The sequence below is a fragment of the Sesamum indicum genome, linkage group LG8 (assembly GCF_000512975.1).
Source record: "Sesamum indicum cultivar Zhongzhi No. 13 linkage group LG8, S_indicum_v1.0, whole genome shotgun sequence".
Taxonomy (NCBI): Eukaryota; Viridiplantae; Streptophyta; class Magnoliopsida; order Lamiales; family Pedaliaceae; genus Sesamum; species Sesamum indicum.
The window spans coordinates 16,982,098-17,052,962 of NC_026152.1; the positions used below are offsets into that span (position 1 = coordinate 16,982,098).

Consider the following 70,865-nt stretch of genomic DNA (forward strand, 5'->3'; position numbering starts at 1 on the left):
TATGGACAAAACCTCTCCTTACTGGTGTTCTACCCAGATCTTGGTGGATTGTATACATCTCACTGCATTTGTTATTGTTTGTTAGTGAATGAGCCAAGTATTTGTGAACCATCTGTTACGGTAGTGTTGAAGAAAATTCATAAAACTTAGAATTTTGAATACTTGGTGGCAAGACAGTCAAACTCCAAGGTACGAAGTTATCGATGCTTAATTTTAATTTGGAAGTATGTTGAGCCTGATTAATAGCATGTTTTGATATTTCATCATAAAATGTCAAAATGATCACTAATCATGCTTAAGGACCAAAATTGCTACTATTTTGAGAGATAGAGCGAGGACTAAGATCACTACATTCAAAGTAGGAGGACCAAAATTACAATTAAAAATTATAACTTGGACTGTCGCGTCACCAAATTCAACAAAAATCCCAAATTAAGTATTGACACAGCTGATGACATGGAATTGGTGGCCAAATTGCCCGAAAATCTTAGCCATTCAACCAATATCTTAATTAATAATGTTATATGTCCTAACATTATAAATCAATAATGTCCGGCAGTCAATCGAGAAAAGCATCTCCTTAGTTAAGATATTACTTGGAATGTTAATTTAAAATAATATTATATATTTTTATTTTAGTTAATATTTATAACATCTACACATTTTTAATATATATATTGAATGTTTGTATAGTTATTGGAGAGTAAAATGCAAATTTATTCGATCAAAAGTCAACTGCAAATTAATAAACAAGACTACAAATATAAAATGACTAAATCCAAGAAAATAATTTAGAACAGAAAGACAGAGAGTGGAGTTGGACATGCAGAAGTAGGGTGCCTGCATCCCCTTTTCACCATTTCCCACTACCCCTTTTATTTTATTTTTAAAAAAATAGGTATCGATTTATATAATTTTAATAGCATTAATTCTTGGTAGATGACTAAATTATTGATTGATATTTATGTATTTATATAATAAGATTTGTAATATTAGTAAAGAAAGAGGGGGTTGGGGGTGGGGGGTATGGGTGAAGATGGGAAGGACATGCAAGTGAAATGGTTTCATCGTCATAGGTGAGTGAGTGTGTTTCTTTGACATTCTAAGGCGCCCACACCACCTCTACTTATCCATTCTTCCTTGTCCAGACACAATTAGTCAGCGCTGACCTGTGCCCACTATTCTTTCAAGTTTTCTATGCTTTCTACACACTTACATATATACACACACATTTCTGTGTATATATGCATAATTTCAAAGGGTTTGTCATTCTCATATCAAATACTTGAACAATTAGAATAAACGTTAGTTTCATCAACACAACACCATCAAAAGTCGAATATGGTATTCAATTGTACACCAACATGAATTTCTCTTCTTTTTTTTTTATCCCATTAATAATTCTATATAAAATAATGCAATGTGAGTAGAAATGTGAATTAATAGGTTGCTTACTTTTATTTATGTTGGGAATTTTGATTGGTTGAGAGTGGGAAGATTGTTGGTTGGTGAAAAATTGTCCAATATATTCATGCAAAGTTGATGCATTCGCAAAAAATAAGAAATAAATAAATAAAAAGTAGAGTATTATGACAAGGCATTATTGGAGTGAATGATTATGAGTAAATAGGTCAACTGCACATGAAGAAATGGGAAGAGATGTTGCCCAAAAAGTGAAGAAATATCAACACATTCTAGTAGAGATCGATATTCAATTTGTAATATTTTATTTATAATTAATAAAAACAAAAAACAAAACCCCCTAATTCGGGTTGAGGTCATCGATGTGTCGTGGGCCAACTGATGGTCCTAATTAGGGGTTAAGCAGTTTGCACACGTTAGAGATGGTGTTTGCAAGGTCCTCAACAATTTGACCTGAAAGTTAGGTTCGTTGGAGTGGCCCCTAGATAAAACTCTCTAATTTCAAGAGTCAAATTGGGTAATCATTTGAAAAGCTAGTATTCGCGGGAATGAATTCATATTTCCCAAATGATAACAACTACTATCTATAAACGGTCAATTGTTAGAGGTTTTACAAAGTCACGTATTTGTTGAAAGGCCCTTGAAAGATAGGAGCTTCAACGACTATATATAATTTCGATCGAATCGGGTCAAATAAAAAATACATGAATCTTAATGATGTTGAATCATTTCAAAAATATTAGAAAGTTGGATACCATAAAAATCCATCATCCCCACCAAAAATTGATCAAAAAACTTGCCTTAAATTAAGGGTAGGCTATTACCTCATTGAGCTAAAAGCAAAGAAAAATATTTGGGATCCACCTTAAAAACCACTAAATTGAAAAGGGGGGGTGTTGTAGGCTTGCAATGGAACAAACTCTCCTTTTCTTCTTAGGGTTCATTTAATTTCATCACTATCTATATATCTACCTATCCATGAAGTAAAGTAGTCCAGTGTTTCTCAATCCAAAATCTATGTCCTGGATGGATGCACAGCTCACACGTGGCATTGAGGGATTGGGTGGTCGGCATGGAAGTAGAGATGAAGTGCATGACAACCTAAACCACCTATAATCTTTGTTATTACATCATTTCACATAGGGGGGTTGGGGTGGGGTGGGGGACAAAGTGGAGACATCCCTTTTTGAATTCATTGTGGTCTATCTAATTCTTATCCACAGTTAAATGTAGCTCAAATGGGTCAGACATGTTTTATCTATTGCATAATTTGGATTTTAAGGTTTGAGGTTCATCTTTTGCTTATATTTGCCGCAATTATCTTAATTTTTGTAAGGTTTTGACCATTAATATATAATTTGGTGGTAAGTACAAAATATTTTAAGTGAATCTGATACTCATTATTGTTACGGATTAAATCAAATTATTTATAAATTAGCTATCAACACAGTTCTCATATTGATAATAACAAATTCTAGTCCGATTCAATAAGTTTGATCAACTCCGTTCATTTCTTCATCCAAATAAATAAAAGAAATTGATAAAAATATTCAAATTCATGTTCTAATACGAATAACTAAAATTATTGAATTAACAATATTAGGGTCTGAATTTATGTCTAAAAAAATCAATCAAACAACTAGATTTGGACTCATATGTTTAGCAAGATTCATAACCTACCTCATAGTAAGGAAAATTGTAATTTTTGTCCTGTAATTATAGGATAATCATAATTTATTCTTATTGGAATTCAATTTAACAATTAACTCTTGCAATTCTAAAAACTGACACGTTGAAGTAAAATTCGTTAAAAAAATGCAATTTGGATTAAATTTGGGGCTCACATGAGATATACGTATAAAATTTCAACAAAATTTATAATTTTCGATGGATTTTAATATTATAATCCCAATATACCAAATTTTCAAAATTACAGACTTAAATACCACATTAAATTTTAATAAAATCAAAATTTATCACTCCTATAATTACAGGATCAAAAGTGTTGTTTCCCCTCATAATCCATACAAAGTAGCATTCACATACATCATTATAAAGTAGAAAAAAATTTAAAAAAAAAAGTGATTTAAATCTAATTAAAAAAGCAAAACCATGATTGATCTTATGCCAAATCAAGATCAATTACTTGAGAAATTGTCTTCCAACATCACCATATATATATAATTCAGAGTCAACCCTTGCTAGATTTGATCATATATCCATCATAAATATATGAAAAGGCAAATCAAATTATTTAGCAAGTCCCAATATATATATAGATAGATAGATAGAGCACTTTCCTGTAAATATATATATATATACACACACACATAGGGCATTAACAAAATTATGATTTTTTATTATGATTAATACAAATCAATCATAGTTTCGCAACGGTTATTGAACGTTGTTCTGTAAGTGTAGCCAAAATATTAGATATTGTCAAAACGTTTTGGCTATGGCTAAAAATCATGACGAATATTGATTAATCATGATAAAAGATTTAAGTTTTTGCTTTTATTTCATTTAACCAATATTAATAGTATTAATTTACTATGATATAGAAAAAACTCAATAGTTTATTATAGTGGGGCCACTAATTAAAAATACTAATTATCATGTATTACACGTAAGTAATTAGTGTTGATTGAATAAAATGTCAAAAAAGGCAAATAAGTAGGTATGAGAGCACTGAAAATTTTGCTACCCTTTCCCTTGTAACTTTTTGAGGTCTTTCCTCACCAATTCCAAATCCATTTTCACATACACATTATACACACACACATATATATATATATATAGAGAGAGAGAGAGAGAGAGTTCTGACTAATTATAATTAAAATATTAAGTTGATTTTCATGTTTTTTAACAAGTATTAATTTACATTGTACTTCTAAGTCTTAAAGATAAAAAGTTGCATTATGATTATAAGATTTGAAAAAATAATTAATTTAGGAGGCTCATATGTATAACCCACTATCTATATATAAACAAAATTTTGAAGCAGTGTTAGAAAATTAAATGACTCTATTTTTAATTAAGGAATTTTTCTTTCTTACTAAAAAAAATAGAGATAAATATCTTTCAAAAACTAATGAGTTATGAGGTGATTAAAGTAGACATTATGGGTACAATTCATATATACTCTTGGAATTTTCTTATATGTATTAGTATAAAATGAATAAAGACAAATTCTGATATCTAAATACTTAATTTATACAACAAAAAGATTCATAAATCGTCAAATTGGAAAAAGAAAAAGCAATTTTTTAATTGTGCACTAGCAATTAGCAATGCTTTAGGACTTAGTCTTGTGTTCCTCATCATCATCATATAGGTCAGAATTTTAAATGTTATATTAAAAAAGGGGGGTGGGGGTGTTACATTACATGTGTGCATATTTGATTCCAAGTCATTTTCACTTTTGTTGTGCACTTATATGCTATATATGCATATGTATGTGTAGTAGTTGCTCACTTTTGCCGACAGCTTCAATTGCCGCCAAGCAACCCCTTTATTTTTATCTTCTTTTTTTGTTTTTGGGTTTATGATGTGGTCGAGGTTTTTTTGCTAAAGGATAAAATCGGGATTTTTACCACGACGCAATTGCACACCAGGTGAAATGCAATTTCCGAAAAGTGGGTGTTGTTTTCAAAAGAATCAATGAATAGTCACTTCCCTTAAAAAATTAGTATTTTGGTATTTATAACAGTGTTGGAAATTATATGGTGTGGTGGGTTGTATATGTTTAGTGTATGCCTCATACATATCAAATTACTTACTTATCCTTACAAATTAATATTTTTTATTAATGCCGTCAGTTTAACTAATAAATACATTGCTAAGGTACATATGTACTATGTTGTAGCATATTTATTACAAGAATTATAATTTTTTTTGTTTGTGTTTGTGGTCAATAAGGTTCTTAAAGTTGGTATTTCTATACATATTATATTTATATTGGAATTTGGGCACAAAAGCTTTTTGCTTTTTGATCAAAAATAATTTCCATTTCCCTAATTGTGAAGCTTCTTGGAAACGCATGCAATCTCCATATGTATAAATGCTCAATCTCAATCCCTCACTTCATCCCTTCTTTCCTCCACCTTTAATAAATAAATCACATTAATTTCACACTTCAAATCCAACAAAATCTATCTATACATAGTGCTGCGCTCAATTTCAAAATTTGATTATTTTTATGGTTGGTCGGCGAGAAAATTGTGTCGCATCTAATTGTATATTATGATTCAGGAATCATATAACATGAATCTTAGAAAATGGCAAAAAATGAGATTAAAATACTCTTAAGATATCAAATTTGATTTATTTTAAAAATAAACTTTTTAAGTATTTGAATAAAATAATAAGAAATGAATAGTTAATATGATCAAAACCCGGAGAGCTTATTAAGAACTTGAATATGAAGTTATCATAAAAGTTCATAAGCCCCAAATAGTTTATTTCTTCCTCTTTCTTTATTAAAAAACTTATCAAACATTTTAACAATCAGAGATCGCAACAGAATCGGCATTATAAGCTAATATTCATCTGGCGTAGAAGATGGAAGGGCTCCCTCCATCATGCTGCGTACGCTTTTTCTCTTTTAATTGTTGGAAAAACATTAATGTTTGTGTATATATACTTACTTCAATTGTCAATATTTGGGGAGGAAGTTGTAGGGAGCCCCAAAACTTGTTATATATATGGTAATGGTGTGAAGGACGTGGTCTCTTAACATCCCCTTCTTTAATATGAGATGAGATAATTTCATATCAACTTAAGCAATGATGTGTGGAGAGTTGATGATAATGATGTAACATTCCCTTCCCCACTTGAAGAACCTGCATTTGCACCAAACTCCAACAATACTATTTTGAATCAACATCATTATCAACTACAAAGTCTCATTTTTTGAGAATGTATACTAGATTCTATCAAATCGTCAAATAGTTTTTTGTCTCGGGAAAAAAGCCCAAATTGTCGGGTATTGTGAATAGCAATTGCACTAAAAAGGCGCCTCCTTTTCTGCCTCATTGCCTTTTCATTTTCTTTCTTTTTGGTGGTTGTTTATGGGGGGTTGGAGGTAGATAGCCAAGTACAGTGTATATAGGTATTGGAGAAGTAGGCGATGTCAAGTTCAGTCAATTGTATCTATCAAATGAAGAAGAATTCACCATCAAAAATCATTCCCATCTCTACCCACTTATGGTGCTTTAAACGCAATATCTATACCTCTCTGTCGCCAAAGAGATCTAGTTCAAAAAAGTCAGAGATTTCTCATTTTCTTGAGGTCCAATCCCTTTTAACACAAATTGATATTTTGATATAAGTAACCTTGAATGGATGGAGCATATGATCATATGAAATAATTTATGACTATACTTGATAGTTTCATATGTAATAATTACATTGTTGGAGGGTTTTGAATACTTAGTTACCTGTGTGAAAAGAGAAGCATTTCTTTGTGAGCTGAACATTAGAGGTATCCAATGTTCTGGAAACGAGCCCACATACCGTGAATCGCAATGTGCGCAGACATAGGACCTTCTCTAATGGCTTTATGTTTCCACTTCTTCTATGCTTTTGAATTCCCTGTTTACAGTTTAAACCTCAGGCACAAGATTCGTCCTGATAATGCATACAACTTGTGGTCTGCATGAGGCTGATTTGTGCTGAAGCAATGCCGAAAAATGTGGCCTTAGGTCATTATCATTTACCTGTGCCAAACAATACATGTCTCCACTGTACCTCAGCAATGCCCATTATCATCAATTCTTACATTAACCGCACAGCACATAGACGTGCATTGCACGCTCGGGTCATATTCAGCAACTCACAGCACAATCTAAACAGCAAGATGCTTCTGAAATTGATTACAGCTTAATCTCTGAGAACATGCAAAACTTTACGCAACCAAAAACTACTTAAAACTACCATAAGGATCAAAGACTGGCGCAGAAATTGGTGGATTTGGTCCTGACTGAGAAATCCAAGACTAATCTCTGAATTAATCAGAAGAGTAAAAACCAGATTTCCATCATTATCAGATTGGTTTAGAAGTAACACTGCTTATACAAAATTGTGATTATTTTGACGAAAATGTCAAAGAAGCAGCCAAATCAGAAACACTTTTGAGTTCGTACACAAGCATTTATAATACAAGAAAATGTTGAGCGAAAATGAGAAGTAGAAACAAAAGTTTCAACTAATGAATATAATACAAGGTAATAGCTTGAGATGTGATACTGTATGGGTGCTGCACTTCAGGAGAGAGTACGCTTATTGAAAGACTCCACTGTCAGATTCGCAGTGAAGGCAGGAATTGAATTCATCTTCCGGATAAATATATCAACCTGCCAAACAGAACACTTGAGGAAAACTAAAAACTGGACATGCAACCGACAAGCGTGCAATTAACACAAGAAACCAAGAGCATTCTCATCTGATTCAAGGTAGTTTGTGCTGTTCACTTTAGAACTGCCTAGGTTAACATTGGAAATATTTGAAGAAACAATTTTTGTGGAATCTAGGTTAAGTCCGAAACCTCTTTTCTCCTTTTCTTACCCATCGCAGATGACACAAAGTTTCAAGTCTAATCTAAGAATACAATCATACAATACTATAATAGGGTGTTAAATTACAATCTTGATCTATCAATATCTTGGTATCTTTTCTACTTTAACACTCCAATAAGAGAAGGAAAAGCAGAACAAGTGAATATTCTTGCAATCCAGTTCAAAGAGCTATCCATAGAATGACACGAACCCCACTTGTAATATTATTTCTTCTTAATCCAGCATAAGTGCGTGATTAGTAAGTTATATAGTTCTGACTAGTTTGACAAAGAAGTCAGTCCAATAATTTGGAGCAAATGGCAGGCATAGGATTTGAAAAGGAGAAACAACAAAAGCAACAACTACAAAAAGATGCTTAGTTCACACCTGTCGAGATATCTCAGGCTGCAAAGTGTAGTCATTCACCTGGCATTTTGAAGAGAAACAGAAAATGCGATGTAGTTCAAGTTAAATACAAAATAAATATGCATGCAAGTGTGGAGCTCAAATTAGAGGTCTTCAAATTTCATGCATACACTTTTCAGATCATATTAAGGAAATTGCTGCACTTAATGAATATACTTATTTTGAGAGGCATAACTTCAAAGGATATATCTTCACCAGTTTGCGTCAATTCACTTCTCACTAGTTTCTGATATGGACCTCCCTTATAAAAACAAAATCGTACATCAGTTACAGGTACATCCGTCTTCCTACCAATCTTTCAAATACACTCTTAACACGCAAGCTGCCACGATGGTGCCATTGAAATACAACTCGATTTTTTCCCTGAAAGAAGTGTTTGTATTTCCACTTCCCCACAACAGTTGACACATGACAAAGGATCAAAGTGCCATATAAATTGGAACCAGATCTTAAAACTCTCCACTGAGAGAACAAACAATGACACGCTGATACAATCCCTAAACCAGGGCCCAGGTTATTGCCAAAACAGGCATACTTTCCCTGACTCCCAGACCTCCAATCAAGAGTTCAGTGTAATTACAGAAACTGGAAGGGGTTTGGTTAAGATGTGTCCATCTAAAGGGGACATCAGTTTTATTGGCCTGAAAATCAAATGATTAAATGCATGTAGAAGGAGTAGGAAAAATCTGGTACTGATATAAATCTTCCCATTTATTCTGGACCCTCAGACCAACTACCACCCCATCACCCTCAACTACCCAAAAAAAAAAAAAAGAAAAAAGAACTACTCGTGCCAGCTTACCACAATATTCGTATTCCCAGACTCATATTCAAATTGAAGCTTCTCATCATCACTTAAGGCATAAATCGAGTGGAGAGTAAACCGCGTGACAGGTATTCCATCTGGTCGCTGGTGGTCATCCATTACAATCTGAAGCATATTGACAAGATAAAAAAGAATATGGATATCAGAATATTACTGGAAGGATACTATTGCATTGTCTCTTCATGCTAAGCATGTGAATGAAACACATCATAAAGAAAAGATTGCTAAACTTTAACCAGCTGTGGGACTTTTTGAACCCTGTAATTCAAGTACTCATTGTTCTGGAGAAGCATAATAGTATTCTATTTCATTCAAACTAATCAGGAAAAACCATTTCTTCTGTAACTAAAGTCTTTTCTGCCATCTGTAATATATGATGCAATGTTGAACAAGATTTTCGGTTCCTGTGTGATTAACCAAATATGTAGAAATCACACCAACAAAATATTGTACTAGTGGTCAAATTGTAGGAGAATCCACAAATTAAAATTTCAAAGCTTAAATTGCAATGTCTCTCTCAAGCTGGAATAAGAGTGTTATATTCAGTCCCGAAAAGTGGATAGCATTGGCATGATTCACAAGGGTGAACTTGTGAGTGCAGCCAAAGTTTTGAAAATCACATTGTAACTTTTCCTTCAAAACTCGAGCAAAATTTGAATTCTCTTTTTCACGATGTCTTGTGCGTTTAAGTGGTGGAAAGGATGGGAAATGTCCAGTATTCACAACCACCTTATTAGTTCAAACGCATAGCCAAAGCCAAAAGTCTTAAATCTCATGTAAGCTCTAAACTTTACTGGTGAAGAACTTTTACCATCTTCTGATTTTGCTAGTAAGAGGGATGAAGGAAATCAAACAGTGAAAACTTGAATATAGCCAATTCTACACCATTTTGCATCTACAAATGGTAGGATTGTCAACTAAAACAGGACAGGCTTCAGAAAGATAAGCTCACCTGTAGTGAATCTATACATTGTACATAGTGACTGAAGTAGGATGCCAATCAAGTCGATTGAAACATGACTACTTAGGCTCATGCTTGGTTTGATATCATACAAGCTTCTTTTTTCAGGTTTCAATACATTTGAGCTTATTTGCTGAAAGAACAGATGTTTTAAAAATCAATATGACCTTCAAGCCGAGCCCAAAGCAGCCCATATTGTGTGTGCTATTTTTAATTTTGACAATTAATAATGCACATTTATTTAACTAATAAAAAATTAACAATCATAAATTTTTCAAAATAATCGAAATCAAATATTATCTGTACTAAAATGATAAATCATTGGACTTAAATTTACTGAGTCAAAATACCAATATATCCCTAATAAATAAAATAAAACCTAATACATGCCAACTTATAAGCATTCCAACTCTCTTTCCTGATTGATTTGAGGACTTCTTTTTTTAATTTCTACTCTCTGTCTTCCCTGAAATTTGGGAAATCTTAAATAATATAAAGCTCATTTTGAAAAATCTCAAATCAAGCTTGTAAGACTAATTGGACTCATTGACAGTCTTAGACAGGCAGGAAAGCGCAACAGTGCAAACAAGAAATGCTTTTCACAAAAAGAAAAAGAATAAATATACACAAGTATAATAAAATAAGAGACAGTTGAAAAAGATTATTCACATCCTAATTGGGGGATACTTTTATGTAGGGTCCATTGTACGATGTCTTTATTTCCCTTTAGAAGGTACAACGAAGTAAGAAGCTAAGACATAAAATATAATCAATTGAAACTTTAGAACTAAAAGAAAATTCTGGTAGGCAAATACCTTGTAACCAAAAAGTTCACAGCATGCCCTTCGGAAAACAGAGATTCTTTCTGCAAAAACTGTCTTGTATCTGCTTTATGACATCTTCCTTAGTTTCAAGCTAAAACAATGGAAATGCTATAGAAATACTGCAAAAATTATTGCCCACTCACCTCTCCTCACGTTTTTCAAGTGTTGCAATTTGCTCTTTTAACTGCTTAATTTTCCCAGCAATATAGGAGTCAACATGTGTGCCAGCATCGGCTACAAAGAATGACAATAACAACAAGAGCATATCAAGAAAAACATGAGAGAGAAGAAATATAGTGTTCATAATATATACAAAGGAATTTGACCAGATTGTAGAGCAATATTCACAAGACAAGACATGAGACTGTGGATTTCAGTGTACAAGGAACATTAAGAGAAGGAAAAGTGTCGGGCCAATCATCATACATAGATGACCAATTGCTATGCTCAGAATTTAGGCCACTTACGGACAGGAAGGTTATTTTTTCCTAAATTTTTCATGAGAGGGAGGGAGTAGCGAGGGAAGTAGGAGGAAAATGGCTCTGGCATTTCACAATCCATGTGGTCTGGAATACAATATACATTACTTTCTAAGTTGAATTTAGAACAAATAAGTTCAAACATTTTGAGCGCATCAATTGTCATCAAATTTACCACTATTTATTCAAACGACAGTACATTACTGTTTCACCTCTTAGCTCTTGTTAGTTTAACCTGCATCATCACTTGAGGTTCAAGATGCCTTTAAATACTGCTACTGCTTCCAAGGCCACTCTCAATTTCCAATTAATTTCAGAGGTGTTCAAACTATCTGCGTACTCACAAGAACTGTAAAGCAAGAAAACAAATTGTACAGGTTCGAGTCTTTGACAATTATCCATCTTACTTACATGACTGTTTTTTAAGTTCTTCAACAGCCTGCAACTTTTCCTTTGTCTTCTGCAGCTCATTTTGCAGGGCCTCTATTGTCTGTTTTGCCTCATTGTCAACTGCTAGGGTGTTAACCATCCGCAGAACTTTTGTATTAGTCGACGAAAAATCACCATGTCCCAGCTACAAAAGAAGTATAAAACTCTTTTATCAAAACGGAGATAGAAGATGAGTGCAAAATGGAATGACCACATACAATCACTTTGTATAGGAGAAAGAATTGCTTATTCTGTCACATGCCTTGCCTCAGAAATCAACTAATGAGTGAATTGCTTCTTGATGTTACCCATAGCAGAATCATACCTACTCTGAATTGTGAGTTCAGCATTACTACTCGCCCACATCATAGTGCTTAAGGGGAAAACATACTATGAAAGGAATTATGGGTGAAACCACGCCAGAAACATAAGTGGTAAGGATTAGCAGTCCAATGATGTGAAAGCTATAATCTCTTAAATTCATGTAATTAAGGGAATACACACCATGTCTGATGAGCACCAAAATGGTTGTGCAAGCTTTTACTAACTTTTTTCATGGAAAACTTCATTTTGAGTTTTGTGATGCCAGTGCAAGGGTATCAATGAGATCCTATCCTCCCCGTCACCATTTTTTTGTGGATATCTCAATTCAACAGATCTAATTATTTTATTCTACCTCAGCTCATGAATGTTTAAATCCTCATGTCATTTGTAAAAAAGCTCTAAGATAACTGTCATGTTGAACTTGACAACCACAAGTACAGCACCAGAACTTAATTCTAAGGCACAAGTGGATTCGCCTTGGCACACAAACCTTAGACTCCAACAAAGATATCTCAGAACGGAGACGATCACCTTCTCGCTCTAACATCTTTACTCGTCTTGCTTCATTGGCTAACCTTTCGTTGAGCAACATTATCTCATTCTGCTGACGGCTATTAATTTCCTTTTTCTCTAATAAACTGTTTTCTAGTTCTGTGACGTAGTTTTCCTTCTTCGCCAATGATGCTTCAAGCTCCTGTCAACATGAGATATTAATAACCAGAGAAAAGTGAGGAAAGCTTACATGACACCAGATTATAGTTAGAATGGTACTCCAACCTGAACGATAGTTCCACTGACTGATTCAGTTCCACCTTCAAGACTTGTCCGCTCTTTTAATAACTTCAAAACATTTTTTAACCGGTCTCTTTCCTCTGTAATCAAACCGAGCTACAACAGAAAAAAAGCAGCTCAAACAAATTACATATAGGACAACTAAACAAGTTGACTTTTATAGTGTTTTACTTTTGGAGGCTTTAAGCCGAAAGGATAAAAATTAACAGAACAGGCATTTTTGTTTACAATTGTTGCAGGTTCTTACTCAGAATCGGCGATTTTTCCCAAAAATTCTATCACCAGCCAATAAACAGTCTCTTCCAAAGGAACCAATTCAAGATTCAGATTGTGCTTAAGTACTAAACAATGTAAAAAATTTAGATCAAGATTATCTACTGCTTCTAGACTATTATACAGGCGACGGAATAAGTACAACAATAATGGATAAATGATGATACATTCTCCTTGCATCAGAAAACCAAAAATCAGTTTGTTAGTGCTAACCACTGATTCCAGCTGTTTGTTTTCTGCTTTATATGATTCTGCCCTCTCTTTGGCCATTGCAGCCTCAGTTTCAGCATTTTGCTTATCAAGAATTGCTGCATCAAGAGACACTTGAATTTCTTTCATGCATGCCTGGGCATCACTCGCTCTCATCATGCTATCAACCACCTCTCTGCATGAGCTCAACAAAAGAGATCAGGAGCGCCACATAAGGATAGCACAAGTATGACTGGATAGCAATCCAAGACAAGCTACAGATAAGAAGTAAAAGAAAAGATTACAAAACTATTATATACAGTTCTTTGCCAGAAAAAGACGGTTAAAAAAGTGTTACAAACAATTACATTTGTGAGCTTAATAAAATTATATCAGGAAAAATGACTCCATATTCGAAAGGTGCAACGTGATGCAACCTGCTTTCCTTGAAACAATTAAAACAATATCACTATGTTTCTTAGCTATGGAACTCTAGTGACATCATGCTGAAGCAAAATGTGACAAGATACATACTTCTGCAAAGCTGCAAATTTTGGAAGTATATCATCTGCAGATGACACACCAGGAATTTCCCTAACCACTGATTTCCATGTAGACAACTCGCCCTCCAACCTCTTCACGTTTACTTGGAGATCAGATAATTTAAGAAGATCCAACTCTGTCCTCTCCCTCCGGCTTTTTTCTTCATATAATTTTTCTTTCAATAGTTCGATGTCTTCATGAGAAGCTTTTAGTTTTCTTGCTTCACGTACTTCAGACTCCTGGTGACATATTGAGACACGTCCATACGATATGTTATATTATATCAGAAAGATGTATAGAAAATCTCAGTCATGAATCAGAAGTATGCAAGAAAGCAAAGAATGAGATGTTCCTTATAACAGGAGATATATCCCCAATTTGCTAAAGCTCGTCTTTTAGGATATGGATGCCTGACTGAAAAAGTACCTGGTATGCAGAATGATTAATGTATTCAACAAACAATGACAAGCATCACCTCCTAACCTAATACAACCTTCCATTTCATCAATATGAGTTCCTACCTTAAGGCTACAACGAAAAGGCTTATTAACAAACCATGATCAGCTAATAATGCTTGTAAGGTCTTCATAATAACATGAATAATTAAAAGAGGGTGATCAAAGGATTTATTTCCTGTCCCTTTACTAATATCCCCCTTTTTTCTTTTCTTTTTTTTTTTTTAAATTCTCATCTTCATTCTTATACCGGTTGTGTCATTGTCTTTCACAAAGTTGCTCTCCAGATTTTAATATCTAATAATGATCATAAAATGCTTACATAGTTCCGTAATTCTTCCTGCAAATGCTTCAACAACAAATTAGAGTCCTGCGAAGGAACTTCTGGAGATCTGATAGATGACTTTTTCTCCAGTTCATATTTCTCCTGCATGCACTGGTGAAGATAGACAATCGCATTATTCCACCAGAACCAAACAATTAGAGATAATTTATCTGAAGTATATGTGTAGCAAGCAGAATTACGAGTGCATATTTAAATGATAAAAACAATATTCATTAAGTGCAAACTCATGGTTCCACTTCTGTATACTGCAGACACATGATAGACCATTGCCCGTATTTGACATATACACATTTGGTTACAGAAGAAGTAGTGGTTATTTTGAAAAAAAAAAAGAGCAATGCATCTTTCACTTGTACCATAGATTTGTCGCATTAGTGAAGTACTTTCACGAGGAAATGAGGTTTTTCTGAACTTTTTAATGTCATTTTCCAAATTAATACATATTCCGCTTTGATGGAGTATTAGAACATGGACATTGTAAATGAGGAAAACTAAAGGTCTTTGTGCCCAGCTATCCAAAACAAATGAAAGCCTTTGCCATGAGCTCATCGGAGCAACTAGTCCACTGATAATGAAGGTGCATGAACACCCCCTCCACTGATGCAACCTCTGTCACTAGATATAGAAAGTAATCTAAGGCAAAATGTTCACAAATTACTACAATATCATCAACTCGAATATGGCAAATTGACCAAAAAGAATTAAAATTACAAGTAGAATTTCACCTTATCCAATCGCTTTTTAAGTTCTTCCAATTGCTCTCTCAGTAATGCTGACTCTTTTTCTGCATTTGTAGCCTTGCATTCCATTCTCTCAAGCTGAAGAGAAAATTGTTGAAGATTTAGATAACAAAATCACCATGAACACTGTTTTTATTAATTAAAATAATTAACGTACTCACATCAGCACTTATTCTGGATACTGACAGCTTTGATTCACTTCTCATTTGGAGAAGCTCATTTTGAAGACGGTTTTTTTCCCTATCTATGCTTTCTGATAGAGTACTTAGCTTTTCCTCTAAAAGACTTGCTTTTTCTTCAGCTTTAGCTGCTGAAGACTCTGCTTTTTGGCGAAGATCCATCTCCTTCTGAAACTTTACCTACAAGACAAAAGGGGCAAGATTTTGGACACACCTGACAAAACATTGAAGATAACACTACCAGAGAACAAAATAGTCTTTAAAAACTATATCTAAAAAAGTAAATAGAAAAATATAATTGAAACAAGGAGTACTCTAACTGCAGCACAAACTAACTAAGATGGAGAATTCTCACACTGAGTCACTGACAGATACACATGCATAATTTGTTAAGAAGAATGATATTACAGGCAGCAAGCAAATTCCGAACATTATACAAGGGTTGGCCTTAGATCTTCAATTCGCAAAGTTGACTCAAAAATTATCAGACATGTAAGCCATAAAATCATTAAACCACCCATGTGAGATGCAATGGTCGTATGTAGTGCTGCACAGCAAAAAGGCAAGTAAAATATGCATAATGATGCAAATTACTCAATGTATTTCAACTCCCAATGACCAACAAAAAAGCACCAACTCATTAAGAATTCTTCATATGATTTTAACTCCATGAAAGCAGAAGTGCTGACAACACATGCTCAGTCCATGTTTATGCTCCAGATTTCAACAGAACTTCATAGTGATATGTTTCTAATCATCTGGACACATGCAAGAAGGGTTCAGTCAAGGCAATTTGTAAGGTTTGGTAATGGAAATATCAGGTATTAATCTCTTGTACTAAACTGAACTAATAATATCGAAACAACAAAGTGAAATGATTCATTTGGTTTTGTTTTGGGTTCTTCCATTGGCTTTGAGTATTAACTCATGCCCAAAAATGATTTCAGACGTAATTTAAGTTTAAAATCTAGTGTGTGGGCACGGAGTGAACAAAAATTCTGATCCTCCAAATAGAAACCTACTTCAAAAAGTGGATAAAGTGGTTTGCAAAGTTCCAACTTGAACTGAAAGCAAAACTCTGCAGGTTATCCATAGAGCACTTAGATGAAACTAAGAGGTACAACTCCAGTTCTATAAAGAATATGATGGAAGTGAAAGGCGGCAAAAAGGATCACTTTAAACTTGATAAACTGAGAGAATTTGCCACAAAAAATTACTACAACAGAGGAGGGGAGTGGACACAAGAAGGGGAGCCCCCAAGCCCTGATGTACATGTTTTTCACTATTTATGGCCTGGAAACTAGAGTATGAAGCCATGGATATGTTTTTCCAAAAGAATCTCCATCTCATAAACAATGTCCACTAAACTTAAGGTTTCAAGATTGGTTCCTGGTGGTCCATATCTAAAAAACAGATCAATTTTACGAAATTCTATGAGGTTCACTCAAACCCTCCTGACCACCATTTTTTACAATCTTATGATTTATCAAGCATGATTATATCAATTGAATTTCCAAAAAGTTCAAGTTCATGCCCACCCTATCTAGACATGCCATGCATGCCGCGTTAAACAAGCTTCATAACATGAGACCATATGCTACATTACTGTACCCATATCAAATGCCCCAGATAAAGAAAATCCAAATAATAGACGAAGAAAAATTACTGACCTCAAGTTCACTAAAGGAATGTATTTGTTTTCTGAGTTGTTCCTGCGAAAAATCAACCTCCTTTCTTAGTTGCTCTTGCAACATCTGTTCACGTCCTTTAGCCGCAGCCAATTCTTGCTCTGCATTGAAGAATTTTTCTCGAAATTTCTTGCGCTCAGCTTCTGTCGAAGTAACAGTTATGTTATGCTACAGCTTAGTATCAAGTTATAATCTTTGGAAAACTGCAATGTAAGGGTACACACTTCTCTTTGAAATGCAAAGATTAAATAAAGGTGTGGGAAGGGGCAATTTGAGTCCAGAGATTTGTCTATCTATTCATCTGTATTTATCATCTAAGAAGTAGCAACAAATGAGTGATTTTCATGAAAGCACTCCTTAGTCCAGAAAAAAAAATATCATAATAAAAGACAAAAATAAAGTAACTAAAAAAAGTTGACAATTCCTAATGTTTAAAGAAAGTACTGCAGGTACAAAAGCTTGTGAAGGAACAAGGAATTTGCATGGCAGAGGAAAGTGCAACGCCACACTCCTCCAACTATGGAGGATTTGGGACAGGTAAAATTTCGAGCTTTTGTAAGCCCATTGACAAGGAAAACACAAACAAATTGCCTGCACTAATCGGCAGCTTTCCAACAAGAATCTCAAGGAGCACTATCGAGTATCAGGTACTACTTGAAGCATTCTGATCCCCCCCGGCCTTCCCCCCAAAAGAAAAGGATGGACTATATTAATAGAGATCAACATTTGGAAGACACTGGAGAATAGAAGAGCTAAAGACATAAAGAGAGCTGGAGAAGCAAATTCACTGTAGGATATTTGCATAGCTTAGTTATTATTGACATTTGCAATAGCATAGCTCTTTTATAGAAATTCCACGTCATGGAGTTTGGCTAATAAGATCAATTGATTAACTCAAAGCTCAAATGACTATCTCCTCAGCAACCTGAATAATACAAGGCCATGGACTGTAACCATAAGATATGAACTTATTAAATCAGAAGAGTAAGATATTGCCTACCTAAAACCAGAATATACAACGGGTTCCTTTGATCCTTGGTGTCAATATAGTAGAGGTGACAAGATATTCACACCCATAAACTACTACAGAAGCTTTGGCAGAATAAGTCAAGATGCTGCATGAACATTTAGCTTAGCTAGTCACACTATCAGTTCTAGCACACCCAAAATCCTAACAATGGCAGATCATAACTAGACCGTATAAGACAAGCTAAGTATACAAACACCACATTTCTCCCCGCTCTAAGTTAATGGCAACTCAATGCAGAGAGCCAAAGACCAATTGTTGATCATAAACATGACAATGAGGAGCAGAATCTAGAAAGTTGCTCCTCCTTAGAGAAACCTAAGCGACAAACCTACTACAAGTTCTATTAGCGACAAACCTACTACAACTTCTATTTATTTCAAACCGGCTCTTGGTTTTGACTTAAGTGTCAAAGCCCCTTTGCAGTTTGCTACTAACTAAAAGGACTCCTGATTAGTAATCATAATTTCTCTTCTTACCTCTGGAAAGGTTACTCTGTTCTTTGTTTTTGATAATGCAGAATGTTGAAAGAAAACCCATGCTCCTCCTTACAGAAACCCAAGCGACAAACCTACTACAACTTCTATTTATTTCAAACCGGCTCTTGGTTTTGACTTAAGTGTCAAAGCCCCTTTGCAGTTTGCTACTAACTAAAAGGATCCCTTATTAGTAATCATAATTTCTCCTGCAGCATAATCCACCTATACTCTTTCTACTACATTCTGCATTATCAAAAACAAAGAACAGAGTAACTTTTCCAAAGGTAAGAAGAAACTAAGTAATGTCTTGATTAAAAGTTACAAGTAACCAACTGAGCCATAAGGTCACAATGACTCTCCTGCAGTTGAATGTCATTGAACAATTAGTAACATAGTTTGTTGGGAAAAAGTAGAGAAAGGTTAATTAAAAACTCGAGTACTCTTATACGTGCTTTGAATGTCTCCATGGCATCATAATCATTAGCAAAATCTTACCAGCATTAGATAAATCTTCATTCAGTGCTCCAAATTTAGATTGGTAATCATGAACTTGCTTTTCTGCACTGCTTAGAGCATCAAAGAACTCTGATTTCACCTACAAAAGCAAGTTTTTTATCAGCCATGGAAATGTTGACCAAAGTTTGGAGATTACAAGCATCAAGAAGAGAACATAGAAGAACCACACTAGGAAATATATGATGATCACTGGAACATATCATACAACTAAAACAACCTCAACGATGAAGTCAATCAATTTGTTTCCATTTTCTAGGGAAAATTGATAGCGGATGTTGAAATTGAGGAAAACTTAAAATTTTCGTAGGATGGATATTACAAAATCAGAAACCATTCTGCAGGACAAACCATAGAAATCTGCCACAACTTGTATCTTTTTCTTTAAGTCACGAACTCAAATAAAAAAAAATTCTCTGGACACAAAGTTGTCTGACACTGACTCACATGCATGTACCCTACTCCATGTGACGAGTTGATAGTAGATTAAATTTGTATCAGAACAGTCGCGCATAGTACCTGAGACCAAATTCTATAAGAGACGACGAACTATTTGGCATATGTTAGATCCCTCGATCAGGGGGGTTAAATCAATAGGCTTTACTTCATATTATAATAGTTCAGCAAAATTATAATTCACAGAATCGTTCCATATATTTGGAATCATCATTGTGATATTCTACTACCAATCCAGAAGTGATTACTCTCTTAAATTGGAGAAATTATAATTCAGAATCATGTCATGCTTCCATTGGATGATAAAACCCCTTCGTGATCACAGTGGATTACTGCTGTATTTAAGCTTATGTAGAACTAATGTCAGGTGTAACATAAGAATGAAACACGTCCAGCAATACTGCATAAAATATAGAAATCTGTAGTTAATGAATTAGTAGACAGCCTGCAGCATTGCCAAACATCCTTATGGCATATACTCAAGCCTTCTTTTACATTTTAGGCATGGTCAATTTGTTAAAAAGTACATGGCCATCAGAAGGTAAGATTTGAAAATATGATTTGAAGCGACAATTAGAAATGTGAACAGCATACTGTAAAGTGCTCTAAGCACTAGAAATGTCAACTAAGATACTTTAAAGTGACTCGGTGGTAGCAAAAGTATGAACTAAGACACTCTAAAGCGGTCAAGTGGCACTACCAATGTCAACTGAGGTGATCTAAAGAGACAGGTATCACTAGAAATGTCAAAGAGGATACTCTGAAGTAGCCAGTTCCCTGCAACTAACTCTCTGCTTTAGAATCGAGTGTAGGTCAGCATGAAGCTGATTAACAGACGAAATCTCAAAACTTGATCTTAAACTAAGCTAATTTTACTAGCCCATGGATGTTCCAAGCTAAACTCATGAAGTATTAGATGGAGCAACCCATTTGGTTATAAACCATGATACATTTATATCTCAACTGATGTGAGAGGAAGCTTCATAACATCAAACAGAAGACAGGGGCAGGGGCAGAAGAGGACCAAAGCGCAACCAACAACAGCTACAAGAGATTAGACTCTAACCAGGACTAGCGTGTTACTTAGCTCTAACATCAGCTAAAGGAAAACATTTTACTTAACCCTTCCAAAACTTTTTAATCACCTTTATAGTATTGATCAAGGTTCATGTTCTAAAGTTCCCTTCCACCTGACTCGCACCATCAATGAGCTCTAAAGCAATTAGTGAATTCATTCCCAGAACAAAAAAGGAACAATAGATTCATCAGCAGACATCCAAAAGACCAGGAAATGAAGAAGTGTTCAATAAATCAAAAAGTGAGCAATTGAAGTGGAAAATGCAACTAAAGCACACCATCTGACGGCATTGGTAAGTGCAGAGCATTTGGTCAGAGGTGATGGGAATTGAATGGTCATGAGAATATTCCGGCACCGGCAGATCCTCGTAAACCAGTAGCTCTCTATTGGAACTTGGGCTCTGCGCATTATTGTTGTTAATATCTTCCGGCGGCTGCGAATCCGCCCTTCTCTTCCTCGGCGGCGGTGTTCGTAGAATCATCTTTACCTTTTCTTCTTAATTTGTCAACCTCTTCCTGTATCTAATTAAGAGAGAGCACATGGAAAAGCTAGGGTTTCAATTTGTTCGGTGGAAGAAAGAGGGATGAAGAAGTTTTTGAAAAGGAACGCGCCAAGAAGTATTTGTCTACCATCTGCCTTCTTCCAATCTTTCCAATATTTTATAATATTTATCGTTAAAAAAATACTTATAATATAATTTCTTTACAAAAACATATAATAAATAATAATAATTATTATTATTATTATTTATTCCCAATAATATAAAACAAAAATCTATTTCTTTTCATATACTAAATTTAGAAATTACTAATCACCAAATTTCTTTTTCTTGTAAACGGTTCTTTTATTTTTTTCAACTTTTCATATTGTGCACATTCCACGTGAATTTTATTTTTCTAACAATACATATATATATAAGTTTAATATTTATTTTAATGATTATTAATTTTTAATTCGCAAAAATGAACAATGGCACATAAAAAATGGACAGTTTATTAGCAAGTAAGAATCTGGTACAAAATGCCAACGATAATTTGATTTGAAAATATACACTACATTAATTTCAATCGTGATGTATATCAATAATTACATAATTGAAATTTTAATATTGTACAAACATAAATTTAAGTACATATGTGCTTGAATTACATTATTTTGAATTTACAGTTTAAAAATAAAAGAAATCCTAACTTTTATTAGTGTTTTTTTTATATATATACTAACAATCGAGACACATTGTACTTATGTGCGTATAATAGATAAAGATAAAATATATAAATCAATACATCATATTTAAATAAAATAAAAAAATAAACTTATAAGAGATATTACCGACAGTAGAAAAATTAGGTATCGCAGTGTCACGAACCACTTTCTATAAATGAAAAATGCGTTTTCTTTTGTATATTAGTATATATAATCATATACACATTCATGAAAAATTATAATCTATACTAATATAAAAAAAAAGGGCTTCATATTCACAAATGAGAGTTAATGACACTGCCGCATCAATTTTTTATAAAGTCAATAATGCCCTTCAACTAATAAAATAACTAAAAATTAGTTTTTTAATATAATATAATGATTTATATATTTTGCTTTTATTTATTATATATTTTAAAATATAAAAAATTATTTAGTATATGCATGCAAAAACAACTTATCGCGATGATAAATTGAAATAAAAAATAAACTCATGTGATAAAATAAATACCCTATACTATAATTTATGTTTTTTATTTAAATTTTGGAACAACTACTTGAGACTATAATTGACATGTTGAATATCACATCACAAGCAACAATCTGCCCCAAGTTGCACTACTCAAATATAGCTGAAAAAGGGCCAAATCAGGCCAAGCATGTACGCCTCACTTGCTTTTAATTAATATGTATATTTTAATATTCATTATAAGACAATATTTGGAACTCTTAATTACATACATTATATTAAATTTCATTTAAACTAGATTATTTTTTCATGCAATTTAAAAAAAAAAAACAAAAAGTTACAAAACGGGTTAGAAGCGAAAATTTCAAACTACAAGCGACGCATGATTCAACATTAGGACGTCACAAGTTACATAACTGAAAACATAAATCAGATAGATATCAATTTAAATTGATTGATACAAAATTTTTACGACTTTATTTATATTTAAAATATTAATCAGTCAAATTTAAATGTTGTTTTTTTATCTCAACAAGTCTTGAAATCAAATTGATCCTATCAAGGTGGGAAATGTTGTAAATTGATAAATTTTTAATAGTTAACTTGACAGTAATTTGTTTTGATATATCAATGATGCGTACAATGAATAAAGAAAAAATAAATAGCACAAAGGCCAAAGGGGGAAATTGCAATTCCCCAAGCGTTGAAATTAACTAATCGCTTTCCGCGCGTGGACGCTGGACGGCAAACCTGTACCCATTTCAGGGCACGCTTTTCACCCCTGTCCACCCCACACCACCTCATTACTATTTTGTAATTATATTAATATTTTAATAAATTTCACTGAAATACGAAAGATAATAATAAAATAATAAATTGTAATATAAATAAAAATAAATAATCATACATCTGATGTGCCTTAAATATATTATCTCGTCTTTGTTCATAAAATATCAATATTAACATTTAAAATAAGACATCGATATTGGTGTTGGAATTTTTCTGTTACCGTATTTTTCTCACAGTATTTCATTTACAATGGTAAGAAATATATATTAGAAAAGCACAATAAATAATAAAATACAATAATTGCTAGTTACAAAAAATAAATAATTATCATCCTTAATAAACTTTCACAGAAGAATGAAATTGGAATATTTTGAGAATAGGTTTAAATAATAAATGCAAGTATTCATGATTTTCAGATTTATTGCTGTATTATGTTTTCTAAAGTATATTATTTGGGACATGAAAAAATAAATTATTTATTTAAACTAGTCATACTGTTTTACAAACAATATTATAAAAAGTTACATAAAAAATTTACTCAAAAATTTCGTATTGAATCAAATTAAATGAATATATTGATAATCTAAACTAATATAAAAAAATAATATTTTTCATTCATAAACGAGGTTTTGTGATATTGGCCCCCAACTTTTGTGTGTCTGACAATAATACCCCATAATTAATATTTTTTTTTAGATATGAAGTATTGATTTATATACATGTAGGAAGGCTCATGCCACGATGACTGCAGTCACACTATTATAAAATAAAATCTTTTGTTATATTAATTTTTGCATACTCAAATTTATCATTTATTTTATTTTTTCCTTAAACAAATTTGATCAAAATAGTAATTTATATTTTTTAATAATATTATAATTATATTTTTTTTATTTCACACACTATTCCACATTTTTTTTCACCTTACTTATTTTTTCCTCACAAGCTTTCATATTTTTAACAAATTCCATAATTATAATTTATTTTTTATGTCTTTTACATCACTCTATATATATATATATTTTAATGGTCTTTTTATTTATTGTTCCTTTACACCATCATTATTCTTTTAATATATTTTTATTTCACAACTCAATTAATTTTTATAAAATCGTCGAGATCGCGTGCGGCATAACTATTTGAGTGAAAGAAAATATAATAGAAATTTAATATAAATGAAACAGTGTATGTCATTAGCATTATATGATTGTGGGAATCACGAAAAAAAAAAAAGAAATTAAAAATAAATGGGCGTAGGGTGTGCCCATTAGCGGGCACGCTATAAAGGTATGTCTACACAAACACGACCATTAATTCTCCCATACTCACTTGGACTTCATATATTCATTATTCTCTATATTAGACTCCAACATTTCTCCAAAAAGTCCATAAAATCAAATGAATTGGATATATATATAATAATTCTAGAGAGAGAAAATGGGGAACCTCTGTCGGCTTCAACCAGGCATAGAACATCCATCTATCCATCCCCATCTTTTCTCTCTCTCTTCTCCATAGTATTTTCACCTTTTTTTTTTTGTAAATTGTTTTTCGCTTGGAAGGAAAATCAGTGATTTATTTGTAGTAGGGGAAATAGCTGGTAATCCGGAGCTGAGATTTGGGTTTGAGCTGATTGCTGGACAGCAAGTGTAGTGGTGGAGAAGCTTGTGGCTGTGATTGGAGATTGGAGGTTGAGTATGGGAACGCCGGTTTTTTCTAGGGTTTGGATTGTGCGTATCAAAATCGCGGTGGAGAACGCGGTGTTTTGTTTGGTATGTGCTTGGATTCTTTGTTTAGTGTTGGATTTTGGTTTTCTTTGGTTTAATTTTGTCCGTACACTCGGCTCCGTACCGTATACATACTTAAAATAAATGAAGTATCTAAGAGCATGCTTGGAAATGTTCCCGCGGTATAAAATGAGCGTTAAGAGGTCCGTACCGTTTGCAGTACTGCTTTGGATCTCTTTATAGTATGTTTTTTTAGTTTGATCTATGAATTTCTGCGGTGTTAGTCATAATTATTGGACTGATTTTGACCTGCTTAAGTGAAGAGTTTGATGGTTCTTTCTGTTGTCGTAGTGAAGAAGTAGATTTTATCTGTTGTGGTGGAGTACCCATCATGTACCTTTCTTATGTGTTTTTTGTTGAAGCGTTCAGAAAAGAGGTAGTCTATGTACTTTTGCACCTACATCCGCTAATTATTTTGGTGTGGACTTGCATGTGATATCTCTAGATTGATGCATCTGCTGGTTAAGAATTATTCTTCCCCGGTGATTTCATTTGTCTCTAGCATTATTCTTCTTCAGGGTCCAGTATCGCTTACGTTCTACTTGGGTTAATCGTGTGATTAGTTTATGAGGTTAGTTTGGAATCATTAGGAAAAAGTTGGCTGATTTTACTTTAGAAAGCTATCCAGAACTTAGGGGTACAAAAACAAGCTGTGTATAACCCGTTTGAAAGGTTCACTCCTTACATGTGATTTTTGTGTGACAAAGTGTGGCTACAGACAACTTTTTTGCTGTATTCCAGACCAAAAGCATGAGGGTGGTGTTGTACCCAAGAGCTTTGTTATTTGAATTTTGGATTACTTTCTGTTTATAATTTTCAAGAACAGAGATAATGTCAGATTTATTAACTAACATACTCATATCATTCAGCATTAGCGAGTTTAGCATCAGTGAGCGGGAGAAGGCACCGAAAGCTGGACATTGGTGTTGCAGTGGAGTTTGAGTTGGGTTTCTCATGGCACACCTTGCTGCAAATCATTTTGGTGGTGGTCCACCCCCAGGTACCACTAATTGATTTTGAGACTTTCTATTCATTGTGAAATTGACTCATGTAGGTGGTAGTTTTTCTATCCATGTTATGCCACAAAAGAAGGTTCTATTTGCTTTGTTGTATATACAAGCATACAACCACGTCTTTCTGGTTGACTTTATTCTTTTATTTTCAACCTGCTTCTTGGTGTATAAAAGTCCAAACTTGGTGCTGGCTTTTCCTATCAGGAATTGTGGTGAAGCTGATTATTGATTCCTCATAAATCGTTCTTATGCTGAAATCTACATTTTTGTCAGGAAGAGCTTCACTGTTCTTTTATTGCCTGTAAGTGGTATGATGGTCATATCAATTGAGGGTAGTGTAGTTGCTCATAAATATGAACCAAGTGCTGTTCCAGGGACTATGTTTGTGAGGATAGGGGTGGAAGACTTCAAATTGTCTGTAAACTGTAGAAATCTACTAGTGGATATATTATTTTGACTTTGATATATGCTGTTCCCCTATCGATGGAAAGACGTTCTCCTCAAATTTCCTTAGAAAGAAATTTAGCCATAAGAATAAACTCTTTGTTTCTAACAATTTGTTAATGTATCTAAACTTTTTTGCTGTTGCTTATTCTTGATCGTTTGGATCTACCATGGGTGTATTATTTGCCTGGGTTTTTGTCACAGGGGCCTTGAATGATGCTTTGTATAAAGAACTTTGGCATGCTTGTGCTGGGCCCCTTGTTACTGTTCCACGTGAAGGGGAACGAGTTTATTACTTTCCGCAAGGTCACATGGAACAGGTTTGACCATTTCTCTTCATATTTATCACTTTATTCTTTGAATGAAATACTTCAGTTTTCACTATAAATACATAGATGGGGTTCCAAAATATCTCTTCTTTTCCTGATACTTTGGTTTCTTCTCATATTTTACCTTTTCTCCCCCAATTTCTATTTCTTCCTTGCTCAGGGGAATTTTATCAACTGCATAGAAGAGATGATTTTTGAGACACTTTTTATATAAAATATATGTATATATATATATATATTTGTTACTTCATTATTTTCAAGTTCTTAGCGGATTTCATGGATGTTTAGTGCTCTTTCTACATTGGATGTTATTTTTGTAACTTCAAGATCATCTGATCTGTATATTGCGATCTTACTTTTGGTGTAGCCAATTCTAAATTTTAACTTATTATGTTACCTGCCTTCTAGCTCGAAGCATCTACACATCAGGGATTAGATCAGCAACTCCCTTCATTTAACTTACCCAGTAAAATACTTTGCAACGTGATGCATGTTCATCTTCGGGTAAGGTTCCTTTAAACTTTTATCCAAGCAAGTGACTTTGTTTTTTAGGTGGCTTTATCATGCCGGAAACTTCAACATATTCCACATTGTAAATTTTCATTAACTTGGTCATTTTATATTTCAGGCGGAACCAGACACGGATGAGGTGTATGCACAAATAACATTGATTCCTGAACAAGACGTAAATTCCGTTCTCTAATCTACCACCTGTAAACTTGTTAGGTATTCATTTGGTCTGAACAGTGGGCAATCTTGAAGCAAGTTCTGTTGTGTCCTTCTCCCATAATGGTCTTATTGGTGGTATTTTGGCGAGCATATTTCTTGATTTAGTGGGGAATTAGACATATCCGAGTTTGTAACAGTATGTATGGAATAAGTTCTGGGTGTTATCAATTTCAAATTGAGTTCCGCCGAGGCTAGAGGTGGGGCAAATGGATTTTGTTCTGTTTTTCTCTGAAGACAGGACATTTAAATTATTTAGTTATTGTGTTAATCTGCATATTCTCTTTCTCATGAGGGCCATATGAATGTCAGAACCCTTTCGTAATTCAAGTTTGTTGTGATCCAACGAAGATAAACCAGGAGTAATAAACAACTTATTATGTTGTTTGTGATCACGACATGTTAGGTTGGGTTGGTTCCTTCTAGCATGAGCTGTAATCTTAATTGTGAATCCTTGATTATTAACACTGAGGCTCATTATTCTTATCTATTTGTTGGATTAGCAAAGTGAGGTCACAAGTCCGGATCCTCCTCTGCCAGAGCCTGAAAGGTGCACTGTCCATTCATTTTGCAAGACTCTTACTGCTTCTGATACCAGCACCCATGGGGGGTTCTCGGTTTTACGAAGGCATGCTGATGATTGTCTACCTCCATTGGTAAGAGTCTTGGGATCTTTGTGTGCTTTCCTGCCACTTTCCGCTTTCTCTCTACTCATCATGGTTTAACCTTATTGACATGTTGCAGGACATGTCTCAACAACCACCCTGGCAGGAATTGGTAGCGTCTGACCTTCATGGCAATGAATGGCACTTCCGCCACATTTTCCGAGGTTTGGAGTACTGGTCAAGACATGGCCCTGATACTGCAATCACGAAATATAGGATAAATCTGTGCTACTCCTCCCCCCCCCCCCCCCCCCCCCCCCCCCGGGGCTCCAAAAAAAAAATTAAAATAAATCCCCCAAGATAAAAAAGAAAAAATAAGAAAGACATAGAAAATGGCGATGACATGTCAGCCTCAGGAAAATAACGGTCCTGGTGAGTGAATCATGAATATTCTAGTACAAGGTACACTATGGCCCTTTAACTTAACGGCATTTGCTTGCCCAGTTGCTTCTGATTTGACTTCTTCTTTTGGCGATAGACCATATCCACACCCTTAGGGGAGGAATTCTTCTCCCACTTGTCACCCTTCCTTGTTGTGGGCGGCATTGCGCGAGGGCGTTTGACGCGCTGCACCAGCTTTTCTTTACCCACCCTCTGACCCGTGAATCTCCCCTTCAGATCTTACCACTGAACTCCCTCTTCGAAACCTTTTCCGATTCGACGGAATGGTAGTTTTCAATATCGTTTGAGTAGGTGAGAAGTATCAGGCTTTCACCCGATTTGTTATGGATTGGATGATGGAAAGACCAGCAAGTAGAGTCTTGCCTAGATTGAACATGCAACTTATGCTCCTCTTGCTGATGCTCACATTAACCATTGAAGAGTCTTTGAGCTGCATGTAGATATTTTCTTTAAGTAATCTACGCTTTTATGGCTGAAACATCTTCAGATATGTGCTTCTTTTTGGGATGAATGGTTTTTCAAACGAAAACAGCACTTCCTTCTGGTTACTAAGCTGTTGAATTATAGTGCTGGTCATTATTATGCCTTTATTGCGTTAGATGCCTTTGGCATGAATCCTATTTCACATCGATGCTGATCGACATCATTGTTCAGGCCAACCAAGGCGCCACTTACTGACCACTGGCTGGAGTGTGTTTGTTAGTGCCAAAAAGTTAGTTGCAGGAGATGCTTTTATTTTCCTAAGGTAAGTTTATATGAACCTAATACCCGCCAACTTTTTCATACTTTGTACTGCCCAAAGTCACAATCTTTTTCCTTTGTTTTGGCAGAGGAGAAAATGGGGAACTTCGAGTTGGTGTGCGGAGGCTCATGAGACAACTAAATAATATGCCATCTTCTGTCATTTCGAGTCACAGCATGCATCTGGGGGTCCTGGCTACTGCATCACATGCCATCTCCACTAGGACCCTGTTTTCAGTTTTTTATAAACCACGGTTGTTTGCTCTTACTTCTGTGTATTTTATAACTATTGAATGATTAACACAGCCATTCTTCCTGTTACCATTGGTATAATAAGTACAATCTACTTTTTCTGTTATAAGTCTGACTTGGTGATAGATTGAACCAACTTCTGTGCACGGATAGTGTGTTACTCCATATGCTTTCTATTTCTGGTGGATATTATAGTGTTCAGCCTTATTTTGCCTTATGAGTGGAAGTTTAGAGAAGATTGTATGGTGTGCTTGACAAATGTCCTTTTCCCTTTGCCACCCAGCTTGTCGGCTTTTTACCAATATTTTGCGCCCTGAATCTGGCTTTTCTATTGTATGCTTATACCACTCTTATGGTTGTTGCTTGGCGTAATTAGTTTATTAAACTGCAACCATTTACCCACAGAACTAGTCGATCGGAATTCATTGTAAGTCTGAACAAGTATCTTGAAGCTCAAAATCACAAGCTTTCAGTTGGGATGAGGTTTAAGATGAGATTTGAAGGTGAAGAGGTTCCTGAAAGAAGGTATATGCATTATCAACATTCTTCTTGTATGACGAGAATATTTAGAAGTAATTTCTTTGGAAAGGATTTCAGCAAAAGTAATCATTATTACATGCTAATACAGGTTCAGTGGGACGATTGTTGGTTTTGTGAATAATGCTTCCTCTCGGTGGCCTGATTCTGAATGGAGATCTTTGAAGGTAATTATGCCACGTTCATTGCTTGTTGGTATGTCCATGCTTGATTCTGACCCTTGCAAGCTGAAGATAGCATCTTGTTTGAAGATGATGATCAAATTTTCTTTTCGCTTTACATGTGGAAATACAAATGAAATTTTGTTGGCCACAAAGGAAATTTTGTATGTGGAGAAGCACAAAAATGAACTCATGACGAAGAAGTACTCCATTTGAGTGATCATAATCATCTTAGCTTATCACTCATTCAATGTGTCCTTCCAGGTCCAGTGGGATGAACCTTCCCCAATATTGCGTCCTGATACTGTTTCACCATGGGAAATAGAACCACTAGTTGCAGCAACTCCTCCAAACTCACAGAATCAACAAAGGAATAAGCGGGCACGGCCACCTGCTCTGCCTTCGCCAATGCAGGATCTATCTTCACTTGGTATTGCCCTATTCTCTGATGATGTTCATCAGCTATCCATTTTGCCTAGCTTTTTATAAATATGTACTTGGTCATGCTAGGTATGTGGAAATCACCTGCTGACTCCCCTTCAGCATTCCCCTATCACGATCCATCACGTGTTCGTGACCTATATCAATCACCTAAGCTCAGTTCCGGCACCAGAGTCAGCTCTATGAGTTATAACGAGAATTTGTTGCCTGTTTCAAGCAATTCCGTGTACCAGCCTAATCAAATAGAAACTGCTGCAGAGTCATTTACCCCTGTCAGTGAAAAGAGACAAGCAAATGGCTGCAGGCTGTTTGGAATCGAGTTGCTTGACCACTCAACAGTTGAGGACACCTCACCGGTGGTACACCCCGGCGCAGCTATTGAGGATTCTCATATTCCTCTAGATGCTGAATCTGAACATTCTGAGCCATCGAATCGTAATCCATCTGATGTTCCCTCAGTCAGTTGTGGTCCTGATAAGTCGTGCCTGAGATCCCCCCATGAGCCACACAGCAGGCAAATCCGGAGCTGCACCAAGGTAATTTCAGCATAGTACTGCTTTCGTAAAAAAATTCTAGATGCAAGAACGAAAATGGGATCTAACTTAGAATGCAAATTTAAGTGAGTATTTAATTCAATGCCACCCGTGTGAGAGGTGGTATCAGACTGGGGACTGTTGCGCTTATTGGTATTGTGAATCCCTGCTGGGATCTTTATGAGAGATTCGTTCCACCAAAAACAATTTGTTTGGTTTTGTTTGCTGTTATCCTTATCTGTCAACTTTATTCATTTAGGTTCACATGCAAGGCATTGCTGTTGGGAGAGCAGTAGATCTGACCAGGTTTGATTGCTATGAGGATCTACTCAGGAAGCTGGAAGAGATGTTTGAAATTGTGGGGGAACTCTCTGGGTCAACAAAGAAATGGCAGGTTGTCTACACCGATGATGAGGATGACATGATGATGGTTGGAGATGATCCATGGCAGTTAAGTCGAATCTACTGATTATTGTGTCTTTCTATTAATGTAGCTTTACTTCCTAGATCTGTATTTGTTTTGCATAAGGTATTAATACTCGCTGTGCAATTGCAGTAGGTTATGAAAAGTTCCAGTTGTTAGGATCTTTTTTGCTGTTTTGAGTTACTTTACTCTATTCCTTCACCTCAAAGATTTTTTCTGTGGAAGAAACCATGCTGAATACATACTTGGCCTATTACTTCTCCAGATAGGCTGTGCTTTTAGCATTACTCAGCCTTCTCAGGCTTTTAGAGCTACGCATATCATTTGCTGATATCCATTCTTGTTTAAACTCCAATTGTTGCTCCTTTGTATGACTTAAGTTTAGGAAAAAGTTTGATCTCAATGCATGGGCTCTGACTTTTTGTTACCTCATCTGCTAGTCATTGCTTTTGCTTGGCGTAGATGACAATGATATTTTCTTTTCCTGTGTGAGTGACTATATGGATATGCTTCTAAAATTTTCATATTTGTCATGTGATTTTGATCAATATTTTCAGTGAATTTTGCACCATGGTGAAGAAGATATACATCTATACAGCAGAGGAAGCTAAGATGCTCTCGCCCAAGATAAAGCTTCCTCTGGCAGAAGTCAAATCTGGCAAGCTTCTTTCAGAAGCTGCTGTTGGTACCGAAGAACTATCCTCGACTGTGGGGTCTGGCTACTGATGCAGTCCTGCTTATATATTTAAGCTGCAATATATTCAACGTGCTCCGGGAAAGTCTATGAGGAATGAAGAGGAAGCCAACAATTCGACAATTGACTTCCTATTTTGTTTTTAGCAACCAAGAGATGCCTTGCGTGTGACGTATTGCCCATGCTGGCAACGATATTCTGGCGAGACAAATGGCGGTTTATGTTCACGTGCAACATCTGAGAGCGGTGCCAGAAGGATAAGGATTCCGTTGTAGATGGTGTAGCATTATCCTTACTATTTGTGCTTGTGGGGGGCAATTTATGATGCTTTCTTGTTTGAATGCCAGTTAGGCTGAAGAGAGATGTTATGTTGCGTTTTTGTTTTTGGGTACAAAAGTTTATTAATGTAATGAAGGTTTTTGTATATAAAGTTATATGGCCTTTGTTCCGTGCTCATCATACTTGTAGACTCTCTTTAGTGTGTGGATGATGAGTTCTGATTGATCACTCACTCTGGTGTGCGGGATTTTTCGCTCAACGTATTGGGGTAAAATAGTTTTGCATTATTGAATCAACATAAATTCTGCATAAGGTCATTATTATCTGAAGATATTAAAGGCCCTTTTATTGTGTTGTGTGATGTGTGGTGTGTGTGAAGATATTGAAGGCCCTTTATTATTGTAAGTCCTTCCGTTAGGTAACATTTCTACTCTTATTTATTAAGGATAATTACATTATCCTAACGTGAAGTTCGGTGCAATTATACGTATGTTTCTTATAATTTATTTTCGTCTAATAAATAAATTCTCTGAGTTTATTAATATTATATAAAAAAAATTGAATAAAAATTAATATTTACTTGTGATCGACTTATTAAAAGTCAAATAATTTTTCTGAATTAAATTATTTTTATAACGGTGAAGATATATGTATTTACATGCATTAATACGTAAAGATATATGATGGTAATTTTTATGATAAGTCAGTTGAGGATAAATATAATTTTTTTTAATTTTTTATTATATCATTGAATTGGGTGAATTGTAAGTAATGAATGAATTTGTTTGTTAGATTGGAGTAAATTTTAAGTATGCCAGATGTAATTCTCAAATCATAGGGATTGACGTGTAATTACAGCAAATTTTAGAAGATGGGAGTGTAATTATTTTTATTTATTATTAACTGGGTCTACGAGTTAGACCTCGCCCCGTCCAGGTACAAAACCCGTCGGGGCGGGTCTAACCCGTAGACACAGTTATATTTTTATTTATTATTTGTTGTACAAATGTACAAAAAAGTTCAACATATTATAAATAAATACGATATTATTATTCATCTTCTTCCTCGTTAAGAATTGTTGAACAATTTTTTAATTCTTCAATTATTGAACAAGTATGTAACAATAAACAAACAAAAAATATAATATTTTTATTAATGTTTGTTCTATCAAAATAAAATTAAAAAAATATAATTAAAAATTTATTTATCATTTATCTTATTCTACAACAGATGACAAAAATATACCAATACCTACAAAGTAAAATATATTATATACATGTACGGGTCTAATTGCCACCTCTAGCGTTGATACGCCTCTCATCAGCCCGTGCGGACAGCGGCAACACCTCGGCCGGCGGCTTGCGTCACGGGCCAAACGTACAGAACAATTTGAGGTAGGCAATGGTGCGGGTTTTTGCGGCCGGGCGACTTGGTCCTGGAGGGGAAGGAAGGGAAGAAAAAAATTGGGGAAGGGGATAGTGAGGATAAGAGAGAGAAAAAAAAACGAGGAGAGAGTCATAGAAACATGTAAACAAACACCTAAAAAACAGTGAAGAAAACGTAAGGGTGAGGACTTGAATATACATTATAAAACATTGGAGGGGCAAAGCACAAGTCTTCCACTTTTAACATAAAGATTAAAGCAGCGGTTTAGAGAGTAGACGTAGAAGCCGCACCCGCACCCACCTGTGACCTCACTCAAATAAAGCCAATCTTGGAAACATAAAGAATGCTGGCTTTTGGAGCTGCCGCCGCTTCCACCGCCACCGCTTCCGCTATTGCTGCCTCACTCGCCACCGACCCCCCTTGCTCGACGCACGCCTTCATTCCCTGCACCACCTCCTCTGCTCTTCACCCTGGAACTGTCTCTCTGTTCAACCAATTGGTATTCATTTATATGATTATTTATTCTATTCAAGGTTACAACCAACTTGTTCCTTTTTATTTTTTGCGTCATTTCTGGGCGTTGTTTCATGGGTTTCTTTTCGAAATCGTCTGGTGTTTAGCCGGTGAGGACGTCGTATAACTTAACGGCGTTTCGAGTTAAAGCCATGGCGGAAGCTCTTTCCACTGCGAAGCTCGACTCTAAGTCTAAAGTTTCTGGTATTTATTCTTACTCTTATAAGTTGTTTCTTTGATGGAGTGTTTTGAAGCGTGAAGGTTTTATTTTTCGGGTGCAATGTAGAGTAGATTTAATTTGTTTGTATTTTATTAGGGAAGAGACAAGCGTTGATTTCATTGTCAGATAAGACGGACTTGGCTTTGCTTGGCAATGGGCTGCAGGAATTGGGGTGAGCTTTCTTACGCGCATATGATAGTTTTGCTAGGATGTTCAGGGGCCATGAAGTGCTGGGTTTCTTAGACGACTAATAGTCTAAAGCTGATGTTGAAATCTTTGGGGACTCCTTGTGGAGATTCTGAGCTCATGTATGTTTAAGGAGTCAAATATCACTGTGAAGAAGATGATAATTAAGTTTGGCTCCTCGTACTTTGCAAATTATTTGTCCGCTGGATACTTTTGCCTTCACTTTGTTTGAAAAGATTGGCATTATTGGTATTAATTGATAAACTTGGTTGTTGACGTAATGAGTTTAATGTGCAGTATCTGACATTCTCATGAAATGTGTTGAACTAAGTCATACTGGATGCTGAAGTTGAAGATTAGAGCTTTGCAATTTTTTTTGTTCTCTCTGGGGAGTAACTGATAGAAATCTATAACATATCGACTAGATGATGCTGAAGCATGTTTATGGATGAATTAATTCATGATTTTTGTCAATAGGCTATAAAGGAGTTTTGTCAATCAGATTCTTCCATGGAGTCCTCATGAAAAAGATCAATCAATAATATCTAAGAGATGATGCACTGGAAAGGGTGATTGGTCATATTTCTATTGATATGATTCGAGTTGATTAGTAAATCTTTGTGTTGAGTATTTTTGCATGCATATATGTTCCATGCATACATGTCTCTTAATGATAACTTGTAGACTTCTCTGAGTGATGTTACTAATGTAAAATTGTCTGTAACATTTTGTCATACTGAGTTGAGGAGTTTATAATTGAAGCAAAGTTAGTGTCCTGCAAAGCATGAAGGGTTTATGCTCTGGGGTCATAGTTGGTTTGGCTACTTTGCAATATACTATCTGTATTATATGTAAAAAGTGGGGCCCTGATTCTAACTTTTGACATAATCTCTTATCTTTAAGATTTACAATTGTTTCCACGGGAGGAACAGCATCTGCTTTGGAAAATTCTGGTGTCACTGTCACCAAAGTGGAAGAACTTACCTCTTTACCTGAAATGGTAAACCTTCTCTCCTGTTCTATGCAAGGGTGATTTTCTTTTGAATATTTCGGTCTTTTCAGGCAATTTGTACAAGCAATGCAGTATTCTCTTACCTGTTCTTTTGAATTGAAAGAAAAAAGAGAATCTGTTGCACCTAAAACGGGAAATAGCCTAATTCTATTCCCTCTCTTTTCTGTCAGGCCAAGATAAATTCGTTATTGTGAATATAATATTTTTGTTGTTTTTTCTCTTACTATGAGTCATTCAGTATGTTGACAGCTAGGGAAGCTGTTATAAGCATCTGATGCGAAACTTGTATTAATGCATTATGTATGTCGTGAAAGTTATGAATTATATGTCCCTTAGATATTTATGCTGTTGTCCAAAGGAGCATTCTGTATCATCATTGAGCTTAAGTCACTTGAGAATTCGTACTTGTCCCTACCAATGAGGTGTTGTTGCAAATGCTTTATTATAGAATATCACCACTTGACTTACTTCATTGTCTGATGTTGAATCAATCTAACTGGAATCATCTCCTACAATTTTTTTTTACATCATTTACAGCTTGATGGTCGTGTAAAAACTTTACATCCTAATATACATGGAGGTATTCTTGCGAGAAGAGATCAGGAGCATCACATGGAAGCCCTCGATAGTCATGGAATTGGTGGGTTAATAATTTTCGTGGCGAAAACTGTTAGTGAAAACTTACACTCTTGCTTTCCTGATCCATGTCTGCTTTCAGTTTTCTTGTGATCTGTATTCAAAGATGATTCATCTGGGTCTATCCCACAGATCCTCTTTCCCATTACTTCTTCAAATACAAAAACATTTTGGAATTCTTCAATTGGATTTACCAATTTCTACTTGTGTTCTATTGCATATTGTTCTGTCTTACATTTATGTATTAATTTTGTTTATTGGTTCTTGCAAAAGCCATTCTATTCAAGAGTCTAAGATCTTTTTAGCCAACTTACACCATTCTCTACCGTATTATTCTAACTTCGGTTAGGAATGAGCCAAAAATGATTCATACATGTATGGCTTTTGACAATTAATCAATTTGTTCCATCATGATGCTCTCTTTGGGTCCTTCAGTTTTATTGAAGAACATTTAAATTTTACTTCGTTTTAGAACTTTTTATTGGTACTTATAACGCTAGTTGAGCTTGCCTAGTTTTTTTGTTAAAAGTCTTCATCTTCAATAGAATTTCTGTTTTTCTTTTGTGTGATTGAAAGATGTTCTCGCTTGGGATTTACAATGGATGAAAATACGTATAAATGAGCTTTGTTAGTATTGGTTGTAGTGGGTGATCAAGTCTAATCATATAAGGTACATTATTTTGCATCAAGAACTGTTGAGTTGAGAAAACTAATGGATTTAATGGTTGTATGAAGGCAATGTTGTTTTACTAAGGATATTATAAGATAAAGAGGATATATAATCGTGCATAATCTAAACAAGAACACTGCTGCGCGATATGTGTTATAGAAGAAATAAATTTCAGGCATTAAGATAATAATTTCATAATTGAGTTACCCTAACAAGTTATATAAGCAACTTGTTAGGAAAAAGAATACATGTTAGTGTTTCAATTATGCGTTGAATTTGTATCTCTTTCTGGTCCTTTTCAGTAAGATATCTGGATTTGTTCCTCTGCAGGTACATTTGATGTAGTAGTGGTGAACTTGTATCCCTTCTACGACAAGGTTTCCTCTTCTAGTGGAATTTCTTTTGAGGATGGAATTGAGAACATAGATATTGGTGGGCCTGCCATGATCAGAGCTGCCGCAAAGGTTGGTAGGCTGGACTGTTGTTTACGTTGTAGTCAATTACACTGATCATTTCCCTCATGGTCAGGAACTGAGGAGGGTATTGTCTTGCCAATTCCTGTAGAGTTAAAAATTGACTGGTTTCTTCACTGAATCACCCTGACAATTAACTTTGCAGATGCAAAGAATGACGTGTCTCTATTTATATCCATAACCAACTGGTGCAACAATAGATACAACATCCATTGATGTGAGAAATGACCTGTCCACAATCAAGCATGCAAACATAGTGCCTTCGGAACATTCTTCTGTCTATAGTCATTACCTCTATAGCTATAGAACAAGATATTATTCTATCTCCCTCCTGCAAAGGCTCTCTCCGGACTGAATTTTAAACATGTCATGCTAGTTTCATTTCCTCTGGCAGTCACAAAATCCTTAATCTTCTTTTAGTACATCTATCTTCCTGATCACCTCCATGGTTGAAACTGGGTAATAAAACCTTTAAAATTTGCATGTCATAAAATAGCATTTAAGGGAACATATGAGTTATGGAAAGCAGTTGTTTGAATATCAATTTAGCTCTGCATATGATGATTTAGAAATGCTATTCAATGTTTCAAGTTGTATAAAGCACATAACTTTTGATGTGTAGAATTGGATAAACATATATGAGGGCAGACAATGTTCTTGATGTTTTTTCCAATATAATGAGACTATATCATATGAAAAATAGTCTAACAATACTCTTGAGGTTCTATTCAATATGATGAGAACTGTGTCATATAAAATTGAAAAAGCTCTATCATTGTATTTGTTACATTTTTAGAGAAGTGTGCAAGAAAACCCCAGTTTTTGAGGGAAAAAAAGTAGTTCCTTTTGTCTCAAAGACCAAACTTTATGGACAACATTAAACATAGTAATTGTTTTCACATGGACACGTATGAGAATAATGAGCTACCATTGGTGAAAATGCAATAATGTGCTATATGATGTAGTCCATTCTAAAACCCATTACTTATGCCATATGCCTGTAGAAGATCCAACCGTGGTGTTCAGTAGCTAAAGCCATCATTGTGAAAATCCTTGAAGGAAGATGATAGATTGAAATAGAGAGACTACACCAAAATTAGACGCATTTATCTAGGAAATATAGAATGACAAGAACATTTGAATAAGTTTGAAAGTTCACTGGAGAATCACCTTGAAGGGAGTCTATGATCAAGACGAGTTCCAGCAAATTTCACTGGCACCATGAGTATCAAGACTGGTTACTAGTGTATAATTGTCTTAGAGTAGTCCTGCTTATCTTTCTCAAATATAGTTCTAACTGAAATTTCTCATTTGGACAGAACCATAAGGATGTTTTGGTTGTAGTTGACTCCAAAGATTATCCAGCACTTATAGACTATCTCAAAGGAGCATCGGATGACCAGCAGTTTCGGAGGAGGCTGGCTTGGAAGGCCTTTCAGCATGTTGCTGCTTATGACTCCGCAGTTTCAGAATGGCTGTGGAAACAAACTGGGGGAGGTACTGTTCTAAGATTTAGTTCTTTCTAGAGCTAGAACAGTCAAACTGACTCTCAGAATTTTATAGATAAGTGAAGAGAGAGACAAAAGACCAACATTTACGTGGTTTGGTCATATGACCTACGTCCATGAGACAATGCCTAAAGCGCTTAATCATATTATTCTCTCTTGGTTTGATGATATAACCTCCACCTGTATAGGTAAATTACATGTGTATAACATATAAAAAAAAAGGAAATATCTCCAAAATCAAAATAATATAGATATCACAAGAATCATTAAGATTTTGTTGTAATTCTCTTGTGATTTTACAATTATTTGGAGATTCAATTCATGATTTTCAACACTCTCCCCTTCAAGTTGGACATGGAGATCTTGATTGTAATGTTCAACTTGGACAACAGAAGTCAGTGTGACGCCGGGGTAGGTCACTGGAGGTCAAGGCATCGTCATGCCATGCATACACATTATAGTAGCATAAATAGAGACATCATGTCAGACAGCCAGTTTTAGGTGCAAAACACCAGTGGAAAGGCAATTAGCCTATAGAAGCAAAGGTCGATCAGACAAGAGAGAGAGAGACTGACAGACAGACAGGTGTAGAACACTATCAGTAGTGAAAGGGACTCAACCCATCAGAAGTAGAAAGGTCGGTTAGAGAATGATACTGACAAGCAAACAGTTTAGGTGTAGAACACCCACAGTAAAGGGTCGGTGGAGCCAGTGTTGCCAACATAGCACAAGCAGTGTTGGCGCAGTAGTTAGGGTTTCAGGCGGCAGCGCGCAGCTAGGGTTTCAGGCTCTGGCCATGTCAGAGTTTTAGATAAGTGAAGAGAGGAATAGAAGACCAACATTTACGTGGTTCGGTAATATGACCTACGTCCATGAGACAAATACCCAAATGGCTAAATAATATTATTCTCTCTTAGTTTGATGATATAACTTCCACATATTTATATAGTTACAATTACATATGCGTATAACATAAAAATAAGGAAATATCTCCAAAACCAAATCATATAGATATCACAAGAATCACTAAGATTTTGTTTCGATTCTCATGTGATTTTACAATTATTTTCATGATTCTCAACACTGATGATTGCCGAAGAACAGTATCAGCTTTCAGAAAACCAAAATAAACATCTATGAAATGTAGAACAAATCTTTTTGAAACTAAAACTAAATTTAGATTAATCATGAAATAGTCCTCACATCACATTTTTTGTCTCGTAAATTAATGGTTCTAAATGTTTCATACAGATCTAACACGTGTGTGTGTTTATTAACTTATTTTCTTTGTAGATAAGTTTCCTGCCGGCCTGACGGTTCCTTTGTCCCTCAAGAGTTCGCTTCGGTATGGTGAAAATCCTCACCAGAAGGCTGCATTTTATGTTGACAAGTCTCTTGCGGAGGTCAATGCGGGTGGAATTGCAACCGCAGTTCAACACCATGGGAAGGTATGAATTTGAAGTGGCTGAGAATTATCATTTCAGTACAAATATCTTTGTGCTTGTATCTTATGTGCGCATATACTCATATCTTAGATGTTTGTAAGTTTTACTGATTGAACTTGTTTAATAGTCTGCTGTGTACTTGTTTATGTTTAACTCTCACATTAAGCATCTACACTTTGACCTGGCAGTTGAATTAAGATGGTTTTAGTGTGTCTTCCCACTATTTTCCAACAATGTATGACATGGGATGTACAGGAGCATGTGTTTGATAATAGTAGTGTGCCTGATCTGATTAAGTTTAGTTGAACAGGAAGTGGATAAAGCAGACTGGAATTGGAACATCTTGGAAAGAAAATTAATGAGACTTCCACTTTTTGCGAATAGATGGTAGATAAATGTCTATTGGTTTTCCCATTTCTTTGGTCAACTTTCTGTCGTTGGGTTGTCATATCCACTTCTGAATTTGTTACAAAGAGATAAGTGGACCGCTGGCTACATGATGGTAACAAACGAAGGCTTTTGCTGAATGCATTGCCATTCTCCGTGGCATTTTCTTGCCATGTCTGTTTAATGCTAAATGGTATATGGATAGAGCGGCAGCAAGATAACTTGAGTATTTGTTCTGGGAGAAATCTTACAGGTTCCTGGATCATTATGAAGTTAGCAAATTAACATGATTTCTTTAAGACCGCCATTTTTGTGGTTACGGCTGAGTCATTCTAAAACTAAATGCAAACTTTCGTCTTTCAAATGCTTTTCAGCTTGTGGAGTTATATCATTTAAAGATTGTTATCATTTCTTTGCATTATTTTACAATGTTCGTCTCATATCGTGTGAAGTAGTTTTCTAAAATAAAAATCGTTACCTCTTTCCTGCAGGAGATGTCCTACAATAATTATTTAGATGCAGATGCAGCTTGGAATTGTGTGTGTGAGTTTAGTAAGCCAACCTGTGTGATTGTGAAGCACACAAATCCTTGTGGGGTAGCATCACGTGATGATATTATTGAAGCATACAGGCTGGCTGTGAATGCGGATCCAGTTAGTGCTTTTGGTGGCATTGTTGCCTTCAATGTTGAAGTTGATGAGGTAAGATCAGTTTTTGGATATAGCATTTTCGCTATTGGAAGGCTAATCTTCTGTGGCTATGAGCTCCAGAGCAGGTCTTTCCAAACTCTTGTGCCTACAAATTATTGCAGATCTGTTGTTATTACCTGTTGTTACTATTCTTTGTTGTGAAGTCTTAGAGAAGCAATAAAAAGCTCTTCTGTTCTATGCGATTATAGGCTCTCGCAAAAGATATTAGAGAGTTTAGAAGCCCAATGGATGGTGAAACTCGTATGTTTTATGAGATTGTTGTCGCTCCCAAGTATTCAAAGAAAGGGCTTGAGGTACTTCGTGGAAAGTCCAAAACTTTGAGAATCCTCGAGGCAAGTAAAAATAATAGAGGAAAACTCTCGTTGAGACAAGTGGGTGGGGGTTGGCTAGCTCAGGAAGCAGATGATCTGACCCCAGAAGATATTCAGTTCAATGTTGTTTCAGAGAAGGCTCCAGAAGAAAATGAGCTTCGTGATGCCCAATTTGCATGGCTTTGTGTGAAGCATGTTAAGAGTAATGCCATTGTTATTGCAAAGGTGACCTACCTTTTTTCTCTCTCTCAGATCATCTGTTACAATCCCATGCTTGGAATTGTTCGATCCCCAAGGGAGTTTAACTGCCATATTATCGATGTTCTGCAGAATAATTGTATGTTAGGTATGGGAAGTGGGCAGCCAAACCGTCTTGAGAGTTTGAGGATAGCAATGAGGAAAGCAGGGGATGAAGTGAAGGGTGCTGCATTGGCTAGTGATGCTTTCTTCCCTTTTGGTAAGTTGCAACATTTGCTTTGATTTCTTTCGTTGGGGTAGAAGTATTAGTAATATTCTGTTGCAACATAGCATTAGATTGTAAATAGGAAAACATTCTAAAGAAAAGAACTATTGATATGATGAAAAACTTAAAAAAAGAGGAAAAAAGGTTCAATAGATTAATGAGTTGAGGACAATGTGAACGCCCAAGGAGAATATATGGGCCCAAAAGAATAGAAAATTGTTTGGATTTATCATAGGGACTTGGGCTATGACTAGAGTGAAAAAGTATTACAGAAGCTACTCAATTTAAACTTGAGTTGTTGGTATGACAGCCTGGAGTGATGCTGTCGAAGAAGCTTGTAAAAGTGGGGTGGGCATTATTGCTGAGCCTGGGGGAAGCATTAGGGATGCTGATGCAATCGACTGCTGTAACACGTATGGAGTTTCGCTTCTATTTACCAATGTGAGGCACTTTAGGCATTGATAGCTTAGGGTAATATTTTCTCGTTTTGTTTCGAGACCTCTTGTTTTTATCAGTTTGTGTTTCTATTTTTTTTCCTTTTTTGGGTTTTGGGGAGAGGGAATGAAGGGTGGCATAAATTTGGGAGTTCTTGACAGTAACAGTGTTGTACTTCATTCACTAATTTGTTCATTATAGGTATTATATGTAGTCGGATAAGCACGCAACATTATCAGATGTGTCGATTCTGGCTTTAATAGTTCTTACTGGTTGGCCACTTGTTTTCAATCATCAAGTACATGAAAATAAACTTTTTTCCTGAAGCCTTCTCCGATGCATAATATCTAATTCTCATTTTACTTAGAATTTGAAAGATGAAAAATAATATAATGATTTGAAGGTCATGCATTCTGTCCTATGAAAAATTTACAGTTGCGGCCATAGTTTCCCTTGAAAACAAACATGAGTTATCAAACTGGACCATCAAATGCTCAAGCATCTTAGCTGCTTCTTTCACCTCTAAAAACCACCCCAAGGGGTGTAGGGAGTTTTTCAGTGTCCTCATCTCTTCTATATTAAATCATCAATATATCTCTTCTATATTAAATCATCAATATATCTAAATGTACAACGGGGAGGACTACCAATCCATAAATTCATCAATTTAAATATGGCCTTAGCATACCTAAAAACCCTCCTTCATCTGTACCGAGATAGTTAAAAACACCCTCAATAAATTTGTCACTATAGATATTTTCAAGGAAAAATGCTTAGACAGCGCAGGCCAATGAAGTTCACTCTCTAGGCAGAAAAAAGCTCCCAAGTTTGTGTAATACAAGTAGGTTAGGAGCCCGAAGGAAGCTGACAGAATATCATCCAACTAATGTGTATTACCTCTATCCCACTCCCAAGTTTGTGTAATACAAGTAGGTTAGGAGCCCGAAGGAAGCTGACAGAATATCATCCAACTAATGTGTATTACCTCTATCCCACTCCCAATAATTTTACACCTCCATTGTTCCTAATTACCAGATCATCATCATAGCATGCGAAAGAGAATATTGAGAATAGAGAAAAATTGCAAAGGATCTGTGTCTCTTCTGTGAGATGATTGATAAAGTGGTTGTTACTTTCGTAAATGAAGAAAATAATAAATGACTTCAAAATAGTACAACTTTCTGCGTTTTTATCCAGAGTACAGAACCCTTTCCCACAGCTTCTGCACATAAGCTATTCAGACGAATTGAGATCAAGCAACCAGAAACATGCATTTTTTGCTGGGGGTTACACACCATTTGACTCCAAAATTTTCACAGCTGCAGTTGCAGGAACAATAGAGGCTGACAAATAGTCCTGCATTCCTCCACACCCAATGGTATCAAGGATTCATCTCCCTGTGTCATGCCTTTTGCCTCAAATTCTTTTAGCTTCTAGACAGAGAACCTTGCCTCAGGAAGAACCAGACTTTATCCCTTGCTCGACTTACGTCTCTTCACCTACAACTATTGTCACAGAATTATAACCATTAGCATACATTATTTATATAATTTAAGATACTCTGGCCTCTTTGGCAGTAGCTTGATCAAGTTGTTAGTCAAAATCTTGGTGCTCTGCAGAATCAGTTATCCTGGGTTCCCAGCGGCCTCTTTCCATAGTAGCCTCATCAATTCGGTAGTCAGCAGCATGAGATCTTTTTGCCACATGGTGCTGAATTCGATTTTCAGAATCAAATTTCTTATCAGTATCTCTCTTTCTTTTTGATTCACCGTGTTCCAATTCACCAGTATCCATACTAGAGTAGTATTTTGAATTAGAATCAGTAGATCTATAGCTTCGACCACAATCTCTAGGGCTTTCCCTATCCTGCCCATCTTTTCCATCCCCTTTACCCGAGTGGTTCCTGATTCTTGAGTGCTTTAGTTCATGAGCAGTTTGTCTCTTAGACCTTTTATCTTCAAAATCTTCGTTACTGTCAGACACTGGGGATCGATCAGTGTAAATATGTGCAGTATCCCGGTCTTCATCAGACCAATCACCACTGCAGGAACTGCCTCTGACATCCCAGCGATCACCTGGAGATGTAGACACGTACTGTTGTCTCGCACGTGTAGATTTGCCACTCATAGTTTTAACTCCATCCTCGTCTGACAAGTACCATCTTGAACCAGCATGACGACTTCCATCTACAGTCTCATGCCTTTTTTCCTGGTGTCTTGTGTTCGTCCTTGCATGTCCATGGTGATTATCCTCATCTCTGTCACCATCATGCATATTTTCAACATGATCAATTTCATGTATGCTCCCACTGCTTTTGTTACCTTGAGGTTTCAATTTCCTGACCCTCCGAGCTTGAGAGCATTTTCTTGAGCTGTCATAGCTGCTGTCCCTACCTCTGTCTCTGTAATTCCTATCAGAATCACTATTACTGGCTACATACTTATTATGGTGCTTCTTTCTAGAAACTGATGTATCACCACATTCTTTGTCATCAAGAACTTCTGACTGCTTTTTATCAGCAACATCACGCAACCGATGCGCACTTATTCGAGTATCATCCTCAGAGTAATTTCTTGTGCTTCCTGAATAATGGATTTCTCTTGATTGAGATCTGTGACAGTGGTACCTGTCATAGAAAATTTGCACGGAACAAGAAAAATTTAAACTCTCTCAGATAATCAAATAGTGGCCTCACAAAGGCAATTATGGTCCGCCATATGAGAAACACAGCAATCATATAACCTCCACGACCACATAAAAGAACACCACAAGTAGCAATAAATAGATGTTTGCCAACCTCCTTTTAGAAGAATGCAAAAGCTAAGTTGGGGAAGGGAAGATTGTTAATTAAGCATTGGATTCAAGCAGAATCAACTAAGGCTTTATTCCTTTCTTGTAGAATGATCTGCTGTATTTAGCTACATAACACATCTCTCATCAAAGATTATACCTAGACCACCAAGTATTTCAAGTTCTATTAATCAATCAGCATATTAAAATTACATTTCAGAACCATAAATAAAGTAAAAATGAAAATCAAGCACATAATTCCAAGGCTATAGTTTGCCTGGAAGCATCAAAATCAGTGAACTCTATAAAGGATAATAAACTCTGCAAAAGCCCCCTTTCTTAAGGAGATAAAACCTTGCATCTGTGTAAAAATCATAGTAAGGTAAAATTTCAGTCTTCATCATGAGATTTTAATCTGATTCATCCAAGATAAATAAGCAAAAGACAAAAGGCCCCAAAGTAATGCTGCCACAATAAGGCGCAGGCTATAGCACTATGGGTAACGGTGAATAAAATCTGGCTATAGTAACTATTATTGCAACGTAATATCAACTAATAAAAAGAAATGAACTAACTTATAAGCTCAGCTTGCATCACGTCCTCAGACATGGCACTAAAATGATTCATAATATTTGCTTGATAATTGTCACATGGGATAAGTAGCATCATTCAAAGAAACGTTCCGATCTACTTCACCTGGAAAGTACTGTGCAGATTTTCAGGCCTATTGTGGCCCAAGGTCCCTCCAAGAAATGAATAGGCTTGCAATCAGAAATTATTTCTTGTGCTTTGATTTGTTAAAGTTGTAAGTTAGGAAGAAACATGGATGGTAACTTCTTGCACCATCAATACTATAAACAGCAATTGCTGGTCACATCTGGAGAGATGCTCAAAGATAAATGTAGCAACCTCTCTTGCTTTGTCTTTCCACAAGCAGAAATTATATTCATCAACGGAAAAGAATAGCCCCTATTTGCGCATCATGTATGACTTGATCACCCACAACTTGGGTGATCAAAGAAATCTTCTACAAGTCCGCTAGCTAAAAGTTCCCCAAAACATCATCTAATGCCAAACGGCAATGCCATCAATCCAAAAACAACTTTTTGATGTGGAGAATCCACGACTAATTAATTAAAAGCTTGTATGTTTCTTCCCAAAGTATTTGAATTTGTAAGAAATGGTTCCGCCATTAAAACTACGGACCTCAGACTATATCCCTAAAGGTTAAGTTGTTAATTAAAAATCTCTTGCATGTCAGACTACCAGAGAGCAATTACAGATATATCCCTGATTTACTATTGCAGATTCCGGTGCATGGTGGCAGGACACCCATCATTGTCAACGTTTTAAGCGCAGATGATCCATAGTAGCATGGCACAAGTCAATGTCAACATTTAAGTTTACCTGTACGCATCATGTGTCGAAGTTCTGCTGGAATGCCTGAAAGATCTTGGGCTTCCTCGCTCTTCCTGTTTTTCATATCCAGATTCATCAGAATAACCAAACAAAGCGGCCATCTTCTTCAGCCAGTATCTTGGAGGAGGTTTATCCCAATCGGCCCATTCATAGTCTCCTCCAGGATTCCGGAAACAGTGAATGAAGTTGCAGGCAGTTCCACGAGAACATGTCTAGGAAGAAAGACGCATATTATATAAAATCAGGACAATACAAGTGAGATCAGCAAAAACAGGAAAGATAACTGAAGACTTTGCAGGGAAGGACAAATGACAATACAAGAAAAAACAGATTCAAAAATAATGTTGCAACTTTACCTGAAGCTTTGATTTCATAAACTCTCCGCATATAGCAACCTTCCATCTTGTTACCCCGACAAACTCACATTGCACCTGCCAATAGCAACAAGGAAATCATCATCAAAACATGAAGCAGCAATTCAACAACTGATTGTGTATGCTGCAAATAATTTAGAGCACACAGCATATTATAGCAGCCACAACCACTAAGATAGGCAAAACTTCAATATCTCACAAAGTTCACATTAACATGATTTTAGGCATGTGATAACTCAAGAAAAATTGTAGCAAATGATTGGCCAAAAGAATATGTATTGATTACTAAATGCAGTAAGTATTTCAGTAATCAACTTCAATCATAAGATTGTCGCTTGAACAAAATATACAAGTTCTTTTGACCCAAAAATGTGATCAATTGAACATAATATTTTATGAAGTGTATTAATTGCATCAGCCTTGTCAGGACAGGTAACTCAATGACACTATAAAATACTGATTTGCAATAAGACAGCATATATCATGTTACAAACTAAGCATTCTTGGTTAGCCTTAGAAAATATCCTTAGTAAGAAAGAGGTTGTGCATTAAGTTCAGAATTTAAGCATTTTACATAAGACAAATATTAGGGGACTAGGGCTGCAAGATGAGCTCGCGAGCCGGCTCGCATTCGAGCTTGATTCGTTACGTTCGTGAGCTTGCAAGCTGGCTCGCGAGCTCACATCTTTTTTTTTTTAGTTTTTTATTTATAAATATTGTTCAAGTACATGTTCAATATTATATCAAGTTTATATTCAAAAGTCGCTATATATTAAAATTATTTGTCAATATATCTCACATTTTAATTTTATATAATAATAAAATACTGTATTTTTATTTATATTGTTTAAAAACGAGCTTAAGCAACAATTTAGTAAGTTTTGATACTTTTTTTTGTAAATAAATATTTATAATTCAGCATAAATTAGAATTATTAGTTAATATCTCATGTTTTAGTTTTATGTGATACTGAATATGGTATTTTAGTTTGTATTATCTAAAAACAAGCTTAATCAATAATTTAGTACATTTTGATAATTTTTTCATAAATAAGTATTTAATATAATAAATGTGTATTTTTTATCGTTATAATTTCAATATCCACTACAACAAAATGCATTTATTTCAACATTCACCATATATTAGAATTGTTAGTCAATATATCATATTTTAGTTTTAGATTGAATTAAAATATAGTATTTTGGTTTATATTATCTTAAAGCAAGCTTAATCAATAATTTAGTACATTTTGATAATTTTTCTGTAAATAAATATTTAATATAATGCATATGAAATTTATTGTTACACTTACAATATCCATTACAATAAAATGCAATTATTCACTATATATTAGAATTATTAGTCAATATCTCAGGTTTTAGTTTTAGATGATATTAAACTATGGCATTTTAGTTTATATTATCTAAAATCAGTAATTTAGTACATTAATTATTTTGTAAATAAATATTTAAATATAATTTAGTAATAGTTTAGTACTTTTTCCGGCTTGCCAAGCTCCAGCTCGAGCTCAGATTTTTGGCCGAGCTCGGCTTGTTTGCACCTCTAATTAAGAGGGACTTAGATAATGCTTCTACTTTGAAAGATGCATAGTAATAGTTTTATGCTGAACTCATTCATTTCAACTACCAACTCTGCTTCTGCAACATGCCTTTACGGAATTACCGCCAAGAAAACTCGGTTTTCACAAAATTGACCTCAACTCTTTAGACTAATCTCCTCTTCGACACATAACACGGGTTAACTCATGCAACTAATTTTCCATTTACATGATTTTTTCAAGATCGTTCTTCCTCTGGTTGGGAAAAATCATTCACATGGCATTAGCTTTGTGGAACGATCAACACAAAGGATATGAGCTACAAGGATAAACTTCACTACACATTATTGTGTTTTAACTTGCAAAGACAGTGATATACACTGGCCTTCTAGTCCACTGTCGTTTCACAAGAAAGATAATGATCACGTTACAAGGTATTTTAGGCAAAAAATCTAGCACTTGTCAAACTCTTGGCTTAATCAATTACTCATCAAATTTAGTTTCTGGTGACACAAGAGGAGGCAAAAGAATTTGGGATGTTAACCTGTCGTGATCATTACCTGGATTCCTTGATATTGGAGGATTACTTAGTTCACAAAGCTAGTACAGGCCAAATTGATCGCATTTCCTGTGCTTCTTGCCAGCTAAAGTTACGAGGAGTGCCTGATAATTATGTTCAAGTAAATATATAGTCGCTAGTTTTTACATAGATTTGCTGTATGTAGCTAGTTCAATTTGGCTGGTCTTATTTTTTAATTGGATAAAGAGGGCAAATTCTGTACTTCGAGTTTCCCAAGTGTATTTTCCATTGCTCACTACATTCTCCCCAGAACTAACGTTTCAAGACCCTCAGTCTCCGACAGCAGAAAGCAAATATATCATAAAACCCAGATTATTGATATATGATCATCAATGGGAAATGCCAAAAACATATTGAACAGAAACGTGCTATGCATCAAAATAGCAATCCATATACGACAGATTTGATTTGGTTTGCATGAAATGAAGAATACCTGTTTTCCTGCAAAGTAACGACCATTTGCTGATTGATAAGCCAGCACAGCAGAATCCAAAGACTTATAGTGGACATACACATTTCCCCGCAAATGAGATGAACCGTTTCTGCACACCTGAAACATCGTTACTTAATAGTTACCTCTGAAAATGGAGATGAGTAGGGTGGTAGAGGGATCATTCACTTCACTACAATTTCTACTTTCCAAATTATGGTTCTAGACAAAGAGCGTAGGAAAATGACCTCGTGCTCTATATCAGTTTAAGAACAGAGCAGTGAAGTGAAAGGAAAGGAAACAAACAATGTTCTTTAGTTGAGCATTCTATGTTCTCATCTGGAACAGATAATGACGACACCTAAAATAATCACTTGGAACAGTTAATTTATAACATTAACTGGAACTGTATATTGCTAAAATCTAATACCTACCCTCTGTTGTGTATTGCACCTGAAACCCAAAATGATGAGAGTAGGGCCACTGCAGAAAAAATTAACTTACAACCTAAGCCTCTATCAAGGACAAACAGCTACCTTGAAATTTACAATCTCTCCAAATTTCAAGAATTCTGTATGTACGTCCTCGTAGAACTCTTCGTAAGCACGTTCAACCTCTTCATCTGTGTACTGGCATAAGGAAATGAACAGAAAAGGGCTGATTGTAAACATATGTGCATAAAAATGAAGAACGAGCAGAAGCAGGGCCAGATAAAAACGTGTCCACAATGTACAAAACCCCTAAAAATATAATGGACATGCTATAACATTTCTACATCAAAAGGTACCCATATTATCTCATACACATTGCATTCTCCAGCAACAACACAGATGGACATAAATTTCTAAATTTGTGTTCCATGCTAAGAACAAAATCATCAGCAGACAAACTCATTTTCGTGATTCATGATTACAAACTGGGATCATTGATGCAGAAACATAGCAAAATGAATATCTCCAGAATTTCTATGAACATGCAAGTGTGTCTGTGTGTGGGCATGGCATGCATGTATGTGAGAAAGAGAGTTCAATAACATGCAAACTAAATTAGTCTTCTTCTACCATGTAGCAGCATCTATTATTCTTAGGATTATATCCTATCTGTCCACCTCTACCATAAAGGACTAATCTTACATACCTAACAAAATCTACACCATTGAAGAGAAGGTTGTTCATCCATTAAGTAAATATGGGAATAGTATATGTATTGCCCACAATGGCTTAAGACTATATTTCAGATTCAAATGATGGTGTATGGATGGCAGGAGTGCATCTTATTCCTATATTTAGCTTTCATTTGCACAGTTGATAAAGCTAAGAACATGAAATACAGAAGAATTCTTTTATGTACTCAATAATAGACAGGATTCTAATTCTAAGAGCAATAAAAGGCTAATATGCCCTGGACAGAACATCTCCTCTCTCCTTAATTGTCATTCATTGTCCTTTAAATAATCCATTTTGTTTTTAACTTCCTCATCTGCATTATCTGTCAGTCATCATAAGATACTTGCGTAGTATAATAATGACCATGAGCGTGCTAGTTGTCCTAAGAAATATACATATACACTTGTCAAGAGTGACGAAACATGGGACAGCAACTCAAGTAACTCATGCCTACAGGAAATATGGGACACTTGTCCTAAGTACCTCTTTTGTTGCATATAGATGATGTATGCTGTGAGATATAAGTGCATTGGCGATATATGTAGATGTTTAACTACAAAGGAAGGAACCTAAACTTGAGTATACAAGTCTACCATATCCATCCTCCAGAAGAATTTTTTGTAGCATATCCAGGTAAACAACTTCTGCACACCAATGCATAATGGATACAAATAGAGCCAGAACATTAGGGACAAACTCTCTTGAACATCAACCAACATTAAGATCAAGTGCTCTACCCATCTTGTGAATTTGGCGACACAACCAGACAAAAGAAAGAAAAAAGTAGATGCATGGGAGACCAAAAAAATATCAAACAATCATAAACAAACTTCTTAGATAAATAAAAGAACCACCATATTGCATCATTACAACATTGAGCATACAGCTAATGAAAACCAAATGGTTTAAAGGCAAAGGAGGCCCTACATCTATCCAACCTGCCTTTATAGTTAAAACTTATCACAGTGGTTCCTATATAAAATACAACCCAAGCAAAGTTTTGAGCACCATCCCTTTAACCATTGTTTAACATTCTAACTCTTTCAGCAAAAAAGCACACAGGAAGATAGAAGCCATTCACAAACCATGTCATTCGAATACTTGTTAAAAAATTACTTTGGATAGAATACTTGGGTTTTGTTTATAGAGAAAGCCTACATTTAAATATTGATGAGAAACAATTTATTATTATTATAATATACATAAAATGTCCTAGTCGATGTACAAAATGCAACTGTTTTATGTATGCACTTACACTTATTGGCAGGATGATGTAACTCCTCTCTAAGGCATACATATAAGACAAGAACCTGAAGTTTCCAAAATACCAAACCTTAAGAGGTAACATCTATTGGCAGGAGATCTCCAACATCCAGGAAATACAAGCTCCCCATTATACTAGTGGTAGTTAAGGAACTCAACGGGTTAGTGTAAAAAAGCTATGTAATAAGAATCCAAGAGACATCAAAAAATCAACATTGATGAAACATATTCAGAAGCAAATAATGTAGTTTTCTCTTTCAAGTCACGTGGAAGTACGGATGTAAGTTCACATCAGCACAATCCACATATGATAAAATTACAAAAAGCTGAAGTGCACAAGAAGAAAGAAAGGCATAATGTGAGGGGAAAGCTGAAACAAAATAAGAGTATCTACAATGTTTTTGTCCACCAAGCATCAATCATCATTGCAGCATGTTGTGTACAAAACACATCTGTATGCTTTATAGTGAAACTCCACTGAGGCCAGTACCATGCAAATTAGTTTATTGTTCAGAAAGTTATTTTGCTTTAACAAAATAACTAAATTTTCTCTGTCGTACTTGCTGTATGCATTTCCTGGTATCACCATAATTCTACTTGCATAGCTTAGCAGTGTTTCAATACAAATAAACCATTCAGAATCCATGATAGTTAGCTTGAACATCAATTCTTTACCACGAAGACAATAGAACATTGGGACAAGCAAGGAATTGTCTAGGTATTTGTCTCACATTTAAGAACTTCGAATACCTATGAAATCTTCCGTCATGGAGTTAAATGACAAATGAAACTACAAATTCTTTTGTTTTACTTCCAATCAAACAAAAAACTTCATTGAATTTCATTCAAGGATAGGTCAAGAAAGAGGTTCCAACTACTGCTGCAATGTATCAGAAGCACAAAACAACAGAGAGCGTGATTGTGTGCAAAAATAAATGATGTAGAGATCAGGATACTAGAGTCACATGGAGACCTCAACAGACCTCAAGACCTTCATCGTGCTCCCAAACTAGGCCAGGGCCATTGTACATGTTCTTTATAAGCAAAGTGCAGGATTTATCAGGGTAGAAGTGAATTCTGCTACAACGTGAACCAAATCGACAAGCCCCTGTTTTGAGGTGGAAAGGACAATGAGCTTTATCCTGCCAAGCATATAACCAAGAGATAAGATGTAGCTTTCCCAAGGAAGTAGGTGGTGGCGAGGAAGAGATGAAAATTCAATTTTGTTTGGTTCTATTTTTGCTTAAGTTTTGTTCTTTCTCAAAAACAAAAACAAACATATTTTTATTTCAAATCTCTTTCTCCACAAATATTATTAAAAAATTCTAATCATTATTATATAAATACAACTATATATTTCAATTACAGTAGATTTTTATCTATAACTTTACGCATGTTTTAATCATTATATAATAAAAAATATATATTATCGCATCTTTCAATCATCAAAAGTTTGATGTGACACTCCAAACTTTAAAAGATTATTCTTCAGACCAATCTAAAAACAAATCGAAACATACATCCCTTTGTCCAATACACTTTCTGAAAACCTTCATCTTCAAGCTCACTTTTTTAATCTTTCCTAAATCCCTCCAAATACAACCCTACTTTCTCAAGGTACAAGTTATTGTCTTTACATATGTGCTAAATGACTGCCACAAGAGAGAGGATAGCGAGTTCTACCTGCTCAGTCCCAAAGTTTGGAGTCTCTTGAGCAACATTTTCTAGTAGCTGTTGAGCTGAAAGAGTAGACGCATTCTTATAATCGGCAAAAGCTTCTGATTGTGGAGGTAGAGGGTTTGACGTGGGTCTGTTAGGATCCTACATAACTAAAAAAAAATTAAATGCCTGCGGGAATAACTATGATATAAGTTGGACAATGAAGTGCAAACAATAGTAAAACCTCTTCCTTAATCTGTTGCACTGCATCTATTTTCTTCACCCTAATTCTTTTCTTCTTCACAATAATCTCATTGCCCTTCCAAATAATTTCAGGAGGCCCTTCTTCCACATACTCCCAACCATCTTCATCTGCTTCATTTTCACATCCAACCTGTACGAGTGACCAATATAAATATCAAGAAAGTTCGCTTACTAAATTCATAAAAGCAGGCAAACAAATGCATGTAGAACAGATGCCTCAGCAAAGCACTATTAGCAGCTATGAAGCATGATGCTTGCTAAACTGTGTGGCTAGAGCAGCCAGTGAGGATGCAGATCAATAAATCCATGTAAAAAGTACACGAGGTAACAAGAATCATCCTCCAGCAACAGATTATCATGGCATTTTAAGTATGTTATGGTTGACTATTAAACAACAGCTCCACAAGAACAAAGAAAAGGAATAAAATCAAGTTTGTTGGATTGTCGATCCATGTAAAGAAATTAAATACTCCACAGGTACCCACAAACAAAGAGAAAAGAATAAAATCAATGTCTCCAAAACTTTATAATCTCCACCTAAAGATAATCCAATTAAAAAATTTTAGGATCAAAAGCAAAGTTGATGTGGCATACGAGTCATAGCATTCTGTATTAGCATACTTTCATAAATCTATTTACACCAAGTATCAGATAATACTAGATCCCATGGAACCATAGACATTTTAGGATTAATAATAAAAGGTTGTTTCGACAACTAAAAGGTCAGCTCACAAAATCCTATTTCATCATTCTCTGCGCCTCTCTGTAAGCTCTATCAGGCACACATGTAACATCACCTTCCTTTCTTACTGGATTGTATCGCTATCCACCTCATATGTTACTTCATTAGACCCCCTTTCCTGTTTAACCAAACTGGAATCAATCCACCCTCCTAACTGTAACAACAGTTTGTAACACAATAAATTTACTGATACCCACATCTATGGCCCAAAAATCATTCAAAAGAATTAGAACTATCAACTATCAGCCAATCTACCCCTTTCATTAGTTAAATAATTCTTCCTCATTTTTATCCCAAGTAGCAATACTCGTTCTAAATCCTACATATTGCACGGGTATCACTAATAAACCAAAAGGTTCGCATGTCATTATCTCATCTCACGCATGTACTCTTAACAAGAGGAGTAGTCTGGTAAAACCAGAATCATCAAAAGTCGCATCCAACGGAATCTCAATGAGAATCGGAGTCATGCATTTTTTAGTCAGGTTATTTATTTCACCTCAAATATGCTAGTAAAGAGCACATGAACAGACACTGTGTAACATACGTACCCAGTTTTGTTCCGATTGTTCTTCTTCTTCTTGAGCTCGTCTTCTTCTCTCCTCCTCCTCCTCCCTTAGTTCTTGAGCTCTTCTCTTCTCCCATTCTTCCAGAATCTTCCTCTCCCTCTCCTCGAACTCCCTCCTTTCTTTCTCGGCTCTCAACTTTTCCTCCTCCTCCTCGGCTTGAAGCCGCCGCAGCTCCTCAGGATCATTGAGCCTCGCTTCCTCCTCTCGCCGCGCCAACTCAGCCATTTCTTTCCTCTTTTTCTTCCTCTTCTCCTTCTTCGCAGCTTTCCGCCTCTCCTTCCGACTCTGCCCCGCGCACTCCATCACCTCTGTATTCATATTGGTATTATTATTGTTGTTGCTCTCTTCTTCTTCTTCTTCTTCTTCTTCTTCCATCTCATTGATCCCGAATTGCTCTTTAGACATCGTTAGGGTTTTCGAATTTGAGGAATTCTCCTGGGTTTTGCGAATGAGACGAAATATTTACAGCTCAGATCAACATATTGAGCAATTAAATTTATAAAAAAAATTATAAACCTAAGTATCCATTAAGAAACAAGACATTATTTTAAACTATATTCATTGTATTTTTGTATCTAATAATATTTTGGAAGTTATATTAACCGTCATCCCTAATAACATATGACAGTTGGCATATTTTATGAGTATGCATATTATTATAATACTAAATACCTTAATACGTAGTATTTGCGCTCATAATCGAACAGTTACTACACAAATTCTACAACCAATAATAGTATATCATTAAAAATAGATTAAGTGATTAACATGAGTGAAAATGAATGATAGTATTTCTACGATTAAAAGATGTCGTGAATCGTTTAAATAAATAAATAATTATATTGGTACAAATATTTAAGAATTGGGATAGTTATAAGCACTTCTCGTTATTTGAAATACTATAAATACTCATCTCATATGGAAAATAATTATGTAATTCTTAGATGCTGAGATGAAAATTACTCCTTTACCCTTACTTTTTTTTTTATAAATAAGATATTTAAAAATATTTGAGGTTAGGTAAAGTAAATAATCTATTAAGAATATTAGTTCATAAAAATATTTTATAAAATTATAAGAAGTATATAAAAAAATTTAATTCAAAAGGGTATTTTGGGCATTCACTACAAAATTTGGATAAAAACCCATTGAAATTAGCTTATTATTTAGACGGACATTGAAAATAATTGTATATTTCTAAGTTTTCAAACAACGAGAAGGTATTTATAATTATGCCAAAATTTCGAAAAGTTGATTGTAATTTATATGGTTGGTAGTTTAAATCCAGTGGTGCGATATCACAAATAATTAGTAGTGAATGAGAAGTCAGTTTTTCTTAATTTTTGTATACATGAAGTATAGATTACACTTTATTTTCAATCAATCACATTTTTTTTTAAAAAAAAAAATACATTGCAACGAAATTCATCTAATAACATGGAAGGCAAAAAATTAATCATAGTATTTAGTTTCATTTTTGGCCCATCTCGGATATGGGTCAAAACATGGTAAATATTTGTCTTGATTTGTTTTGGAAGTTTTAGTGATGTTTTGAAATATTTTAAAATATTGCTTCATTTGTTTTTTGTCAAAATAAGTTTACATTAATTATATGCCCTACAACTAAAAAAGTTATATACATAGTCATGCATATATATAAATATATATAAAAGAAACATGATTTGATAATAAACAATAGTTTTTGTCTCCCGCTTAACAATATCAACATACTTAATTTATATTATCTCAAAAAATAATCCAAATATACACAATATACCTAACACATATTTATTTATTTTTAGTTTTCTCTCTTTATGTCCACAGAACACACCAAAACAAGTTAAAAATGAAACTAAATATAGTGAATGATTTTTATGGTGCAAAGTGTTATTTTTAATTTGTGAGGGTGGAAGGTGAAAATTGTCTTATTTTTGGGGTGAAAGTACAATTTACTCACATACACTCAGTGCCCCCAAAACCCGATTTGAATAAAACGTTGATAACAACATTTCGGACAAACACTGTTCTTTATCGAGAACACAAATCCCTCGTAAAGCGTAAAAGAGTGTAGAGACGGTGTGTGGAGAAGTGAAGAGGACATGACCGCACCGGCAACACCGACGGCGACGAACACCATGGCAGCCCCTCATCTCAAGACGGTGCTGATAACGGGGATCAGCCGTGGGCTCGGCAAAGCCCTAGCATTGGAGCTGGCCAAGCGCGGCCACACCGTAATCGGCTGCTCCCGCTCGTCGGATAAGATTTCATCTCTTCAGTCGGAGCTCGCTTCAGCCTCCGAGAGCAAGAGCAACGCTAACAAGCACCTGTGCATGACTGTTGACGTGGTAACTCATTGTATAGTGCTCCTCGGTCTCTGGAATTTCTTTTGCCTGATTCTTCTTGTGCTCTGTGATAATGGATTTTTGTTGTTGGTATTAAACTAGAGGTCGGATAGCAGCGTTGCGGAGTTGGCGCGTGCAGTAGTGGAAAAGAAGGCCGTTCCTGATGTTATAGGTTTGTCAACTTATTGATATTTTGGTCTATGCCAATATATTTTGTTCGTTGAGTACTGTCTGATGTTTACTGAACAATGGTTGTGGAGGAGATGGATTCTTTGTTGTTGTCGATCTAGTTGTTTTTTCTGATCTTTTTTCTTAGTTTTAAAACTGGTACGCTTATTTGTGTGATTAGTTTGAAATAATCAACGGTGGTGGTTGTTGCTTAGTGTCTATAGAGCTGGTGCTATCTTTGAGCAGTCTTATCTTAGAATAAAGATGACCTTTGTGAAATGTTAATGACCAAGTGTTGGAGTGGTTGTAGAAATGAAAATGAGATAATTAGTACCTTAGGCATATTGAGGAGAGCAAGTTGTAAGCGCAATCTCAGGTTTAACATTTGAGAGGAGATTAGAACATTGTTAATTATCCAATGGACCATTTGGGCGGTTGGGCCACCAGCCATGTCTGCAAAGCACGCATAGAATACTAGGTGCCAGTTTTTGCAAAATTTTATCATCCCGTTGACCTTGTAAGGATTGACTTCATTTTTGTCTTCGACAAAGTTAATTTTTGAAAATTCTCTCTTGGTCTGCATTATGGGGTTTAGGCATGCTTCGTTGGAAACTATGCTCTAAATGGCAATATGAAACACTTAGGCTGGCGTCAAAATTGTATAGTTCCCAATTATTTAAGCTAGATCTTGGTCCTTGCAACAAATTTCTAGTGTTAGTCAAAGGAGAAAAACATATAAGACAGATGCAAGAACTAATTTTCTTAGTTTTTCTCCATTGTTCTTTCTCTAACTGGGAACCAATTCTTTTATGCTTTTTAACCTAGCACTTGATGTGTTTGAACAATACAATAATTCTCCATTCGCACCTTTCTATTGACTACTTGATAGTATTATTTTGATAGTCTCTGATGATTATTCTGACATTAGAAATTCTGTTCACTTTTGGACAGAATTATATCCGTCTGGGACATGTTTAATTCCTTATGACATCTGTGTTGTATATATGATATGCAATAAGACAACTTTGCTTTACGTGTTTACAAGCACTGGTTTGTACTCAACTTTACTTTAATTATTGCGAGTTATTAATTTTGTGGTCATTTAGCAAATATGTGAAATGATGCATGAAAATTTTCCAGTAAACAATGCTGGGACGATAAATAGGAACAATAACATATGGGAGGTTCCAGTAGATGAATTTGATGCAGTCATTGACACTAATATCAAGGGGATAGCAAATGTATTGCGCCATTTCATTCCAATTATGATAGAGAACAAGCATGGGATAATTGTTAACATGTCATCTGGATGGGGAAGATCTGCTGCTGCACAGGTAAACTTTAGAGTTTTTAGATGTGTATATTTTCCTCATGATCCACTTTTGGGCAATAGTCTATCATCTGATGTAAATATCAATCTGCTATATTATGTTAGTTTCACTATGTTCTAGCCATTCTAGCAGTTAACTGTCATGGCTAACTACATAACTAATTGAAGGATGAATACTGCCGTAATGTTACTCCACCACAATATGGTTATCTTTTACTAGATGAAAGAACTCCATCAACAAAACCAATGGAAGGTAAGTTTTAAAAGATTAGTTCGGTGAATACCTCTCTTGATGTCTTTTATGAACAGTTTATAGTTTTAATATTCAACTTTATCAAGTAACTGTGCCAGACATATGTGACCAAGATTTACATTCTGAAACTCCCCAAGCCTAACTGTTTTGGACTTTGTTATTTATGGCTGAGACTTAATTGCAATAACGATAGGTAGCACCTTATTGTGCTTCCAAATGGGCAGTGGAGGGTATGACAAGGGCAGTTGCAAAGGAGTTGCCTCCTGGATTGGCTGCTGTTGCACTCAGTCCTGGTGTGATTAATACGGAGTTGCTTCAGTCATGTTTTGGAAATTCAGCTGCTTTATATCCAACCCCCGAATCATGGTTCTCTCTCTCTCTCTGCACGTGTGTGTGTTTTAGCCATGTATGGCACATGCCTGTCTATAATTGTCTCTGTAAACGTGCCATGTGAAATTCCTAGAAATGCCTCTATCATAATTAAATTGTTATAGCTCTCTTTTGTGGTAATAACTGAACTTATATGCATGGAGAACAGGTAATCCATTTACTTATGACCTAATATTACAAAGTTTCAGATTGATTAGTTGACGGGATTATGTAACACAAAGATGGTCTCTTAACTATGTAGTTGATGGTGTGAAGTATAATTTTGTTTCGCTGTCATTTCTTTCTACATTCAATTGCTAAATATAAGTGGAGTAGTGAACGGTCACTGTAGTATCCCACAACTGATGATAGTGTTTCTAGCTCGTTCATCTTCCCATTCTAGAAGAGTTCCATGTTCAAAATGCACACACAACTTTCTAAAATACTTCTTATTAGTTTTAACTGCACCATTTAGATAACAAAATCTTCTCGTGGCATAAAGTAATGATAGAACCGACTATTTTCTCTATTTAGGAGAATACTTGACATATGAGCATTTCCTTCTCTTATCATAAGAGATTTTGTAGGCAGCAGCGGACCCCTTAATGAAGACAGTAGAATGTTTTCCTCTAATACTAGACACTTAATTTGATGTCACTGGGTGACCAGTCTCATATTTTGATTCATGCAACTTGTATAGTATCGTTATCCCTGCATGTATACTGGAAGAAACTTTACTCTATATGTAAACAACCTGAGAAGCCTCCATTGCATATCCTGGATCAGAAGTTTGATGAACACCACAACGAGCCATGATGATTTCTGGGAGTAGGCAAGTGAGAAGTTCATCTGTTTAATATTATTAAGGGTCTTTAGTGAAAATACTGTTTGCGCTTTCAGAACATTAACTAATCATTGTTGAACAAAGTTGTCAGTTGGGTGTCAAACTCCATTTTACGTATCATAGTCCTTAAATATTTTGAAATGTGTGTTTATTTCATTTGATTTTTATTTTCTTAACTGGACAACTATAACTCAATGGAGCTGAAGAAAGTTGGGATTTCCCTAAAATTTCCATGTGGTTTTGGATATTTATCTATTCTATTTAGTTGTTCCGTCTTTCTTTTAACAGGGCTCCCAAGGCAGCTACTTTAATTCTTCATTTGTCAGCAGCAGACAATGGTGCATCTCTCAATGTGTGATACTCGTGAATATTCATTACACCAAAGAGCCTTTTGCATCAAACAAGAATTCTTTCCTCTGCCGCCCTTGTGAACGTGGAAAGATGCAATGTTGAATTTCTGCAGCGTCCTAGAACACTTATTTGCGACAGAGTGTTCGAGTACCTCCACTACTTCAGAGAATTACTTGTAGACCTGTAGCGTCTCAAGTCCCTCCTTGTGAAATTTATACTCTTAACAGTGAGGAAGATGAGGTGACTGAAATAGTTACATGCTAAATGTGAAAAATTCATTGTTATTTATTATTTTTGTCCATTAAAATTACACACTTCTTTTTCCCTTGAAGTTTGTTCAGACTACGAAAGGATCTTCATTAAGGTTTGCTTCGTATGTAAAATGTTCTCAAAATTTGGCACTTTGGGTTCATGCCTTCTTTGAGAAATATTTCGCCAGCAAATGGCCAATGCATTTAAAAATTTAAAATAATTTATTTTAAATATTTCAATCCAAATGCAACATAAATTATTTCTCTCACCAATTGAGCAGTGTGTGCAGTATTTGCACATCATTCTACATGATAAGCTAATAGTATATCATAAAATTCAATAAACACAAACCAGTTTATCATACTAACCACTTTATTGCAAAAACAAAATAAATTGTTTCTAAGGGTCCTTGTAAATAAATATTCTGCCAACCAAGCTAGTTACTTTAGCGTCTCATTTTTAATGAATCGTATAGATATAGTATATAAACAAGTCAAATATATACTTATTATTTATAAATCATATAAGTATATAAAAAATAAATCATTGTTTTAGCCCATCTAATGTTTTATATATAACATCACGAATATCCTCTTCATTAAATATGTGGAATATATTTTGATATTACATCATATATTAATATATTATACAAAATGTTGGAAATTGGTAAAATTAAAACAAATGAGGCATAGAAAACTAATTTGCCTCACACTATTTTTGAACGAAATAAAAACCACATTCATAAAAATCTATTTCAAACATAAATTGACATTAAAAAAATAATTAAAAAGATATGGTAGATTATATCACTTGATATCTTCTTGAAAATGTCTTCTTTCATTCTTTTTTTCTCTAATTTGAAATTATATTGAAATGTTCCTTAAAATATAAATTCCAAGGTCTAACTACATTATTTTGTCCTTCATCATTCAATTATTTGAATGTATTAATTATTCCCAAAAAAAAAAAGAAATAAAAAGAGTTGAAAAATGTAAGAACATAGGAAAAAGATAGCCAAGAAAAGCAATAACATGTACATGGCTGTAATTTTTCTCTCCATTTAATGTGGCACTCAGAGAATTAAACAAAATACAGAGGGAAAAGAAGGGAAAAATCTCATCTTGATATTGCGATGGCTGTTGCCGTGGCTGCTCCTCCTTCTCCATTTCTGGGCAACACCTCATTCCACTCTGTAAGCCGCTCCCACTTTCAATTTCACTCGTTCGACCACGTTCATGCTTTCTGTTGTTTGGTTTTCAGTTTGATCATCTAAAGTTAAGAGGGATGTGATTGCGTGGTTTTGGGTCGCGAGAATCTTGTCTTGCATAATCACTTTCTTTGTGTTAGTGATTTTATTACATGGGTTTACTGGCTTGAAATTGTATGTGTGGTTGGTTTCAAATTTGATTATGAGGGGAAAACCTAGAAAAGAATTATTTTTTAATTTGTAGTTGGTTAAAGATGGCTAAGTAACATGCATGGTCTCCTCCATTTTACCAGGTAAATTTTCATGGCTTTAGGATTAGTAATTATGATGAAATCTCTATCTACTAGTTTGGGCTGCATGCGAACTGTCATATTTGCTGTTCCAGTTGAACACATTTGTTTTCCCGTCTCATATTATTTGACATGAATCATATGTTTGTAACAATCGGGACAGAATTTTCTCAATTCTAAAGATTAGGCGTATTATGCCGGTTCTTTTGAGTAATATATCTGGAGATGCCCGTTGATAACCTCTTACCACTATTTCGGATACAACTGGTACATTCCAAAATCACCATTACTCGCACATCTTTCCTCTTGGCAGCAGCATTGAGCAACAGGTTTAAGAAGGTTTTCTTGAATAGGAGTCGCATAGGTTGTGCATGGGTTAATCAGGAAATTGTCCGAAGAATATCCATAGGTCATACTCATCAGAGATTCTGGCTTCATATAAGATTTGATCTATGTTAGATCTCATAACTACAGTACTATTCATTCATTGCATTTCTCCTCTGAAGTTTTACCAATGTGTTCTTTTCAGCTCATTGACACATTTAAGATAAATTATTGTGAAATATCCTTTACGTTCCACCGTGGTTTCTGTGCTCTCTTAGGTGCTTATTGTCATTTCCCTTCTAGAGAACAGAAGAGTGTAAAAGAACTGTCACATGAATGTAACTGAAGTTTTTCCTTGTTGATTTCGGTGTTACTTTCAACGTCTATGAGACATTGAAATATCTGAGGAAAAGCCATATTATTACTTTCAAGTTACAAGAATGCCATCTTGCCATGATCTTAATAAATGATTACATTAGTAATTTTCCGTTGAGGGTTTGACTAGGCATCTATCTGTCATGGTCCAGGGAATATGAGTATGCATTTTTTCTATGCGTTCAATTTCATAGTTTTCAAGATGATGCTTTGGTTAGGTCCCAGGAAACTGTACTATGCCTTACAGTTGGATGTGCTATTCATATACTAGACCTTTTAGCTAATTGTTTCGTCATAAGAGATACAAGCATGTTTAGTATTTCTGGCCTTTCTGCTTAAAATGATGCGTATCCAATTCTCTGATTACAGAGGAAAACAACGTTTAGAAGATACATCCAGAATTCAGATGGGCGGTTTTCCATAAAATCCATATTTTGGGGGCCAAGGAAGGCTGTGGAGCCTGCCAAACTGGAGCTGTCCCTTGGAGACTTCAGTTTGTCGGAGTTAGGTTCTGAGGTGTCTACTTTGCGGTCCTTTAATATTTTTGGTGTTTGGGTTGTCAAAATCTTGATCTGATGTTAACTCGGCGCTATCTTAATCTATAATAGGGAGACAAAACTAATTCTGGTAAACAGAGAAAGCTATCAGTTTCTGTGGTTTCATCTATCTCAGAGGTATCACCGGACGAGTGGGATGCTTGCAGTCTTGATTCTGCAGGTCCAGAGAAATTTAATCCGTTTCTCACCCATGGTTTTCTCTCAAGCCTGGAGGAGTCAGGTTCATCAGTGAAGGTTAGCAATTTCAACTTCTGTGCCATTGTCTCATGTTGTTCTTTTCATTTTTTAGGAGCTAGATGCATGCACATGGCTTGCATCGTGTTTTTCTAGGTCACTTGCATGTGATACCTTGTTATTTATGCTTAACTGTTTATTTTAAGAATGATTTTTATATGCTAGAAATGAGAGCTTTCCGTTTGAATGATGCGACTTATATATACTTATATACTGCAAGTCCACTTTTAACAGTCACAAAGTTGGAATTAGAATAGACAGTAGATGCTCTTGCATTTCTTGGATTAGAAAATGCGGCTAAGGACCCAGGTCTTTTGACGCTAGGAAAGGATGAAAGGTTATAGGAACGGAATCCTGATCCTGACTCTGAGTGGGAGATCTTTTATCCAGATCAGCATGATTTTGGCACCTAGTATGCTTAAGGAAAAGGCATGAAACTAACAGCCAAGGACCCATGGCCCTCACAGATAAAAGTTTCCACGTATATCATGTAATCTGATTGTCATATGGCTTTCACAAACCATTACCTAGGGGTAGGCTTGAAGCCCTTTGGAGACAGAGGCCATGAGATAAAGGGATTTAAGACTGTTGTGTTTTACTTTCTCTTTAGTATTTCCCTCTTGGCTTTTCATAGTAGCAAGTGAACTGATACTCTTTGCTCTGTACTGCATCGAGTTTTCAGTATTACGATACTTGTTTTAGTTTGCATCTGCTCTTTTAGGGACTGTTTGGAACAAATGAATTGACGTTCTCATTAATGCTTTGAGCATGCCTAGTGTCACAAAAAATCTACAAATTTATGTTTTCCTTCTGACCTCCTTAAAAGAAAAGCACTATGATTTATGAGTTCTCTTGACCATAAGAAAATATCCAACCAAGAAGGTCCAAATCCTTCACATCGCCTATTCTCTTGTAAATTAGCTTGACCACTCCCCGTAGGTTTACCATTAATGTTGAATGCGTTGCCGCGGAATATGGAATAGGAAAGAAAGATGTATAATAGTTTACCATGTACTTGTCATTTCTAGAGATGCCTAATATAAATGGAGTCCACATACACATTAAAAGAAAGAAAAAGGAGAAAAGGAAAGCAACCAAGATATCCTTAGTGACTGAATCCTGAAAATCCGATCCTGGTGCTGTTTCACTGTTCATTCACACAGTGCTGTTTCTGGGTAATAATCAAACAGGCATCCGTAGCCTTCCAAAATTGTGCACCTTTTCTGCTAAAACAAAATGATGAAACCTATATCGAGCTACACTTTGTTATGCCTTTGCACAGCTTAGTGGCAATTTGGAAGAAAAGTTTGTTATTAGTGTCAAATGGTTCGAGACCACATGGATAACTAAATTTTAGACAATAAACCGCTTACCGCCTTCCTTCCAGTTTGATATCTTTGTATGCTTTAGATTTTAGAGAAATGCAACATGCGATGACCTGGATTCCCCATCTGATTAAGTGAAGTGGATTAGAGTAGAGTATAATGCCAAGATAAAAAAATCTCAAATAGAAACTGATTTTTTCCATATATGAAAGCAGTTAACTTTCATCCCTAAATTTCATTCTATTCTTTTTTGGTTGGTGATGAGCTGGAGAATGAAACAGGTATAAATTAGTACTACGACTTATATCTATTTAATGCTAAACAGTTGCTATGATTGATAGAATCCACATGCATTGGGTGTGGTAGGATATGCTCATGTCTTGAAAATGGAAAAGAAAATCATGAGGCATTATCTCCTGTATAATCTGCACATCTGCTTCTTTTTGGACGATAAGGTGTTTGCGTGAATCATTGGATAGTAATTATTAATACTCGCTTCCAGGAAACAGGATGGGTTCCACAGCATATCATTGCTAGGGATGACTGCAATAAGGTTCTAGGAGTTATCCCTCTCTACCTGAAAAGGTTTGATTTATTTCCACACATAGTTTTTTGATTAATTGAAAAAAGAAAAAGATAGCAATTCTCTTTTCTTTAGTATTCATATTCACAACTGACGTGCACACTACAAACAGGCTGCACATACCTTGCATATATAACTGGATGATACATTTTCCTTACATGTTTGTGCATGGACATCCTTTATTCAATTTTGCAGCCATTCTTATGGTGAATATGTGTTCGATCATTCATGGGCTGACGCCTACCACACTTATGGATCAAGATATTACCCAAAATTGCAATGTTGTGTACCTTTCACTCCAGTTACCGGCCCAAGGATCTTGGTCCTTAATACCAATTACAGAGATCAGGTCTTTGATATTTTAGTCTCTGCATTGTTGGCGCTGACAATTAAGGTAGTTGTTAAGTCTAATTAATCCTTCTCATTGTAGCCTCTAGTATCATGTTAGATTCTTGTAATGCTCCTAATTGTTTCCCTATCTTTATTTCACCAGCATGCTTCTTTTCTATTACACTATAAAATGGAGGTGCCTTTGCAAATATAAAATTTTGTGACCTTTACACGTACTGAGTTTTGCAGTCCACATATATGTATGGATGCTTTTCTATGAATGAATGTCCTGTTGTCTACCATCCAGTGATTTGAGCTATGACCATCTAAACCTGTTAATACAAGGTACCACTTGTTCCAGATAGAATTTTTACTATCCACAGTTTTTAGGTGAAGAACTCATCACAAATTAATTGTTTAACCTTGAATGATACAACGGCATAACCTTGATGCCAGCTTTAATGAGATATTCCTAGTTTTTCCCTCTGTTCTCATATAATGTTATGATGCTACCACCAGACATATAGCAATCAACATTGACTCTGACAAAATCTGGAAAGGCATAACTCCCTGCAGTTGTCGGACCAAATACTTATAAATTATAACCATATGGACTACTATTAAAATGTCATATTTGTATGTTGTCTTTTTAAATTTTACCGTACATGAAATGATTCTTTTCTGATTTCTAGTCATCTGTAGTAACACACCTGTGTTTTCCCAGTTTCAGGTGTCATCTCTACACATCACCTTCCCTTCTGCAAACGAGTGGGGGAAGTTGAAGGAGAAGGGTTTTCTGCAGAGAATTGGAATGCAGTATCACTGGAAAAATCGTAATTATAGGAGGTAAGTAAGTTTTACTATTTCCTGAATTTCAGAACTATTAAACAACATCACCAGTTCTGTTATTTGATCGCGACAGCACTTTTTCTTTTGTATTATGTTGCTACTGCAAACAGTTTTGATGAGTTCTTGATGGACATGAAGCAAAGTAAGAGGAAAAATATTCGCCAAGAGCGAAAGAAGGTATGCTTTGGGCTTGATTTTTAGTTCTTTTGTTTCATTATTGAAGACAGAGAATCGATGGAGAATGTGTGAGAAATTTCCTTGAATGATGAAATGGCATGAAAGTTGACAGAAGCTTTTGACTAAATCAAGTCTTGGAAGCTCTTCTAAACACACTTTTGTATGTTTCTAGGTCGTCCAATACATTTTTCACTTTTTTTCTTGCTACTTATGTTGAGGCAATATGGTGTTGACATGGGTCATAGACACCGTTACGAATATATTCATTGATGGTGGGAAAAAAGACAAATTTATTCTGATGTTAATAGTTATTGACCTTGAATTTATGTTTCTTGGCTTCTTGTTTTGTCTCTTCTTGAATCCAAAACTCTTAGATGATTTACTGTTTGCATGGCCCTTTGCAAGGTGCAATACAACAAGGTTTAGGATAGCTTGTTTCTTTGCAAACTTTGCTAGTAAAATACGTATTAATTCCTTTTTGCAGATATCTGCTCAGAATTTGACAATGAAACGCCTAAGAGGATATGAAATTAAGGTATGTATATGGGATTATCTGCTAGTCAGAGTTTTCTCAACTAATTTTTTATGTTCTTAATTCTCAACTTTCTTTGTCTATTATATTGGCAGGCTAAGCACTGGGATATATTCTATAAGTTCTACAGAAATACCACCGACAATAAGTTTGTTTGCTGAACCTCTAGTTCCTAGTTGAACTTGTTCAGTCAGCATATCATGTATTATGTTTCCTGACTCTGAAAAATCTAGAATATCCTTGGAATCCTTTGTGAATTATGCCAGTAATACGTCTTCAGGTGGGGTACTGCTTATCTAACAAGAGACTTCTTCCACAATATGGCTTCAAAGATGGGTGATCGAGTACTACTTGTCACTGCAGAAGACGGGGATGAACTTGTGGCTGGAGCCCTTAATCTTATTGGAGGAGATACTTTATATGGACGCTTATGGGGATGCCTCCCTCGTGCATACTATCCAAGCTTACATTTCGAAGCCTGCTATTATCAGGTTTTCCCTATTCTTTTGTTTTACTCGGTTGCCTATACCATTTCGCATCACTTGTGTGATAATAACATTAGATCAATTGGAAATGTTTCATCTTCAAATGTTTCTGTTGGGTAATGTGTTGTGTTGTGTTGTGTTTTTTTTTTTCTTCTGTTTCCGTAAATTTGGTCTAGTACTTGGACAACAAAAATACTTGATCTTGGATCTAAGGTTGCTCCAGAATTCCACTAATTTAGGCAACATCGCTTATAAACTATCCACCCTAAAAGGTTGAAATAAAACTTCTTGATACCCGACTCTTCTTCCTACTTTAATGTGCAGGCTATAGAAGCAGCAATTGAATTTAATCTCGACAAGGTTGAGGCAGGCGCCCAAGGTGAGCACAAAATTCAGAGGGGTTATATGCCCGTGACCACCTACAGCTGCCACTATATTCTGGACGAAGGCTTCCGGGAAGTCATTTCAGATTTCTTGGTACGAGAAAGAGCTCAGGTAATTCATTTACAGTCTAGAATGTCATCGTGGCATGTCATTCCTTGTTGCTAAACATGTTTCTTTTTGCTTTTCCGTAATGCAAAACCATTTTCCGTTTGCTTGCCATGATGTGCAAATAACTGATTCCATGCTGGTGGGCCATGTAATCTTTATTTCAAAATAATAGTTTACATGGTGATTCTTATTCTGAAATGAGAGAGGATAGAATGTGTTTGTTGTCTCTGTCAATCTTTTTCCTACGTAGGCATTTGTATCCTTCTAGCATGGAGTTTCAAACTCTTTCCGAAATTTTAATGTGCTTACTCTTTTCCATGATTAACACTCGTCTGTTGAATTTTTCACAGCTTGAACTTGTTATGAAATTATTACAAGAATCTGGTCCATTTAAGGACAACATCACTTGAAGTGCTAAAGCCGGAATCATCATTGACTGAAGAAACGACAACATTAAAAAGCATTTGTACTCTATTCAGATTGATAACATTGAGAAGTGGATAGCAGCAGGTCAAGTTAGGTCTTATTCATACTGTATTGCCTCCCCCATAATAGAATCAGGTGGATGTGGATGAGCTTTTTGTGTACTGTACATATATTGTAGTAAACCCCATCGCACAAATTTGTAAATAACTCGATATAGACATCACGCATGTATAAACTCAAAACAGTATCTGGACAAGATAATTGGACACTTTCTGCCACTTAGCATGGTACGCAAATATTGGTGAACCTGGGTCAACAAGTCATCCCTCTGTTCTTATGCATTGTGTTCTATTTTCACATTGGAAGTTAAAAATGGTCGAATCAGTCAAGCTGGTGAACCTACAATCTTGAATCATCGAACCAGTGCGTAGGCACGACATGAAGGAGAGCAGGTGAAGTAAGAAATACTTGCTGATGATGCCTGTGATTAATTGTCTTTTTATCAAACTTTATTCTCCTTGAACATTCCATAAACGACAGGCAATAACCAATAACCAGTAAGAGTATGAACTTGCACATGGGACAGAACAAGAATGTGGGAATTTATGCATCTTATAACTGATGACGGTAACAAAGCTTAATTCTCGCAATATTGATAATTGATACAAACGTTAAAATTTTGTAACGTTGATTCCAGTTGACT

At 35.3% G+C, this 70,865-nt stretch overlaps 7 protein-coding genes across 10 annotated transcripts in view; 4 read left to right on the top strand and 3 right to left on the bottom strand.

Annotated features, from left to right (window-relative positions):
• On the bottom strand, window positions 7,508-21,650 carry LOC105169055 (mitotic spindle checkpoint protein MAD1). Of its 2 annotated transcripts, none has more exons than XM_011089320.2 (16): window positions 21,284-21,650; window positions 19,455-19,554; window positions 17,436-17,596; window positions 15,748-15,945; window positions 15,572-15,664; window positions 14,823-14,936; window positions 14,037-14,284; window positions 13,527-13,698; window positions 13,026-13,136; window positions 12,739-12,942; window positions 11,907-12,069; window positions 11,160-11,250; window positions 11,008-11,077; window positions 9,208-9,336; window positions 8,367-8,405; window positions 7,508-7,778 (listed from the first exon to the last, which is right to left on the bottom strand). In XM_011089320.2, exons 1-16 carry the CDS (start codon window positions 21,485-21,487, stop codon window positions 7,689-7,691), a joined length of 2,187 nt encoding a protein of 728 aa, XP_011087622.1. In that variant the 5' UTR covers window positions 21,488-21,650; the 3' UTR covers window positions 7,508-7,688. The 2 variants fall into 2 exon arrangements, 1 of the variants encoding a protein (XP_011087622.1); XR_002287730.1 differs by lacking the exon at window positions 7,508-7,778 and adding an exon at window positions 10,184-10,325.
• Window positions 24,853-33,073, top strand: LOC105169057 (auxin response factor 1). Its single transcript, XM_011089324.2, has 15 exons — window positions 24,853-25,242; window positions 26,127-26,257; window positions 26,919-27,034; window positions 27,452-27,547; window positions 27,672-27,728; window positions 28,273-28,425; window positions 28,514-28,598; window positions 29,491-29,581; window positions 29,667-29,831; window positions 30,235-30,354; window positions 30,458-30,533; window positions 30,792-30,957; window positions 31,038-31,504; window positions 31,761-31,951; window positions 32,483-33,073. Exons 2-15 carry the CDS (start codon window positions 26,212-26,214, stop codon window positions 32,649-32,651), a joined length of 1,998 nt encoding a protein of 665 aa, XP_011087626.1. The 5' UTR covers window positions 24,853-25,242; window positions 26,127-26,211; the 3' UTR covers window positions 32,652-33,073.
• Window positions 34,174-43,571, top strand: LOC105169058 (bifunctional purine biosynthesis protein PurH). The gene is made up of 12 exons (XM_011089325.2): window positions 34,174-34,783; window positions 34,905-35,001; window positions 35,114-35,189; window positions 36,107-36,203; window positions 36,753-36,855; window positions 37,852-37,985; window positions 39,314-39,491; window positions 40,796-40,950; window positions 41,826-42,035; window positions 42,233-42,580; window positions 42,686-42,812; window positions 43,129-43,571. The coding sequence occupies exons 1-12, from the start codon at window positions 34,628-34,630 to the stop codon at window positions 43,278-43,280; spliced, it is 1,833 nt and encodes a 610-aa protein (XP_011087627.1). The 5' UTR covers window positions 34,174-34,627; the 3' UTR covers window positions 43,281-43,571.
• Window positions 44,823-56,577, bottom strand: LOC105169059 (zinc finger CCCH domain-containing protein 5). Its single transcript, XM_011089326.2, has 9 exons — window positions 56,050-56,577; window positions 54,737-54,886; window positions 54,517-54,654; window positions 53,817-53,975; window positions 50,941-51,033; window positions 50,408-50,524; window positions 47,819-47,893; window positions 47,451-47,674; window positions 44,823-45,879 (listed from the first exon to the last, which is right to left on the bottom strand). The coding sequence occupies exons 1-9, from the start codon at window positions 56,470-56,472 to the stop codon at window positions 44,847-44,849; spliced, it is 2,412 nt and encodes an 803-aa protein (XP_011087628.1). The 5' UTR covers window positions 56,473-56,577; the 3' UTR covers window positions 44,823-44,846.
• On the top strand, window positions 58,074-62,107 carry LOC105169060 (NADPH-dependent pterin aldehyde reductase). 2 transcript variants are annotated; one of them, XM_011089327.2, is made up of 5 exons: window positions 58,074-58,412; window positions 58,512-58,581; window positions 59,718-59,911; window positions 60,354-60,526; window positions 61,703-62,107. In XM_011089327.2, the coding sequence occupies exons 1-5, from the start codon at window positions 58,167-58,169 to the stop codon at window positions 61,824-61,826; spliced, it is 807 nt and encodes a 268-aa protein (XP_011087629.1). In that variant the 5' UTR covers window positions 58,074-58,166; the 3' UTR covers window positions 61,827-62,107. The 2 variants fall into 2 exon arrangements, with proteins under 2 accessions (XP_011087629.1, XP_011087630.1); XM_011089328.2 differs by having other exon boundaries at window positions 58,077-58,412; window positions 61,662-62,107.
• Window positions 63,005-70,485, top strand: LOC105169061. Its single transcript, XM_011089329.2, has 12 exons — window positions 63,005-63,168; window positions 64,542-64,688; window positions 64,781-64,963; window positions 66,791-66,873; window positions 67,067-67,265; window positions 67,926-68,047; window positions 68,161-68,227; window positions 68,712-68,762; window positions 68,855-68,907; window positions 69,040-69,250; window positions 69,569-69,739; window positions 70,087-70,485. Exons 1-12 carry the CDS (start codon window positions 63,109-63,111, stop codon window positions 70,144-70,146), a joined length of 1,407 nt encoding a protein of 468 aa, XP_011087631.1. The 5' UTR covers window positions 63,005-63,108; the 3' UTR covers window positions 70,147-70,485.
• The window catches only part of LOC105169062 (chloride channel protein CLC-c), a 7,164-nt gene continuing 7,046 nt past the window's right edge, over window positions 70,748-70,865 (bottom strand). For both annotated transcript variants that reach the window (XR_848378.2, XM_020696521.1), the window contains exon 8: window positions 70,748-70,865. This exon is cut by the window's right edge. The gene's annotated coding sequence lies outside the window, so the exon portion shown is untranslated.

What these genes read in the sequence shown, in the direction of transcription:
- LOC105169060 (XM_011089327.2), top strand. Translation starts at nt 58,167, where the DNA reads ATGACCGCACCGGCAACACCGACGGCGACGAACACCATGGCAGCCCCT. An exon ending in TGTGCATGACTGTTGACGTG is followed by an intron (nt 58,413 to 58,511) that starts GTAACTCATTGT and finishes GTATTAAACTAG; the next exon opens with AGGTCGGATAGCAGCGTTGC. An exon ending in GGCCGTTCCTGATGTTATAG is followed by an intron (nt 58,582 to 59,717) that starts GTTTGTCAACTT and finishes AAAATTTTCCAG; the next exon opens with TAAACAATGCTGGGACGATA.
- LOC105169059 (XM_011089326.2), bottom strand. Translation starts at nt 56,472, where the DNA reads ATGTCTAAAGAGCAATTCGGGATCAATGAGATGGAAGAAGAAGAAGAA. An exon ending in AACAATCGGAACAAAACTGG is followed by an intron (nt 54,887 to 56,049) that starts GTACGTATGTTA and finishes TCACTCGTACAG; the next exon opens with GTTGGATGTGAAAATGAAGC. An exon ending in TCGACACATGATGCGTACAG is followed by an intron (nt 45,880 to 47,450) that starts GTAAACTTAAAT and finishes TTTCTATGACAG; the next exon opens with GTACCACTGTCACAGATCTC.
- LOC105169055 (XM_011089320.2), bottom strand. Translation starts at nt 21,487, where the DNA reads ATGATTCTACGAACACCGCCGCCGAGGAAGAGAAGGGCGGATTCGCAG. An exon ending in TGAAGATTTATCTAATGCTG is followed by an intron (nt 17,597 to 19,454) that starts GTAAGATTTTGC and finishes TTACTTCGACAG; the next exon opens with AAGCTGAGCGCAAGAAATTT. An exon ending in AAATTTGCAGCTTTGCAGAA is followed by an intron (nt 13,699 to 14,036) that starts GTATGTATCTTG and finishes GAGCTCATGCAG; the next exon opens with AGAGGTGGTTGATAGCATGA.
- LOC105169057 (XM_011089324.2), top strand. Translation starts at nt 26,212, where the DNA reads ATGGCACACCTTGCTGCAAATCATTTTGGTGGTGGTCCACCCCCAG. An exon ending in CGCAAGGTCACATGGAACAG is followed by an intron (nt 27,035 to 27,451) that starts GTTTGACCATTT and finishes CCTGCCTTCTAG; the next exon opens with CTCGAAGCATCTACACATCA. An exon ending in ATGATTGTCTACCTCCATTG is followed by an intron (nt 28,426 to 28,513) that starts GTAAGAGTCTTG and finishes GACATGTTGCAG; the next exon opens with GACATGTCTCAACAACCACC.
- LOC105169061 (XM_011089329.2), top strand. Translation starts at nt 63,109, where the DNA reads ATGGCTGTTGCCGTGGCTGCTCCTCCTTCTCCATTTCTGGGCAACACC. An exon ending in TGTCGGAGTTAGGTTCTGAG is followed by an intron (nt 64,689 to 64,780) that starts GTGTCTACTTTG and finishes AATCTATAATAG; the next exon opens with GGAGACAAAACTAATTCTGG. An exon ending in TGGTACGAGAAAGAGCTCAG is followed by an intron (nt 69,740 to 70,086) that starts GTAATTCATTTA and finishes AATTTTTCACAG; the next exon opens with CTTGAACTTGTTATGAAATT.
- LOC105169058 (XM_011089325.2), top strand. Translation starts at nt 34,628, where the DNA reads ATGCTGGCTTTTGGAGCTGCCGCCGCTTCCACCGCCACCGCTTCCGCT. An exon ending in TCTCTCTGTTCAACCAATTG is followed by an intron (nt 34,784 to 34,904) that starts GTATTCATTTAT and finishes TCTGGTGTTTAG; the next exon opens with CCGGTGAGGACGTCGTATAA. An exon ending in TTACCTCTTTACCTGAAATG is followed by an intron (nt 36,204 to 36,752) that starts GTAAACCTTCTC and finishes CATCATTTACAG; the next exon opens with CTTGATGGTCGTGTAAAAAC.